The following is a 72089-nucleotide window of genomic DNA, read 5'->3' as shown; positions in this document are numbered from 1 at the left end:
ATAACATAACCTTTGGAATGCAAAGTGATTTTCTTTTTTGGACCCTTGAAAGCACAGATACTGCACCAGAGCACCAGAGTGAAGACCACAAATCCTCTCATTGTTACCAAGTTGATTGTTGACTGTTACCCTGTGTCCACCTATGTCTGTCATTTTCCTTTTTAATACAATCTCAGACATCTCCTGGCTTTGCTTTCTCCCTCCTTCCTAATCTATCACCAGTTGATTTTAAGTAACCCACTTATGTCCTCTCTTATAATTCATAAAGCAGGACACAGAACTGCAAGTTCCTGAAGAATACCCTAATCTATTGAGGTTTTGCTTCCCAACAATTGTCAGTTTGGTGCAAATAAGCTCATAAAAATTCTTAAAGGTTTGGATGTTTCTTATGTTGACCTCATTTATTCCTAGCAAAGCCTCCATATTCTGCATGGTTCATTCAACACCATAAACCACTTTTCACATTCAGGTACTTGGATTTTATAAACTTTTCTCATGCTATAGTCATACCCTTGCAGCTCCACTAGGTAACAGAGCTGGAAAACTCCAAACTTCATTCATTAAACATTTTTTTGTACTGATTGCTGTATCAGGTCACAAAGCAGTTGGGAAGTAAAAGTGAATAAAACATGGGCCTTCCTTTTTTTATCATTTCAGATGAACGGAAAAATTGTGTTAGAGTAGCTCTCATGGAGCACACACAGAGTGTAATGAGAAGAGGGGATGGAAAGAATAATTCTGTGGGGCTCGGGATGGAATCACAGTGGTATCAGTTGAGCAGGGTTTTCTGTGAGGAGTGATTGTTTATATGGACAGTGGAGAAACAACCTAGACAGAGTAAACACATGTGCAAAGGCATGGGTGTAAAAGAGCTTGCAGTGGGCAAAGCGTGAGTATACTTTGAGTGTGGGGGAGAGGATGTGAACTGGGGCATGGCCCATAGTGAGGCGGAAGAAGGTTCAATAGGTGGATTAGGGCTGGACTGGAAAGGGTCCTTATGCCAGTCCAGGGATCTGAGTTTTATCAAACAGGCAATGGGGAAGCATTACAGAGTTTTAAACAGAGGAGTAACATTATTCATTCATTCATTTCTTTTTCTCTTTCTTTGTTTCTTTGGTAAAGTAAAAATAAGATAAATGGAACCATTTTAAAATGAAGTCAAAGCTGCCATCCCTGAGGAACTGCCTTGCATGTTTTATTTCTTAAATCTTTGGAATTTTAAAACAAGGCAAATTAAGGTAAACCAACATTATGTGCTGAACAACTATTTGCAAGGATAACAAGAAAACAGATATAATTACTAGATGAGTGACAACGAGGCTGAAAATTAACAACATTGTTTAGAATTAGCATCATTGTGTTAGCTTAACTGTATCAATAGAAATGTCTTCCTCCTACTGACAGAGTTGCTCTCCTTCCCTCTCTCATGAATGCCCCTTGCTGTTATCTCTTAATCAGAACCCTCTTTAGGTTTCTGTCTGAATCAATGTGCCTTGAATAGTTAATTTTTTAAAAGATTTAATTTATTTTTAGAGAGAGGGGAAGGAAGGGAGAAAGGGAGAAAAACATTACTGTGTGAGAGTTACATCAGTCGGTTGCCTCTCACACAACACCAACTGGGGACCTGGCTTTGGACTCCTGCATGTGCCCTGACCAGGAGTCAACAGGTGACCTCCAGGTTCACAGGCTGGCATTCAATCCACTGAGCCACACCAACCAGGGCAAATAGTTATTTTTTCCCAGGACTTTCTTTTTTTAAAATATGTTTTATTGATTATGCTATTACAGTTGTCCCATTTTCCCCCTTTATTCCCCTTCACCCTTCACACCCCCTCCCACCCACATTCCCCCCCTTTAGTTCATGTCCATGGGTCACAGAAGTAAATTCTTTGGCTTCTACATTTCCTATACTATTCTTAACCTCCGCCTGTTTATTTTCTACCATTTATGCTTCTTATTCTCTGTACCTTTTCCCCCCTCTCCCCCTCCCACTCCCCGATGATAATCCTCCATGAGCTCCATTTCTGTGAATCTGTACCTGTTCTAGTTGTTTACTTACTTTGTTTTTGTTTTAGGTTCAGTTCGTAATAACTGTGAGTTTGTTGTCATTTTACCGTTTGTATTTTTTTTATAATAAGGGCTTGGTGATGATGAACTCCTTTAACTTGACCTTATCTGAGAAGCACTTTATCTGCCCTTCCATTGTAAATGGAATCTTTGCTGGATAGAGCAATCTTGGGTGTAGGTCCTTGCCTTTCATGACTTGGAATGCTCCCTTCCAGCCCCTTCTTGCCTGCAAGGTCTCTTTTGAGAAATCAGCTGACAGTCTGATGGGAACTCCTTTGTAGGTAACTGTCTCCTTTTCACTTGCTGCTTTTAAGATTCTCTCCTAATCTTTAATCTTGGGTAATGTAATTATGATGTGCCTTGGTGTGTTCCTCTTTGGGTCCAACTTGTTTAGGACTCTGAGCTTCCTGGACTTCCTAGAAGGCTATTACCTTTGCCAGATTCAGGAAGTTCTCCTTCATTATTCTTTCAAATAAGTTCTCAATTTCTTGGTCTTCCTCTTCTCCTTCTGGCACCCTTATGATTCAGTTGTTGGAATATTTAAAGATGTCCTGGAAGTTTCTAAGCCTCTCGTCATTTTTTCTTTATTCTTGTTTCTTCATTCTGTTCTGGTTAAATATTTCTTTTTTCCTTCTGGTTCACACCATTGACTTGAGTCTCGGTTTCCTTCCTGTCATTGTTGTTTCCCTGTACATTCTACTTTATTTCAGTTAGTGTAGCCTTCATTTATTCATCTAATTTGCAGCCATATTCAACCAATTCTGTGAGCATCCTCATTACCAGTGTTTTTAACTGTGCATCTGATAGGGTGGTTATCTCTTCATTGCTTAGTTGTGTTTTTTTTTCTGGAACTTTGATCTGTTCTTTCATTTGGGCCTTTTATTTTTTTTTTTTTGTCTGGGAGCACCTGTTACATAGTAAGGGGTGGAGCCTTAGACTTTCTGCATGGCAGAACAGAGCAGGGCAGAACAGATGTTCTTCATGTCACTGCACTGTGCCACTGTATGTGGAGGAGGGGTATGAAAGGGAACAATGCTGTTTGCTCAGCTCTCTGCCAGATTTCAATCACTTCCCCCACTTCCCACAAGCAAATCGGGCCCTTCTGGTGCTGATTACCAAGTGGGTGGGTTTGTGTACATTCTAGGACCCTATGGGTCTCTCCAGCAAACTCTCCTTTGAGACTGGGAGTTTATCCCGCTGTCACCTCAACCCCCACAAGTGTTTTCAATTGGTGGTTTGAGGCTTTATTTCCCCAAGCTGGGACCCTGGGTTGTGAGGTCTGTCTCACTCTCCAGTTGTTCCTCCTGATTTATCTGCACATGAATGTGGGACCACCCAGTCCACCAGCTGCTGCCTTGCCTTGAGTCCTCACTGTCTGGTCTCCACTCCTCCTATCAGTCTGGAATAATGTTTCTTCTTTAATTCCTTGGTTGTTGGACTTCCACAGTTTAATTTTCTCTAAGTTCTGGTTGTTTTTTGTTTTTAAATTGTTGTTGTTATTCTTTTGGTTTTGTGAGAAGGCACAGTGTGTCTACCTATGCCGCCATCTTGTCCAGAAATCCCAACCAGTTATTTTTTTTAAATCTCAAATAAATGCTTGTTGCCTCTCACTTTGGCCTTTCATGTATATTTTAACTCTTTCCTTCCTTCCTTCCTTCTCTCTCTCTTCTTTGCTCCTGGCTTCTTCCTTCTTTTCTGTCCCCAATTGTAGCCATAGAATACATTGTATACAGAAGAAGGTGGCAGCAGGGGCCTACGAAGGGGCAGTGTTGATTTTGGTGATGCAGACAGCTAATTGGGAGACATAAATCATAGTAAGGGGCCTGTCTGGAAATAGCCCAGGTATTATTAACATAACAAGAACAGTTTGTGCGACACCAATATAACCTGGCATCTGAGAAGAATGGACTGGAACCTGCATGAGTGAATAATGACAATGTCACGCTACTAGTCATTAGGGGCAGTAGACACCATTGAGTGAGCATGTGTACTGTGTGGCCATCACACTCAAAATGACTGAGGAAGTAAAGCAATGAATCTGCATCAAATTTTGCATTAATCTTGAACATTCCTTCATGGAAACTATTTAGATGATTCAGAGGGCCATGGCTATGACCAACTGGTGATTGGCAGCTTCATCACAACAGCCTGCCCACTCATGCATCAAGTTTCATGCAGAGATTTTTGGTGGAACACCAAATCACCCAGGTGTCTCAGTCCACCTATAGCCCATACTTGGTGCCTTGTGACTTCTGGCTTTTCCCTAAACTAAAATTATCTTTGAAAGGGAAGAGATTTTTAGATCATCAATGAGATTCAGGAAAACACCATGGGACAGCTGATAGCAACTGGGAGAACTGTGCGAGGCCACAAGGTACCTACTTTGAAGGGGACTGAGGTGTCATTGTCCACAAAGTTTGTTGTATCTTGTATCTTCTTCAATAAATGTCTTTATTTTCATATTACATGGCTGGATACCTTCTGGACAAACCTCATACATAGTGACCAACTAGATCTGGGGGAAGCAACAAGGAAAAGAATGGAGTTCCAGATGACTTTTAGTGTTGTAACTAAGGTAACTTGATACCTGATGATATGATTAACTGAAAGAGGGACTATTAGGGGACGATAAGGTTTGAGGATCAAATGAAAAATTGTTTTGAGTCAAAAGGAGTTTATAGCACTTGTAAAACATTTAGGTAAACACATCTAGGAGACAGGTAGAAATAAAGACAGAGGTATGGGATACACACCAGTAGCCATAAGAGGAACGCACTGGCCTGGCCAAGCTTGTTTATCAGAAAGGTAGCTGTCTGAAGACAAAAGCTACAGTACACCAACCAAGATCATAAAAGACTTCTGGAAAAAAGACCACACAGCAAAGAAAATGGAGACCAAAAAAAAGACTGGACAATGGACAGTGAGTTTAATAGCACTGGCTGCTGGTTTTGAGAGGAAGTGGAGCATCAGAATGAAAAGAGACCACTTCTCAGTCCCAGATCAATAGTTACATTAGTGACAGGTGGTATAAATGCCAAAGTGAGTGGGATTCAGGCATTGAAAGACACATGTGAAGACCACTGACTTAAAATACTCTTTGAAGAAACTTAGCTGTGAAAGAGAGAGAGAGATAGGGCTGGAGGTAAGCTATAAAGGAAGATTGTTTTTTAAGGACAAAACAAAATTGAGCATGTTGTTTGCTTTTTGAATAGTTTTTTGCTTTTTGACCATTACAAACAACTTATGAAATACTAGGAAATTAGAAAGTTTTCTGATTTAAAAAAATATCTCAACTAAAAAATGATTGTTTTCTCAAGAGTCAAATAGTGAAGCAAGCAATTCTGTTCATTTCTATCTTGACTATTATTTTGTTATCTAAGGTCATCTTTAATCCAGTTTCTCAAATAGAGTTTGCATTTTTCAATTGACATGTCAACTTAGCACCTGGGCAGGTGCCCATTAAAAAGGGGGGGGGGCAGTAAGACTTAGAAGTAGTGTGATTCACTGTACCTTGTCAATGTAAGAAAGGTCCAAGACTGTAAGAATTTTTATGAGTTTATTTGAACCAAACTGATGACAATTGCTGGGAAGCAAAACCTCAATGGATTGAGAAAGTGCTCCAGGAAATGGCAGTTTTTGCACCGTATTTATACATTATAATCAAAGCAGAAAATCTAAATTGGTTATGTGAAATCCCTTGGTGACAGATTAGGGAGGTGGGAGAAAGCAAAGTGGGGGTGGGAGGACAGAGGGACTTCTGGGATTGGATAAAAAGTAAAACGATAGGCACATACTTCTTTTATATAGCTGGGTACAGGATTGTTAACAGTCACAATGAACATGATAACAATAACAAGGAGACAATATGAGGGCTCCTATTGGGTGATGCCCTGTGTTTTGAGGGGTCCAGAAAAAGGAAATCTGACATTCCAAAGGTATATTATCATAGATGCAGAAAGACAATAGACAGGCTCGATTAAGGTAAAGACTGACTTTTGTCAGGAAGATTCAAGCCTGGGATATGACTGTCCACCACAACCTGCTTTCAGTTAGAAAGTTTTTTAACTGTAGACCATCTTGTGTGGTTACTGAGGTCTCCAAGTTTGTAAGGCTGCCACACAGGCCTCCCCTGAGCTTGCCACATTTAGTATGTGACACTTTTCATCCAAAACCCAAAATCTGAAAAATGTTTTTCAGAATCTTGGTTTCAGTTATTTCACTTTATTCAGTTATTTTATTCAGTATTTCTCTTAAAATTATACTCTCTTATTTAAAATCTCAGTTAAATTAAGAGGATCTTGTTACTCTAGGTATTTTTTAATATTCTGGATCATAATTTTTTAAATTTTAATTATTGTTCAAGTACAATTTTTCTATCTTATACTCCCATCCCAGCCCACCCACCCAGCCCTCCCCACCTCCCTCCCATTTCCACCTGCCCCTAGTTTTTGTCCATGTGTCCTTTATACTTGATCATAAAATTTTAATAAATAGCTAAATAATAAATAAAATACTTAAATAATATGTAATAGTTAAAAATAAATATAGTAAAAAGCTGATAATTCCTCATCATAAGACTTTAAATACACCTAAATGATAAATAAATAACTGAGACGGGGCAGCAGGCTCTGGGCAGCCATACTCTGAGTTCCCAGGTCATTGCTGAAGGGAACTAGATATTTGCATGAGAAGTTTAAGGAATCTGCTCTCTCAAATGCCAGGACTCAACAGTTATAAGGCAAATTTCAGCCAATGTGTGCCTTGTGCCATGCTGCATGCAACTGTCAACATAAGAAACATTCAAACCTGTGGAGAATTTTTGTGAGTTTATCTGAACCAAACTGACAACTGCCAGGAAGCAAAGTGTCAATGTATTGAAAAATGCTCTGGAGAACAGCAGTTTAGCATCTTATTTTATACATTACAATCAAAAGAGAAGACCCAAGAAGGTTACAAGAAATCCATTGGTGATAGATTAGGGAGGCAAGAGAAATCAAAGCAGGGAACCTCTGGGATCGGAGAAAAGGTAAAATAATAGACACTTATTTGTACACAGGTGAGTACAGGATCATTACTAGCCAACAATTAACATGGTAACAATAACAATGAGGGGATCTGTGGTCTCTCCTTGATGCAGTACCTGTGCTTTGAGGGGTCCAGAATAAGAAAATTTGACATTCCACAGGTGTGTTATGGATACCAAAAGACAACATGTAACAGGGTACAGAGCAAAGGTCCACTAAAATTCTCCACAGACCATGGTAGGGGTTTGGGGCATGGTGAAAGTGAATGATACAGCTTAAAACACTTTGCATAACAAAAAGGCACACTAATAGCTGTGCTACTGCCCTGAGTGAAAGGTGTCTACGTGACTCTGAGAGTATTCAGAGACTCGTAGTATAGCCAGTGGAGGTGAATGCTCTCCCTGGAAGCCCCTGTGTCATAGGGTCTCTTGCCCTGACTAAAGATGGCAGCAAAGAGATGGTAGAAGATACAGGAAACCAGCAAATATAGCTCATTGTAGGAGGAGCCAGAGATAAGGTCACATAGGAAACTCCAGATCAGCATTTAATCTAAGAGCAGAGAGAGAGAGAGAGAGGCTGGTCCACCATGAGGGCTGAGAGAGTAGGTACTACTTATGCTGGTCTGTAGTGAAGAGACCAGCCATGTGAGAGAGCCTGCTATGCTATCTGTACAGAGGGAGGAGCTATGTCTCCTCCTCTGAGGATTCTGCCATGCAACCTGGGCTAGTGAGAAAGTGGTAGTAGGCAGCAATGAGGAGAAGCCAGAAGGGATTTGTCCACGAGATCTTAGTAAGGAAGCAGCAGCCAAGAGAAAAGAGAAAGGTATGCTGCTGCTCTGATCATGCGCACTGTAGCTGACCCCCAAACCACCAAGGACTCTGCCTTACGAGACACTGACCTGCTTGCCTCGCAGACCTGGACTCTTATCTGGACTCTTAGGACTTGGGACATATGAAGAGGCCACTCTCTTGGGACTTGTGCCTCCCTGGACTCCACCATGATCCAGTGAAACATGGCACATGTTTCCTGAACTATTACACAGAGGCTGAGGACAACTTACTCCAGATCCTGGAGGGAAGAGCTGCTGTGAGATGATGGCAACTTTGAAGCCCACAAGAACACTTTCCAGAGGGGATGGAAAACTGTTTGTGCAGCCGGCTTAAGAACAGATAAGGAGATGGGGAACTATTGGCCCTTGTTTTGGCTTATAGCTTGGTGGGGAGCAAGGGAAGAGCGGAGTCTTGTGGGAAAACAGGGCTCTGAGCAGAAGAGCTCTCAGCCCTGCCAAGGATTCACCCGTTTCACCCCAAGGTTTCAACCCGTTTCCTCCAACACTAATTGTTGAGTTATGTGTCAAGGTGCCATGTACATGGGCCCCAATTTGCTCAGTTATAAACAGACAGGCTCAGGTAAGGTAAAACCTGACCTTTGTTAGAGAAAAATATTAGTCTAGGACATGACTACCTGCCATGAACTGCTTCTAGTTAGAAAGTTTTCATTTCAGAGTATCCAGTGTGGTTTCTTTAGGTCTAAGTTTGTAAGGCTGTCACGTAGGCCTCCCCTGAGCTTGTCAGGTTTGCATATGATCCCTTTTTATCCACACAGCAGGCCCCTCCAGACCCTGCTGCCCTAGTGTGGCATGTTCTGGGAAAGAGGGGCTGACACTGAGACTTGCAATACAGAGCTTGGAGACCCAGAAGGCTACTTTGTTGGCCAAACTCAGTGCTCAGGGAATGTGATCCTCTTGAAAATGCACTGGATTTTGCACAAAGGGCAAGAGGTTTAATTTGGAAATTCAGGCTTAGGCAACACAGAACAAAAGCAAAAATGGACACGAGATATGCATTTTCATTATTCCTGCTTAGGGAAGGGTGGTCAGAACGTTTCATTCTTTTTAAAGAAGGCAAGCAGTTTCAGCATTTCCTAGGTGCCCATCCACCCTGAAGTACTGGACCTCAGTCGCTTATCAGGAAGGTAACTCTTTACAGAGCCCCAGGGACAGAGCAGCAAGGGCTGAGGCAAGGGCTCTATCACAGTCTGGTCACTCCTGCTGCCTTCCTCTTTCCTCACTCACCCTGTAACACACATACTTTCTCTCTCTTTCCTAGAGGCGATCACCACTTCCAAATCGATGTAAGATGTTCACAAGGACTATGAGAAGTTCTTATCCCGTGAGTTATCTAAGCAGTACTACAGGCAAAGTCTTTTAGATAATTTACAATGTGATTCTTGGGTATCTTGATGTTTGCACATCAGTTGTAATAAATTTTATTACATGGACTATATGGCAGTCATAAAATGATAACAGTGACACACACTGGTAGTATGATTATTTTATTGATTCCACAAACTTTTATTGAACACCTACTATATGCCAGAATATACACTAAGGTCTGGTGATATGATGACAGAAGACACAACCCTGGCCTCCAGGCACTCAATAGATATTGTGAAATAATAGAATAAACACTTGAGGCTTGTTCGGAAAAAGTCCAGCCATTGTTAATATAACAAGAACAATTTGTGTGACACCTATGTAACCTGGCAGCCAAGGAAAATGGACTGGAACATGCATGTGTGAACGATGACAACCTCACTGGACTAGTCAGTGGGGGCAGTAGATGCCATTGAGTGAACATGTGTATTGTGTGGCTATCACATTCAAATGACTGTGCAAGTAGAGCAGTGAATCTGCATCAAATTTTGCATTAACCTTAAACATTCCTTTGTGGAAATTATTTGGATGATTCAGAAGGCCACAGGTATGGGCAACTGGTGATTGGCAGCTTCATGCGACAGCCCGCCCACTCATGCATCAAGCCTCATGCAGTTTTTTTTAAATCAGTCAGGAGACTCAGCCCCCTACAGCACAGATTTGACAGCCTGTGACTTCTGGTTTTTCCCAAAACTAAAATCACCTTTGAAAGATAAGAGATTTCAGAATGCCGATGAAATTCAGGTAAATACAATGGGGCAGCTGATGGTGACTGGGAGAACTGTGTGAGGTCCAAAGGTGCCTATATTGAAGGGGACTGAGGCATCATTGTCCTATGTACAATGTTTCTTGTATCTTGTATCTTCTTCAATAAATGTCTCTATTTTTCATAGTACATGGCTGAATACTTTCTGGACAGACCTTCACATATTGGTCTTTGCCTCCTGTTTCTAATTCAGGGCCCTTGAAACCCTGGTAAATTCCTGGGTGGTAAAAGCACCAGGAGCAGATTTTGTTCTAATAGTTGGTCTTTGACTCTGGTTCCTGACACAGGGCACCTGAAACCCTTGTCATTTCCTGGGTGAGAACAGTGTCTTTTGTTCTAATGGTGAAACTCCAGGGGGGCTCCTACATGACAGCTGCTGAGCAGACTGACAAAGCCATTGTTAGAAGTTTGGAATTTTCAGCCTTACCCCTCCTTGTCCTGAAATGGAGTTGATAATTATGGAGTTAATGATTAATATGATGCAGACTCCACCCAAAAAGACATAAAATGGGATTTGGGCAGCTTCCAGGTTTATAAATACATCCACACCAGGAGAGTGATACACCCCAATCCACAGAAGCTCCTGCACTCAGGACCCTCCCAGGCCTCCTTCTCTGTGTCTCTTCATCAGGCTGTTCATCTGTATCCTTTAATAAGCTGGTAAATGTACACAAGTGTTTCTCTGAGTTCTATGAGCTTCTCTAGCAAATTAGTAAGACCCAGGACAGGGTGGGGTCATGGAAACCTCCAATTTGTAGCCAAATAAGACATAAATTGTGGTAACCCAAGAACCTACTACTTGCAACTGGCATCTGAAAGGGGGGCAATCTTGTGGGACTGAACCCTAAACCAGTGGGATCTGACACTATCTATCTCTAGGTCAGAAGTGTTATAATTTGGTTAAATTGTATAATACTGAGCTGGTATAGTGGAGAATCAGTTGGTGTGGGGGAAAAAACCCCACACATTTGGTGACCAGAAAGGTCAGAAGTTGAAGTATTTTAGGTGAGGAGTAAAGGAGACTCACAGGAGAGAAACACAGGAAGAGCAAAGAGCTAGGTTTTTCCCTATTTAGGAGGAAGTCTAGAGTTTTTTCCTTATGTGGATAAGCATATTTATCCATATTTATCATATGGATAAATATGATAATATTTTATTTGATACCTCCATCCTATAATGACAAAGAGTATGAAGGACAAGAAAATGTAAAAGCAGCAAAAGAATTCTGGCTGAGGAATCAAGAAAGTTTTCACAGAATCCATAGCACTTGAGCTGTGGTTTGAAAAACAAGGATGAACTAAGCAGGAAGGATGCTATTCCAAACTAAGAGGCAGAAAATCTTGCAAAAGTATGCACATTTGAGGAAACAAATCACCTACTATTGCTCTATTGTTCAACATGAGGCAGCTTAGACTGGTGCAGAGGAGAGACTATTCCAAGTTGCAGCTGCTACTGGATCTGCAAGCTGGACTAAGGCCTGGACAAAGATTGCTTCCCAACAGCCCTGCTTGGGGACTGTCTGTTTGTAGTCAATCTATATTCTGACATAAGCCAGCACCCCTTCCCTGTCTCCTGCTACATGCTGGTTCCTGAGGTAGGCCATTGTCTTGACCTGGTCAAGCATGTGATTTCCATTACCTGGTATCATTCACATACTAGTACCCATGACTATCCCCCTCCCCAACATATGTAGTTCTTTGGCTCCTGACCAGCTGTACAGAATCCATTTCATCTTGCAGACACCTAAGATGTGCTTCCTATGCTAAATTTCCATTAATAAACTATATAAATCACCAAACTGGAGTGGCCAGCCTTTTCTGTCTTCCCTTCTCTCTGCTTACAAAGATAGATTTTCAATCCTGGAGCCTTCACTGGGTCTGTGTATATTAACAACTGGATATCTACGAAGGGCCTTATTTGTGATGCCAATAAATTTCTACTTTCTCTTGTAGTCTACAGGCAGTCTCTGAGGAATTCTGAGCTATGTGGTCACATAAACAGAGTTACTAATTGGAAAGATTACTCTGCAGCAATGCAGATGAGAACAAGACAGAAGTACCAGTGTTGAAAGATGCCATGTGCTCAACCAGTGGTAGGGGAGCTACAGGGCATGGGAGGAAGAACTGCTCAAGAAGAATGCAAGGCAGAGCCAGGGATTGTAAGTAGGAAGACAGAATCCAGCAAGACTTTCAGATTACTGACATGGACCATCAGGTGAATGGCTAACAACATGCAAGACTGGGGAAAGAGGAAGGCAAACAAATTTGGAGATGAAAATGAATTTCATTTTTTTAAAAGATTTTATTTATTTTTAGAGAGGGAAGGGAAGGAGAAAGAGAGAGAGAGAAACATCAATGTGTGGTTGCTGGGGGTCATGGCCTGCAACCCAGGCATATACCCTGACTGGGAATCGAACCGGCGACACTTTGGTTTGCAGCCCGCACTCAATCCACTGAGCTACGCCAGCCAGGGCTGAATTTCATTTTTGATATGGTAAGTTTTGGTTTCCATGGAAGGTTCAGATCTGGCACCATTGTCACTGTGGGGGTCATCAGCATATGGATGTCACTGAAGTCAGGGGTTGGGGAGGTTTACCAGAGAGAATGTGGGACACCTAGGAATGCCAATACATAAGGATGAATGAAGGAAGAAGAGCCAGAAAGAGACAATGAGAGTCAAGATAGGCCAGAAAAGCATAAAAAGAATCAGGGAGTCACTAACAAAAAAGTAAGAGTTTAAAAGAAGGAGCTGATAGAATAATCAAACTGTATGGTTGGTATTGGCAGAAAAATAGACACACAGACCAATGGAACAGAATCAAGAAACCAGAAATAAACCCACATGTACATGGGCAACCAATATTAGGCAAAGAAGCAAAAATCATAGAACATAAACAGCCTTGTCAATAAATGGTGTTGGAGTTCAGGAAGCACAGAGAGTCCCAAACAAATTAGACTCAAACAGGACCACACCAAGACACATCATAATTAAAATGCCAAAGGTTAAAGATAAACAGATAATTTTAAAAGCAGCAAGAGAAAAGCAGAGTGTTACCTACAAAGGAGTTCCCATAAGACTGTCAGGTGAGAAACCTTGCAGGCAAGAAGGGACTGGCAAGAAGTATTCAAAGTGATGAAAAACAAGGAACTACAACTAAGATTACTCTATCCAGAAAATCTACCATTTAGAAGGAAGGGCAGATAAAGTGCTTCCCAGATAAGATCAAGTTAAAGGAATTCATCATCACCAAGCTCTTATTATATGAAATGTTAAAAGGACTTATTTAAGAAAAAGAAGAAGATCAAAATATGAACGGTAAAATGACAACAAATTCACAACTATCAACAACTGAATTCAAAAAACAAAAACAGACTAAGCAAACAACTAGAGCAGGAATGGAATCATAGATATAGATATCACTTGGAAGATTATCAGTTGGGAGGGGGAGAATAGGGGAAAAGGTACGGGGATTAAGACACCTAATTGATCGATACAAAATAGACAGGGGGATGTTAAGAATAGTATGTGAAATGGAAAAACCAAATAACTTACATGCATGACCCATGGACAGAACTAAGGGGGCAGGGATTGCTGGAGGGAAGCAGGGTGCTGGGTGGAGGGGCACAAAGGGAAAAAATTGGGACAACTATAATAGCATAATCAATAAAATATACTTAAATTAAAAAAATACAAAATACAAAATAAACAGACCTTTAACAGGAAAAAAAATGAATAAATGGTGTTGGGAAAATCTGAAGAGCACATGCAAAAGAATGATACTAGACTGCTATTTAATACCATTCACAAAAATTAACTCAAAATGGATTACAGACTTAAATATAAGACCTGAAACAATGAAGTACATATAAGAAAACATAGACACCAAGTTATGGACCTTGTTCTCAGATAAGTTTTTGTGAACTTGACACCAAATTCAAAGCAAGTAAAAGCCAAAAAAAAAACAAACCCAAAAAACAAAACAAAAAACAGGACTACATCAAACTAAAAAGCTTCTGCAGAGAAAAAATAAAACAAAATAAAACCAACAAAACAAAAATGTAACCAACCAAATGGGAGATGATATTTGCAAATAATACCTTCGATATGGTGCTAATATCCAAAATGTATAAAGAACTAATATATCTCAACAACAACAAAAAACCCCTAACAATCCAATTAAAAAATGAGCAGAGGACCTGAACAGACACTTTTCCCAAGGAGACATACAAATGGCCAACAGTACCTGAAAACATGCGCAACTTCACTAGTTCTTAGGGAAATGCAAGTCAAAGCTACAATGAGATAAACCTCACACCTGTTAGAATGACTGTTCTCAACAAGACAAGAAATAACAAGTGTTAAATAAGGTGTGTATGCCGGGAGCCAGCCCAGCCCTGCTGTCTGACACAGTCACAGAGGGAACCTCACTTCCGCACAGTAGACACGGGGGGGGGGCGAGGGGAAGAAGTACCTGGCACTCCTCTGCTTAATCATTGTATTACTACCCGTGCTTAGGTTCTATGTGATTTACTATGGGATCGGGACAGATGGCAATTCCACAGAAGAAATACAGTTCTTTGGAAGTAAGCAAGAAAATGACAGCTCATTGGAAAGTGACTCACCACCAGAGTGTCCTCCTAAGTGGGTTAGGGAGTTCCAAGAATGGAAATGGAAAAGATTCCTAGGATTACTCCCTACAAAAGCCCCTATACCCACCCTTATTACACAATTCCTTAGAACCAGGGCTCCGGGGATAAAAAAGAGATTCAAAAAACATATTTGGTCAGCATTGTACCAGTATCCATGGTCTGTTCCCCCTCTAACTCCTAGGCCCACTGATCCCCCTTTACCCTATACCAGAATCTATCATAAAGGGACACGATGGGTAAATATAAATGGATATTGGAAAGATTATTATACACTCCCCTTCTATGAGGCACTTAAGTGATCAGGGCCCCCATGGTGTTTATTGCCAAAAAAAGTCAGACATCAAAAATGGAAACAAATAATAGAAATGCATCAACACCAAGGTGAATGGCAGACAGCTGAATGGACTGAGCAACACAAAGATTATTACTTGCATAGAAAGACAGGGTTCTGGCGCTGAAGTGAGAAGTGAGAGACAGGTATTAACCACATTGACCATGAAAAGCCTTCCGCGTGGCCTTTGCCAATGAGCCAAAATAATCCTGTACCCACCTACGTGCCCAGCTGGCGGCTTTAGAATATATAGATTAAAATTAAGTTAAGCTTTAAGAAATTAAGGTGTTATATAAAGTGGTAAAACGTGTTACTGATTAATTACAAAGATTAGGAGCTAAAAGCTTGCACAATAATATGCAATGGACAGCTGTTTCCTATTATGTCTGTGTCATATTTTCTGTGGAACACTGACAAAGCAAATATGCCCTGAGAACCTCATTTTGATTACTTTCACATATGCCACATGTACACACCCAACTATATGAAAATAAAGAACTCAAGAGCCCAGCAGAGATGCCAGGCTGTTGAGCTTGAAACTGCACCTCTTGTGTCATTCCTGCACTGAGGCCGTCCCTCCACTGGGAATCCCTGGACCTGCTGGAGCAGGACTCCGGCAGTGTAGGTAAAGTAACCTTCGTTCACTGCTGGTGGGAATGTAACCTGGTACAACCAGAACTACCTTATGACCAACGGTGTTTCTTCTGAGTATCTACCCCCCAAAACTGAAAACATTTATTCATAAAGATACACACTCATATGTATCCCTGTGTTCAGTGCAATATTATTCACATTGGCCAAGACATGGAAACAACCTAAGTGCCCTTCAATAGATGATTGGACAAAGATATGGTACATTTATACAATGAAATACCACTCAGCCATAAGGAGTGTTGAAATATTGCCATTTGTAATAACATGAATGGATCTTGAGAATATCAGGCTAAAAGGAATAAATCAGATGGAAAAGGACAAGAACCATATGATTTCACTCATGTGGAATATAAAACAAAGCAACAAAAGACTAAACAAAAGAAACAAACTCATGGACACAGACAACAGTGTGGTGGTTACTAGAGGGGAAGGAGCATGAGAAGAAGGTAGTAAATTGTAAAGGAGGTCAAATATATGGTGACGGAAGGAGGGTAGACTTTGGGTGGTGACTGCACAATGCAACAACACACAGCTTATGTATTATAGAATTGTACACTCAAAACTTGCATAATGTTATTAACCAATGTCACCCCAATAAATTTAATTTTAGGAAAAAGAGCTGAGTCTGGTCTGGTCACCAGTTCTATCCCCATCAGGGCACATGCCTGGTTTGCAGGCAGGTCCCCAACTGGGAGTGTGCAAGAGGCAACCAATGGATGCATCTCTCACACATCAGTGCTTCTCTCCCTCTCTCCCTCCATTCCCCTTTCTATAAAAATAAATAAGTAAATAATCTAGAAAGAGGAAGGAAGGAAGGAAGGAAGGAAGGAAGGAAGGAAGGAAGGAAGGAAGGAAGGAAGGAAGGAAGGAAGGAAGGAAGGAAGGAAGGAAGGGAGAAAAGGGGGAAAGAAAAAGAGCTGAGCAGTTGAGCAGTTTGGGGCGATTAGTCCATGGGGGACAGGAGTGAGTGACCATGGTTAAGCGGTAGTGAGGGTCTGTAGAATTTAGTGTAGGATCCATCTCGGAGGATACTAAAGGCTACAGAGGTGTAGAGGGATGATGGCTGAAGGATGAATGGGGAAGCTAACTAAGCCAGATGCTAAAATCCTGCACACAATTATCAGGCTGTGGAGAAATGGTGGCCTGCGAGGGGCTCCACTCACACCTTGGTCAGCGCTGGAGGGATCAGAGCGAGCGACTTTGGCAGGGAAGGTTGCAGGGAAGGCGAGATGGTAGTTGATAGCAAAGGGGTTCTGGGAAACCAGAGCTAACGACAGAGGGAGTCAGGGAGGAGTGCTGGTTGAGTCCTGGAGCGCAGGGTGCGGGTTCCTGGGCACGGAGGTAGATAATCCCGGAAAGGGTTCGCTTCGCGATGGTAGCTGAGCTCTCCTGGGACATAAGGTGGGCTCGGAGCCCCTGAAAGATACAGGCACTGCCGGCCTCCAAGGGACTAGCAACTGCGGTGCTGTGGCGGAACCGCTCCCGCCTAAGTGTGTGGAATTCGGGATGGAAGGGGGATGGTCCGCCGGGGTCTGCCCGGAGATGAGCGGTTTAGAGCCCCTCCACCACTCTCCGCTCCTGGAGCGTCCCTTCCTCCCCGCTGTGCCTCGGGACCCGGCCTGGCAGGGTTCGCCCTGCGCCCCACCTCCGCCTGACTGGCTTCCCAGAGCCAGTATCCCGCAGTCTCCCACCCGCTGTACCCAGTTGGCAGAAGCTTCTCCCTTGAGCCGCATCTCACCACATCTTGAAGGGAGGTCGGGGTTGGGGCCCCAGGGATGGGACTGGACCGGAGGAACTCAAGGGATTGTTTGCGCTGAGGGGTGGGGGGATGGGACAAGAATGGGGAAGTTGGTGCCCTAACCCAAGGGGAACAAGGCCCTGGGGAAAGAAGGCCTTGAAGGAGATCACCTTGGATGATGAATCACCAGGGTCCAAGGCTGACTCAGGAGGGTCGAGGGACACCCTACGCTGGCCATTCTGTTAGTTTGTACCACAGAGCCCTCTTTATTTCCTCTTTTATTATTCATCACACTAGCCACCATCCGTGGAATTACTTATATTCCTTCATTTCCTCGATTTCCACTAGAAGGTAACTTCCAGGAGAGGAGGCCAAGTCTCCTAGCATTCCCCAATGCTGTAACAGAGTGTGTCCACTCTGTGTTCATGGAAGTCCTGAGGCCCAGCTTTCTGTTGAGGCTCAAATTTCTGATTAGATGTTTGAGATCTTATCTACACCTTAGAGCATTTTTATTACACTTTCAAAAATTAGCATAATATATAATTCAATTTCAAACACAGTAGAGTTTTCATTATACTATGAAAATCCTTAAAAGAGAATATGCGTCTCGGAAGTTTTGCTGGTCACCTACTTTAGTGCACTATTCTCAAAGTAGTCCAGATAAATATTGTAAAGTTTTGCTACTCACTTTGGGGGGCACGCAGTGCTCCAATTCAGGAGCTTATTTTCATATCTGCTTCTGTGGGGGTCCCTAATTACTCACCTGAAGGTGGAATGCTCAAGAGTCAGGGAATTATACCTGTATCCTTGTATCCCTGTGTAGACTTAGGGCTTCCTTGGAGCTGTTCCCAACTTTTATAGCAGTTTTGTTCTGTGAATGTTTTGATCAAGGTATACTTTTTCACTAATCCAAGCTTTCTGTTTTTTAGACCTTCTAAGAGTTTTTCTGGTCTGCTGAAGACTCTTTTCTTGTTTTCTAGTGGGACGAAGGATTTATGTCTATAATTTCCTTTTTCTCTTCCTCGGGATTTGGATGGGAATGCTGCGGGATGGGGCCTGGCACAGCGCAGGTCTGCTGTAGGCCAGCCTGTAGTGTGTGGGTTCTTGACTTCATGTAGGAAAGATTTCACATCAGGAGGCCAGGTCATTCTGAGAGTTTATTATAGCTGGGGACAGGGAAACAAAGGGAGGACTTACAGTAGAAGCCGCCACAAGAGAGCCTAGGCGGTGCTCGAGTTTGGCTCCCTAGAAACATCATAGGAGAGAAGTGAGTCAAGGTGGGGCTGCTGTCAGCTCACTGGGAAGTCAAGAAAAAAAGAGGGCCTTGGAGACAGGATCAGGGGTTTAGCCTGGGGTGAAGTGCCACTGCCTGCTGCTCCCTGGTTGCAAGTCTTATGGGATCCTTAGATTTTAGAAGGAAGTAAGAAGTTCATGCCCAAGAAGGGGCACGGGCATGCTGTAGAGCGAGTCAGCACTGGGTCTTTGTCTTGAGGGTTTTTATCTTTCTTCTGTGAGTGAGACTCTCAGGGGAGGGTTTCAGCAAGATATTCATCAGCTTTCCAGGTTTTTGTTTTTTTTTTAAATATGCTGGTGCATCAAAATGAGCACATAGGGGAGTTTGGGGTTATTCCTTGGTCCACTTTACTGTTTTACTCTTATCTTGGGTTTGTCTGGCTTTAATAGGTTTTTTTTGTTATTTATTCTCCTAACTTCATCTGTAATTGGGTCTCTGTTCTTTATTTTACCAACCAGGGTAATTTAAACTATGTATTTTCTGATTAGAGAGTTATAAACCCTTTGCTCTAGTGTCTTTGGTTGGGGATGATGACTTGCTGGCTGTAAATTGCTCAGACTGTTTGGCCTTGTTTTTCTTGTCTCAGTTTCCCCATTCCACTTGCCCAGGACTTTTCCTAGCTTCTTACTATCCAGTCACAGGAAAGAGTCAGCATGAGCTCAGTTTGCCATGTTGCAACAGAATGTTTTTGTCCATTTTAATCCTGCAAATGGTAGCCTTTCCCCTTCCACTTCAAGCCCACTGCAGAAGATTGTTCAACATAAACTTTAATAATGTTGCATAAATGTTGTGTCCCTGTAACAAAATCAAGAACTCCAGAAAAATAAAAAATAAAGAATGAAACATTTCTCTCCTTTCTTCCCTAGAGAGCCTGGCATAAAGTATGTATATATAGAAATGTTATTACGGAAAAGATGACTCAGACGGCCTGGGAGTTTACAAAGTGGGGTTTATTCACGCATACGGACCCGGAGGAGATAAATCCAAATTCTGGGCAAAGACCTTAAACTGGAGTTTGCTTATATTCTTGTTACAAGGCAAAAAGGGAGGGGGGAAACAACTGCTAAAAGCAAGCATACAGAAGCAGAAGTGAAGGTAGTGTTTTGGCCTTGAGACAACTGCTTATCTGGGAAAGGCTGCTGTCTGGGAAGAGTTGCTGGTCAGCTCCTACCTAACAATGGCTACTGTTCAGCTATATCCCGTCACAATCCCCCCTTTGATGCTATAAGGTGCTTTTATCCCTTTAGCATCACTATATGCCTAGCTATGCAGCCATCATCACGGGGAGGGTTGTAACTGCTGATACTGGTATTGGTACCGCTGGAGGGCTAACACCTTGGCGGCCGCCTTCTGAGTCACCGTGGCCTCCAGGTGTTGGACCAAGGTTTGGAGGATGCAGGGCCCCAGAGTTATACCTAGGAGAATTATGAGGATGGGCCCCAGAACAGGCAATATCCACCTCAGTCATATCCGTGGATTGAATCCAAAATCCCAATCCTCTAGCTCTTGGGTCTGAATCCTAATGTTCTCCTTTAATTCTTTTACCTTTTTTGCTACTATACCAGATTGGTTGACAAAATAGCAACATTCTTCTCCTAGGAACATACATGTTCCACCTTCTCTCCAGTAATGAGGTCTAAAGCTCTCCGATTCTGAAGGGTTACCTCAGGCAAGGAGTTTATCTGCTGCTGCAGGGTGGTCAGGGAATCGGCTATGTTGTTCATATCTTCGCTCAGCTGAGCTGACGACAGCTTGTAGTAAGTGGATGCAGACAATCCCATTGCCCCAACTCCTGCCCTGACCCCCACTGCAAGACATGTTCCTATAGCTATGGTGGCCCCTACTCCTCTCTTACGCCGGGAGGCTTCCTTTACTTTAGGTTGCAGTAGTTTTCTCATCTTGTAAGGGGTCCGGATGCTGACACTAGGGGCTAGGAAGACTTCAATGCAGATCCCAGTCCAATTTTGGGGCAGGCACTTACAAGCTGCCTTCCCACAGAGAAGGAAGATTCCAGGTTCAGTACAAAGGCTGCTCTTGTTGGGAATATTACGTTGACCAGAGCAGAGCTGGGGGTTGAGCATTCCCACATTGTTCCTCGGCTCTGCGGTCCGGTTTGCCACCAAACAGGTTCAGTTCATTCCCTTAGCATTTAGGAAGACAACGGTAGCTACGGGTCCTTGGATTACAGCAGGACCTGTGTCTATGGGCTTATGAGCCCTGTTCCAGCTCGGGGGTACTGGAACACCTAGAAACCTTTTTTCTTCTATAGGCAAACATACCCAGCATTCCTTTGTGGAGTTAGTAACATTCTGGTATGCTGCATACATGGCACGGACCATGTACTAGACTTGGACTGCTGGGCTCACCCTCCACCGGGCCTCCTGAAAGGCCGTGAGGTTAGCCCCTTTTTAGATGACTGCTTCTTGGGACAAATGGTTTGCTATTTCTCTTGCAGCCTTTTTCTTAGCCTGTTCAAACTCTGTCTGGCTCATTGTACTTAGCTGGCGGTAATAGTTCCAACATACTTGTTGGTCGGGGTATCCATGTCCCTGACACTTTTGGGACTGGTATCCTACAGTTCCTCCCATTATTCTAGTCTGGTATAATTTCCCTCCCCAAGTACAGAGGAATTGGGGCTGTGGCCGAACGCAACCTGATGGCATGGAGGTGGAGGAGGTGAAAGCTATGGTGGGAAGGGAGTAGGTCATCACTCCACCACCGAGCCTAATCCTACACTCGGGGGCACTACATTTACAGACTGGGGCTGAGATAGACCCCGCATTTGTTAAACAAAGCATACAATATATCCAATTACAGAGACTAAACAGAGATAAACTACTCCTAGGGCGATTCACTCCCCAGGACTTCATTCTGCTGGGGTCACAGTCACTAATCCAATTCCCAATACTCCTGCAAAGATGCCAATTATAGTCAGGAACCCTGCGGAGCAACAGTTCATTCCCCCAGTGTCTTCTCCACTGGTTGGTATCCTCTGGAGCCTCAGCTCAGGTAGTCTGGGTGCAGGCTTGGTCTTCAGGTCCTCAGCATCTGCTGCTGCTTTGGCCCGGCTGTAGTGGATCCAAGGGGTGATTCCTGTAACTTTAAGGGCAGTTGGGGTAGTTAGTAACACCAAATGTGGCCCAGTCCACACAGGTTGAAGTGGTTCCTTTTTCTAGTCCTTTACCCATACATAACTTCCTGGTTTAAAAGAGTGTGCTGGCCCCCTTTGGGGTAGGGGTCCCTGGCCCTAACCGGCCCCGTTTATCTTCCCTGAAGTTTCCCCTAGCTTCTGGAGATATTTTGTCTGCCCTAATTCACCTTGCAACCGGAGTCCCCCCTTTTGTATGCTGAGAGCTGGAGGAGGTTTCCCCAAAACTAGTTCATATGGAGTATATCCTGAGGGGTTAGGGGCGTTTCTAACCCTAAGCAAAGCTAGTGGTAGCAAGTCTGTCCAAGGCAGTCCGGTTTCCTGGTGAAATTTAGCTAAAGATTCTTTAAGAGTCCGGTTCATTCGCTCTACTTTCCCAGAGCTCTGGGGTCCATAGGCGGTGTGCAGCTTCCATGTGATGTTCAGAAGTTTGGCTGTTTCTTGGATTACTTGTGAGATGAAGGCCAGCCTATTATCACTTCCAGTGGTTAGAAGCAATCCATACCTTGGGATGATTTCCCTCAGTAGTGCTCGGGTGACTTCCTGGCTTTTCTCCATCCTAGTGGGGAAAGCCTTAACCCAACCAAAGAAGGTGCACACGATTACCAGGAGGTATTTAAACCCTCGGCTCGGCTTGACTTCAGTGAAATCTATTTGTAGATCCTCAAAGGGTTGTCTGCCTGTGTGTTGTATTCCCGGCCTCATCCCCGGGTGCCCGACAGCGTTATTCCGAGCACATGTTATGCATTGTGCTGAGGTGGAAACACAAAGTGCTGCTAGGTTGGGGAAATAGAAATACCTCTTCAGCAGATTTTCCAGGGAGGTCTTGCCCATGTGGGTAAGGGCATGGCACTGCCTTACTAGATTGCTAGCTTGCCCCTGTGGTATGTAAATTTTCCCATATGGCAGCCTCCACTCCCCTCTGGGGGTCTTCTTACACCCGGCCTAGCATGCCCACTCTACTGCTGCAGGAACAGAATCCTCTAGGCTGACTTGAATGTCCAGGAGGGGGCCTAACAGTGGAGCAGTTAATTTTGTCTGATCCACCCCAAGCGCCGCCTCCTTGGCAGCCTGGTCTGCTTTCTGATTTCCTCGGGCAACTGCAGTGTCAGGCTTAGAGTGGCCTTTGCAGTGCATAATGGCCACCTCAGTGGGTGCCCATACCGCTTCTAGTAGCCAGAGTATTTCTTGTTCATTCTTTATCTCTTTTCCTTCTGCTGTCAATAACCCTTCCTCTCAGTATAGCACCATGAATGTGGAGGGTGGCAAAGGCATATTTAGAGTCTGTGTAAGTGTTGACTTTCCTGCCTTGGCTCAACTCCAAAGCCCTTATTAGCCCCCACAGTTTGGCCCTCTGTGCTGACCATCCTACTGGCAGTACTTTGGCCTCTATTATCCCGCAGTCATCCACGACCGCATACCCAGCAACTCTCCTGCCTCCAACCATATAGCTGCTCCCATCCGTGAAGTAGGTGACATCAGGTCAGGCCAGGGGCTGGTCCCGGAGGTCGGGCTGGCTGGCATGGACCTTCTCGGTTACTTCGAGATAGTCATGGTCCGGCTCTCCAAGCTCTGCTGGTAAGTAGGTGGCTGGATTGACTTTTTTCACGGTCCTAACTTGCACCCTTGGGTTCCCCTGGAGAATGCCCTGGTACTGAGTCAATTGAGGATTTGACAGCCACTTATGTCCCTGCCCGGCAAAGAGACTGTTCACTGCGTGTGGTACGTGAAGACTGATTTCTTGACCTAGAGTTAACTTGTCTGCCTCTTGCAAGAGAGTCACAGCAGCAGCGACTGCCCTCAGACAAGGCGGCCAGCTGGCGGCGACATTGTCCAATTGCTTAGACAGATAAGCCACTGGGTGTTGCCATGGTCCAACAGGCTGGGTCAGGACCCCAAGGGCTACCTTGTCTCTCTTGTGGGTATACAGGTTAAATGGCCACCCTGGATCTGGCAGTCTTAGGGCAGGAACATCACTGAAGTGCCCCCTGATATCTTGGAAGGCTTTTTCCTCATTTTCTCCCCATTCTAGGGGCTTGGTATCCGGACCCTACAGGGCCTGGTAGAGGGGCCTTGCCATAGTGGTGAATCCTGGCATCCATATTCGGCAAAATCCAGCCACCCCAAGAAATTCTTGCAATTCCTGTCCAGTGCAGGGGGGAGGGAATCAAACTATGACAGCCTTCCTCTCAGTGCTCAGGGCCCTCTTTCCCTGTGAGATGAGGAACCCTAAGTATTTTACTTGTTTTTGGCAGACCGGTACCTTCTTCCAGGACACCCAATACCCTAATTCAGCCAGGCACTTCAGCAGCGTGCACGTTCCCTCCCAGCACTGTTCCTGGGATGGGGCTGCCAGGAGCAGATCATCCACATACTGTAGAATTGTCAGGTCTGGCTCCCCTTCAGCAAAAGGCTTCAGAAGTCTTGCTAGAGCCCCCCCAAATAAAGTTGGGGGGTTCTTAAACCCCTGAGGCAGTCTAGTCCAGGTCAATTGAGTCTTGACCGTAGTGTGAGGGTCTTCCCACTCCAAAGCAAAAATGGGTTGGCTGGAAGGTACCACAGGAATGCAGAAAAAGGCATCCTTCAGATTAAGGCAGGTAAACCACGTTGCCGTTAAGGGGAGCTGGCTCAGGAGGGTGTATGGATTTGGGACGACCAGGTGGAGGGTTACAGCTGTGTCGTTGACAGCCCACACATCCTGGATGGGCCGGTACCCACTCCCGTCTGACTTCTTGACCTGAAGAAAATGGCTATTCCACTGAGACTGGCATTGAATTAGTATTCCATCCATAGGTGTCTGTGGATGACCTTGGAAATCCCCAGACGAGCCTCTCAGGACAGGGGATACTGCCAAAGGTGGTGGGGCTTAGTCCCCGGCTTGAGTTCTATGACTACCAGGGTCTGGGTTTTAGCTCGTCTGGGTGGGTTGCCTTCAGTCCCAGCCCCGGTTCTGTCTCACTTGGGTTCCCTGCGTCCTGCAAGTGAAGAGTACCGCCTTCACTCAGGAGGACTATAGCCAGGATGCTCGGGGTCTATACCTGCAGATGGGCTTCCCCAGAGGGCTGGAAGATGACCTGCGCTCAGAGTTTTGAGTAGATCGAGTCCCAATAACGGAACAGGGCACTCGGGTAGGTAGAGAAACTCGTGCCTGATGGTTGTCCCCCTAGCTCTACAGTGCGGGCTTGGCAAAATCTTTTAGGGCTGCTGGGGCGTCTGGTGGCCCCTACAATGGTGATTTCTTGCCCCGATGGCAGAGCCACTGGGGTCGTTACAACTAAGTGTTCTGCACTGGTACCTACCATGAATGGTAGGCTGTGGCCCCCCACTTTTATTTGGACCATGGGCTCATGGAGGCCGAGATTCAGTGAGCCCGGTTTTATTTAATCTGAGTCCAGCCCAGCCAAGTGAAGGATAGAGGGAGTTGCTCCCTTTTCCTTTAGTTTGGGGAACTTCCTTCAATTCGGGCACTCCCGTTTCCAATGTTCTCTCTCCTTACAATAAGCACACTGATCTCGCTCTATTCTCTGGTGCCCTGCTCCCTCCCCTTTCCTTTCACCTTCCTTGTCTGGTGGTGGGCAACCGAGGGTCAGGGTCCAGGGTCGTAGCCAGATAGCAACCTCAACTAGCTGGCTTATATTCATCCTAGCAAATCCCTCAAGTTTCTGGAGTTTCTTTCGGATGTCCAAGGCCAACCGTGACACGTAGGCCATATTGACCATGCGCTGGTTGTTGGGGCTCTCGGGATCAAAAGGAGTGTAGATGCGGTAGGCTTCATACAGCCGCTTAAGAAAATCGCCGGGACACTCTTCCGGCCTTTGAGTGACGTTCCCCACCTTGGACCTATTGGTGGTCTCCGTGCCCCAGCAGGGATTCCATGGAGTAATGCATCACGGTAACAGGCTAGGGCCGCTTGTCCTTCCTCTATGTTGTGGTCCCAGTCTGGCTGGGTCTCAGGGGCTGCTAGTCAGGCCCACTGGATAGGGTTTAGGGTCCCCACAGGGCCATTCGCTTCTAGGTGACCGTGTGCCTCTTGTACAATGCACCGACACTCCTCCATGTTGAACAAAGTAAGAGCTGCCGACAATCATACCAAGTTGGGCAATGAGTCTGCATGATAGACTCCATAAGGTCAACCAGAGCCTGCGGTTTTTTGGAATAGGAAGAAGTATGATGTTTCCAATTAAGGAGGTCAGTTGTGGTAAATGGCTGATAATAAACCACAGTTCGACCTGGTTGCTCCATGCCATCCCAGCCTAGGTACAGCAGAGCCTGAGGCTCCCTGAGTGGTAGTTGCAGCCCTGGTTGGCTGCACAATCGATTGGCGACCAGAGAGGCTGAAGGAGCACCTGGTTCTGCCAGAGGCATGGAAGGAGGCGGGGTGTCTAAGGCTTGAGAGGGTTCTCAGGCTCCAAGAACGTAAGGGGGTGGAAGAGTCACCAGGACCTCTTCCTCCGATTCTCCCTTGAAAATAGGAGGTCAGCGCGCCTGAGTTATGAGCACTCTGGCCAGGGTCATGCTTTGAGAGCCTCAGGCACAGCCTGGCCTGCCCGCCTTTCACAGGTCTCCCGCATTGCCAGATGCTTTGACTGAATGCTTCACACAGCGCTGGAGCCATCCTGGCATGTCCTGCGCTAATTCCTGCCAGTGGTTGATGTAAACAAACTGGTCAGGGTGACCTGGCCTGCCTGTAACAATGAGATGGACTGCCTGTATGATGCCTAGATTCAGGGTGCCTTCAGGGGGCCAGACTACCCCAAAAGCTCGCCACTTGGATGAACAAAAGCTCTCTAATTGATCCGCATCCATGCTTGGGTCCTGGCCCTTAAGCCGATCGAAATTCTGTAACATACAGTCCAGAACTGTGGAAGAGCACCCGCCCCCCACAAGACAATTCCTCCTGATCGGCGCTGACAGACAAGGGAAGGGACTCTTGTGTTGCCCGCCTGGCCTCTCCCCTCACGGAGCACTTAGGTCGTCATGTCAAAGGCTGCCCGTGTAGAATCCAGGTTAGTCGCCCAGCCGTTATGCCATTAGACGGACGGAGGAACGGCAGGTTAGGGCTCACTCACACATCGTAGGCTTCCACCTGTGGAGCAACAAACACAGTCATTCCCACAAACACACCGAGTTTATCACGTTCCCACCCGTCCGAACTGTGGGAGCCCCGCCTGGGCCTTCCGGCCTGAGGGGTGATCAGTCCCTCCTTCCACTCCAAGAGTGGGCCTGGTTTTCAGGCTCCTGGTCCCCACAGGGCACTTAACAGATTCCAGATTGGCGCCTTCCCAGATACCACCAGTACACACCCCACCAGCCCAGGTAGAAGAGTGGTCCCGGGCCGAGCCCGCAGAGCCCGGGATGTTGAGGATCCGAAATCACCGGGGCACGTGCCTCCTTATCACTGCCGGGCCCCACCAGTCGCCTGGTGGCTGCCTTCACCAGAGGCAATCAGCCTGCTCGTGTGAGTCGTTTCCTGGTCAGGGAACCAAAATGTTACAGAAAAGACGACTCAGATGGCCTGGGAGTTTACGAAGTCTGGTTTATTCACGCATGCAGACCCAGAGGAGATAAATCCAAATTCTGGGCAAAGACCTTAAACTGGAGTTTGCTTATATTCTTGTTATAAGGCAAAAAGGGAGGGGGGAACAACTGCTAAAAGCAAGCATACAGAAGCAGAAGTAAAGGTTAGTGTTTTGGCCTTGAGACAACTGCTTATCTGGGAAAGGCTGCTGTCTGGGAAGAGCTGCTGGTCAGCTCCTACCTAACAATGGCTACTGTTCAGCTATGTCCCATCACAATATCAATATTTATGTAATATTTTATAATACCTACATTTATGTACTATTTTATATAAAATCTACATTTATATTAATATTTTTACAAAAATAGAACCATAATATCTATAAAGGGAGGCCTGCAAAAAAAAAAATCTCCAACAGGAATTGAGACCCTCTTCTGACACTAATCTTTTGTTTTGTCTTGTTTAATATATTTTATTGATTATGCTATTACAGTTGTCCCATTACCCCTCTTTATTCCCCTCTACCCTGCACACCTCCTCCCACCCACATTTCCCCCCTTTAGTTCATGTCCATGGGTCATACATATAAGCTGATTCTTTGGGGTCTACATTTCCTATACTATTCTTAACCTACCTCTGTCTATTTTCTACCTACCATTTATGCTACTTATTCTCTGTACCTTTTTCCCCTCTCTCCCCCTCCCACTCCCCTGTTGCTAACCCTCCATGTGATCTCCATTTCTGTGGTTCTGTTCCTGTTCTAGATGTTTGCTTAGTTTGCTTTTGTTTTTGTTTTAGGTTTAGTTGTTAATAACTGTGAGTTTGCGATCACTTTACTATTCATATTTTTATCTTCTTTATCTTAGATAAACTCCATTAACATTTCATATAATAAGGGCTTGATGATGATGAATTCCTTTAATTTGACCTTATCTGAGAAACACTTTATCTGCCCTTCCATTGTAAATGAAAGCTTTGCTGGATAAAGCAATCTTGGATGTAGGTCCTTGTCTTTCATGACTTAGAATACTTCTTTACAGCCCCTTCTTGCCTGCAAGGTCTCTTTTGAGAAATCAGCTGACAGTCTGATGGGAACTCCTTTGTAGGTAACTCTTTCATTTTGTCTTGCTGCTTCTAAGATTCTCTCCTTACATTTAATCTTGGGTAATGTAATTATGATGTGCCTTGGTGTTCTTCCCTGGATTCCTCTTTGGGACTCTCTGAGCTTCCTGGACTTCCTAGAAGGCTATTTCCTTTGCCACTTTGGGGAAGTTTTCTTTCATTATTTTTTTCAAATAAATTTTCAATTTCTTGCTTTTCCTCTTCTCTTTCTGGCACCACTATGATTTGGATGTTGGAACGTTTAAAGATGTCCTGGAGGTTCCTAAACCTCTCCTCATTTTTTTTGAATTCTTGTTTCTTTATTCTTTTCTGATTGGATGTTTCTTTCTTCCTTCTGGTGCACACTGTTGATTTGAGTCCCAGTTTCCTTCCCTTCACTGTTGGTTCCCTGTATATTTTTTATTTCACTTAGCATAGCCTTCATTTTTCATCTAATTTGCAACCAAATTCAACTAATTCTCTGAGCATCCTGATTACCAGTGTTTCAAATCGTGCATATATAGGTTGGCTATCTCTTCATCACTTAGTGGTACTTTTTCTGGAACTTTGATCTGTTCTTTCATTTGAGCCATTTTTTGTCTTGGTGCACCTGCTACATATAAGGGGTAGAGCCTTGTGTTCACTGGGGCAGGGCAACCCAGGTCACTGCATTGTAACACTGTATGTGGGGGAGGGGTATGAAAGGGAACAATGCTGCTTGCTCCACTCTGCAGGATTTCAATCACTTCCCCCGCTACCTGCAAGCAAATTGGGCCCTTCTGTTGCTGATTCCCGGGTGGGTTGGCTTGTGTACATTCTAGGACCCTGTGGGTCTCTCCAACAAACTCTCCTGTGAGGCTGGGAGTTTCTCTCACTGCCACCTCAACCCCCACAGGTGTTTTGAGGCTCTATTTCCCCATGCTGGGACCCTGGGTTGTGAGGTCTGTCTCGCTCCCCAGTTGTTCCTCCCAGTTTATCTGCACATGAATGTGGGACTGCCCACTCCACCAGCTGCCACTTTGCTGGTCTGCCAACTGTTGCCTTGCCGGCCAGTTGCAGCGTTGCCCATTTGATCCTCCACCGCCACCTTGCCATGAGTCCTCCCCACCTGGCTGCCTGTCTCCACACCTCCTATCACTCTGGATGGATGTTTCTTCTTTAACTCCTTGGTTGTCGGACTTCCATACAGTTTGATTTTCTGTCAGTTCTGGTGGTTTTTTGTTTTTAAATTGTTGTTGTCCTTCTTTTGGTTGTGTGAGGAGGCACAGTGTATTTACCTACACCTCCATCTTGGCCAGAAGTTGGCCTGACACTACTCCTACATCATTTTTTCCTGGGAACAAATGAGGCTAACAGCATGCTTATGTAACAGGGAATATCAGCATCTCCCAAAATGGGGAGGTTCCCCCACCTACCTGGCTGGGGGAAGCAGAGTAGGGTCATTGAGAGTTACTTTGCAGGTCTACAGAATTTGTCCAGTGTTTTAGTAATGTTAAAAGCTGTGCTTGCCTTGCTCAGAGCCTGGGAGATGGATGTGACTCTACCCTGTGATGCAGCAGGAAGGCAGTCCCCTTGTTGCTTCAGTTGCTACACCTGCCTAAGCAGCTTGGAGGCCAAGCCTGCCAGGACTAACAATGGCAGCCAAGAAAGGCAGAAGAGACCAGACTACTGGCAGGTGTAACCCAGTGTGGGAGGAGTCATAAATTGAGTTACAGAGGAAGATCTGCACCGGGATTTAAAAGTGCAAGTGTAGCAGCCATGCTGAAGCTCTGGACCATATGGGAAGGAGAGCCGGAGAGCTATGAGAGGCTCTCTGTCTTGCACTGTCTTCACCATGTGGTTTGGGATCAGAGAGGGGGCTCTTCATCATGCAGCCTAGAAAGGAACAGAAAAGCAGGATGTAGCAGCTGTATGAGGTCTTGGCCATGTGGTGTGGGGGCAGAAGGTCCCCTACCGGCCCACCATGAGGATGCAGTTTTGGATTAAGAGCAAGAGCCTAGCCAGCCGAGCAGAGACTACTAGAGGAAGCCAGAATACAGACAGGAATCTGCCCAGCTAAGCTACAGACTTCTATTTCTTTTCCTGAGAGGTAATACCTCTGACTGGCCTGGTTTGGCAAGGGGAGACAGGACTGTGTATTAGTAGGTGTTTTTTTGTTTTTAAAGTGACCAAGATTTAATGGCAGAACTCCACCATTATTCTAAACCTATACAACTTTTGAATAAATACCATATTTTTAGGACTATAAGATGCACTAGACCATAAGACACACCTAGGTTTTAGAGGAGGAGATAGGAAAAAAAATTTTGAAGCAAAAAATGTGGTAAATTTTCAATAACCTGTGACCCCACTCCACTGCCACCCTGCACCCCCACAGTGAGCCAGGTAAGCTACATTCGGACTATAAGACGCACCCCCCTTTCCTCTCAAATTTGGGGAGAAAAGTGTTTTATAGTCCAAAAAATATGGTAGCTCCTTTCCTTTTCATAAGACTCTGGTATTGGGAGTCCTGGTTCTTATTGGCACTGGGCAATAGAACCCAGAGCAATAGAAACCATTGGTTCTTTTATAGTTACTATTCCTAAGGTCTGTGAAAAAAACAAGCCATATACATTTGCACTGAAGGAGAATATGTAACATCAGCAAAAATTTCTCCAATTAACGCCTCTTTATTTCAAAAGCCTGACACATACACATGCACACATCTTTAGGATGATTACAATTTATTCTGCAAATCATTCTTTGCACTGGCTCCCATTTCCCACAATAGTTTGTACGCTCCATGACACCAGGGGGTCACAGGACCAGGGTCTGTTTTTGTTCAGAATTGAGTATTCCATGCCCAAAGTAGTTATTGACAGAGTAGGTGCTTTTTGGTAAATGCTTTTAGAATGAATGAATGGAGGAATCTTATTGATCTCAAGCTTTTAGAGTCATTCTTTTTCTTTTATTATTTTTTAAAAATAGCCCTGGCTGGTGTGGCTCAGGGGATCAAGTACTGGCCTGGGAACCAAAACGTCACCAGTTTGATTCCCTCTCAGGGCACATGCCTGGGTTGTGGGCCAGGTCCCCTGTTGGGGGCATGAGAGAGGCAACAGATCAATGTATCTCTCACATATCAATGTTTCTCTCCCTCTCCTTCTCCCTCCCTTCCCCTTTCTCTATATAAATAAATAAAATCTTATATATATTATGTTTATAAAATATATATTTTATATATATTATGTTTAAGATATTCTGTCAGTCTTTGAGATAGTGTTTATTCTGGTTTGGTTTCCATGCTCTCAATTCACTTATCTACTCTTACACGTTCACAATAACACAAAACATTTAAAGACTTTTGTCTGGCTAGAACACAAACACAGTACATTTCTTCCATTGATACCTGATGTGAGATATTATAAGAGAGGTGAAATGTTTCATAAAAATGATAAAATGTCATAATTATTATAATTTTCTATCTTTGGTATTAAGATACAAACCATTCTTTAATCCTATTATGTAATACAGGACCAAGACTGGATTCAGAAATATGATTTTCTTGTGAGAAGATTTAATTGTCTCCAAGACAGTTTCTAATACTTGCTATTCCACAGCTCCCTGGTCATTTCCTGGGATCCATACCACCCAGAGGTCTGGCTATTGTTTTCTTAGAAGTCTTCATAGCACAAAAGACCTGAGTACACCCCTCCCACTGGACAAGGTTACTTGCCCTCCTTGTAAGAAAATTTACATTGAAAGGTAAACTTCTATTCCAGAGAAGCTGACCTGCACCTACTTTTCTTAGTGTGACGTATTTACTTTCTGTGACACAAGATTATTTGAGTACCTCTAAGTGAATCTCACCAGAAAGGGGGAAAACAAAACCAAATTTTATCTTTGTGGACAACCTAGCACATTTGGAAATGCCTCAAGCACTTTTGCTCTAATAAAGGTCATTCTAAAATATAGACCACATCCAGGATGTCCTACGCTCACAAAACAAAGTGGCCGTGTTCCCTGCTAGCATGTGGGCATCTGAGGGAGAGGTCATATTCTCATCCCTGAATACAAGGAAAGCATCAACAGCAAACAACCACCCCCCCAACACTGATCTACAAACGACAGCAGCACATTCTCATTATGAATACAGGGGAAACCAACCTTACTTCTGCTCTATTGCTTGGATAGCGCTGTCCTAGGACACCAGAAATCAAGGCACAGAGTTTGAGGACAATCCTTGGAAATGTCACAATGGTAGACTGACTGTCAAATGAGATGGAACAAACCAGAAAGTGCTAGAAAAAGAAAAAGAGACAATTGGCCCAAACTGCTCATCAGCAAACCCTGCTGCCCCACCCCCACCCCCACACACATGCAGACACAGCCACAGCCTCTAGTTCCACACTTTTACACATTCTAGAGAATATCCTGGCCCTGAATGATATCCTGGGCCTTGAACAATATTTTTTAACTAAATGTTTTATTTTGAGAAAATTATATGCAGCTGTAGGGAGTAACACCCAGACATCCCACATGCGTTTTATCCAGTTTCCCCCAAAGAAAACATCTGCCCAAACTATAGCATAATATCACAAGCAGGATATCCACATTGCAGAAACAGAACATTTCCATCATGACAGTCCCCTACTGTTGCCCTCTCATAGCCACATCCAACCTCTCCCTAACCCCTGGCAACCACTAATCTGTTTTCCATTTTCATAATCAGTCATTTCAAGAATGTTACATAAATGTATAGGGCCATGTACATGTACATGTACAGTTACACAGCATATGGAACCTTTTGGGACTGGTTTTCCCCCTCCATAATTCTCTGGAGATCTGCATAGGACATTGGCTGTATGGATAGTTTATTCCTTTTTGTTGCTACGTGTTACACCATGGACTATCTTGTTTAAAATTTATTTTAAAATTATAGTTAACATACAATATTATATTAGTTTCAGGTGTACCTTATATACCATACAAAGAAATCACCATAAGTCTAGTACTTACCTTGCACCATACATTGTTATTAGAATATTACTAGCTATATGCTGTATTTTACATCCCTGTAACTATTTTTATAACTGGGAATTTGTACTTCTTAATATAGCTCAACATAAAAAACATTTTACTTTAAAAAATGGGTGGAGAACCTGAACAGATATTTCCCTGAAGACATGCAGATGACCAACAGACATGAAAAGATACTCAACATCACTAATCCTTAGGGAAATGCAAATCAAAACCACAGCAACTATTGACACAATGACTATTATTAAAAAGTCAACAAACAAGTGTTGGTGAAAATGTGGAGAAAGGGACCCTCTTGCACTGTTGGGACTCTAAATTGGTGGAAGAGCTATGGAAAACAGTATGGAATTTCCTGGAAAACTTAAAACTAGAACTATCATATGATCCAGCAATTCCACTTCAGGAATTTATCCTAAAATACTATTTCAAAAAGATATACACACTCCTATGTTCAATGCAGCATCATTTCCAATAGCCAAGATACAGACCTTCATTTTTAAAACTAGAGACCTTCCCAGGCAGGAGAGCTCCCCCTCTTCCAAGCACTGTGATCTCACAGCACTCAGCCAGGTCCTGCTTCCACCCTAGGCGGGGAAGGAGGAGGGAGTGGAGCGGAAGGCGGGGCCGGGGGCGGGGCTTAGGAGGATGGGCAGGGAGTCACCTTGGAGCTTGCAGTAGGCGGGGCGGGGCCAGAGGACTGGGAAGAGCGTCAACTTGGAGGAGGCAGTGGGTGGGGCGGGGCGTGGGAGAAGAGCCGAAAACGGGCCGTCTGGGCCAGTCTGGTGAGCAACCGAAGTCCATCCCAACTTTGGGCCCCCCAACTGGTCAGTCTGCCCACCGCCTGGCGTCTGCGAGTCCGCGGCAGGCCCCTGGCGCAGGCGTCCAGACCTTCCCTTTCGGAGGCGGGGGTCCGAGTCCTGTCTTTTCTTTCCTGGGCGTCCACCTGCGGGAGGGTAAGTACATCCCCTGGCCGGGCACCGGCGGGCTTGGGAGGCACAGGTCCCAGCACGCTGCTCTCTCTCGGAGGGGACTTGCAGAGGGGGAGAGGTTTCTGCAGATTTCACTTCCCAGCCAGAATGGGAACACGTGGTCTCCGTGGTTTCTGCTACCAGGGCTCATCGACCATTTCGAAATTAACATTTTACTTCACTCTTCCTAAACCTTCCTGCTTGTTAAGCCTGGTTGTAAGTGTTTAACAGATTCTCATTTAATCTGCTGTCAACCCTGTTGCAAAAGAGGAAATAGGGCATCTCAAGATCAGTTTGTAAAGGGGGTACCAAAACACCAGCTCCCCACAGTCAGCCTTTGTCAAGTATATTGTGGCAGTCTGTAACAGAACCTTAAAAAATAAGCGTCTTTAGCCTTTAATTTCCCTTAAAATATCAGCCAAAAACACATGAAGAAAGGGGAGTGTATTAAATACATGTATTAAATAATACATGCTTCCAGCAGTGCTTTTTATAGTTCTGGTGGGGGTCGGGGGTGGGGAGGAAATAACCGAAGTGCCCAGGAATAGAGAAATGGTCACAAATGAGCATACAGACACTGGTATATCTACACAGTGAAATGTTATCCACTCAGAGTGACAGGCATAGAGCCCATCCATATGTAAAAGAGGCAAAGAGAAAACACAAAACAGCATTTGAATGCTGACTAAAAAGAAATAACCTACATCAATAATATCAGCCCATTTGATATATATATATAATTATTTTTTAATAACCACATGGTTCTTTTTTCCTATTGACCTGGGTGAGTGCATAATTCCTAACTAAGAAGAAAAGATTACTGTGGAGTGGGGCACTAAGGAAGGTGACTGAACGAGAATTGAAGAGCACCTGACAGCAAGTCAAAAGCCTGGCTTGAATACTTTATTTTTGTAGCTTACTTATTGAGCCTTGGTTTCTTGCTCTATACAACAGGGAGAATTGTATAAGATGGGGAATCACAAACTCGAGTGCCTCAAGTGCCCAGGCATGTGATGTAAATATGTAAACTGGGACAAGAAAAAGGGTAGGGAATGGTGAGGCCTGGGGATACAGAGGAACACAAGTCCTGCTCATCCTAGGGATCTCAGGATAAGGTGTTATGTGAGTTTCAAGTGACACTGATAACCTTTTTTTATATATATATTTTATTGATTATCCTATTACAGTTGTCCCATTCTCTCCTCTTTATTCCTGTCTGGACTGTAGCCCTCCTCATACCCTCATTCCCCCATTTTAGTTTATGTCCATGGGTTGTACATATAAGTTCTTTGTCTCTCCGTTTCCTATACTATTCGTCAACCTCCCCCTGTCTATTTTGTATCTACCATTATGTTTCTTATTCCCTGTACCTTTTCTCCCATTGTTCCCCCTCTGCCTCCCTGCTGATAACCCTCCATGTGATCTCCATTTCTGTGAACCTGTTCCTGTTCTAGTTGTTTGCTTAGTTCATTTTGGGTTTGTTGGGTTTTTTTTTTTTTAGGTTCAGTTGTTGATAGTTTTGAGTTTGTTGTCATTTTACTGTTCATAGTTTTTTACCTTCTTTCTCTTAGGTTAGTCCCTTTAACATTTCATATAATAATTATGGGCTTGGTGATGTTGAACTCCTTTAATTTTTCCTTATCTGGGAAGCACTTTATCTGCCCTTCCATTCTAAATGGTCTGGGTAGAGTAATCTTGGATGTAGGTCCTTGCTTTTCATGATTTGGAATACTTCTTTCCAGTTCCTTCTGGCCTGCAAGATTTCTTTTGAGAATGACAGTCTTATGGGAACTCCTTTGTATATAACACTCTGCTTTTCTCTTGCTGCTTTTAAGATTCTCTCCTTATCTTTAATCTTGGGTAATGTAATTATGATGTGCTGTGGTGTGTGCTTCCAAATTTTTTGGAATGCTCTGACCTTCCTGGACTTCCTGAAAGTCTATTTTCTTTGTCAGATTAGGGAAGTTCTCCTTCATTATTTTTTCAAATAAGTTTTCAATTTCTTGCTCTTCCTCTTCTCCTTCTGGCATTCTTATAATTCAGATGTTGGAAGGTTTAAAGTTGTCCTGGAGATTCCTAAGCCTCTCCTCATTTTTTTGAATTCTTGTTTCTTTATTCTGTTCTGGCTGAATGTTTCTTTCTTCCTTCTGCTCTAAACCATTGATCTGAGTCCTAGTTTCCTTTCCTTCACTATGGGTTCCCTGTACATTTCCTTTATTTCACTCCACATAGCTTTCACTTTTTCCCGCTATTTTGTGGCCATACTCAACCATTTCTGTGAACATCCTGTTTACCAGTGTTTTGAACTATGCATCTGATAGGGTGGCCATGTCTTCATTGCTTAGTTGTATTTTTTTCTGGAGCTTTGATCTGTTCTTTCATTTGGGCCACATTTTTTTTTGTCTTGGTGCACCTGTTATGTAATAAAGGGTGGATCCTTAGGTATTGGACAGGGTGGGACAACCTCTTTCCTGTGTTGTGGCACTGTATGTGGGGGAGGGGTTGGAGAGGGAACAATGCTGGTCGCTCAGCTCTCTGCCAACTTTCAGTCACTTCCTCTGCTACCCACAAGCAAATTGGGCCTTTCTGGTGCTGATTCCCAGGTGGGTGGGTGTGTGTACATTCTAGGACCCTGTGGGTCTCTCCAATCAACTCTCCTGTGAGGCAGGGAGTTTCTCCTGCTGCCGAAACCCCCATAGGTTTTCTCAGTCAGAGGTTTTGAGGCTTTATTTCCTTGCGCTAGAACCCTGCATTGTGCAGTCTGTCTTGCTCCCCAGTTTTTCTTCCGGGGTTATCCGCACCCAAATGTGAGACCACCCACTCCACCAGCCACTGCTGTGTCAGGTCCTCCAGCTGCTGCCTGTCTCCACCCCTCCTACCTGTCTGGATGAATATTTCTTCTTTAACTCCTTGGTTGTCAGATTTCCATCCAGTTAGAGTTTCTGGCAGTTCTGGTTAGGTTTTGTTTTAAAATTTGTTGTCCTTTTGGTTGTGGGAGGAGGCAAAGTGTATCTTCCTACACCTTCATCTTGGCTAGAAGACTGATAACCTTTTAAAAAGGAATCAGTACATATCACATTCCTATTTAAGATGCTCCATTGGCTGTCTTGTTATGCTTAGAATAACATCCTCATCCGTGTACTGCAACCCACCCACCTCTGACTGCATTGTCCACCATACCTCTTTTTTTAACCATAGGCCAAACAGGTTTTAGAATACTCCATTTAGTTCCTACCTTATGCCTTTTACTAGGTATGCCCCCAGATCTTTGCATGGCTTGGTCCATATCATCATTCATTTATGCTCAGAGATATCTTGCTGGGCTACTCTATTGCAAATATCAAGTATACTCCTGCCATTTTATCTGCTAAAGTACTTTATTTTCTTATCACTATTACTATTAGCATTATTAGTAGTACTTACCACTATCTAGAATTATATTGTTGCTTTGCCTGCTTGTTTTATCTGCTTCCCCACCCCCACAACCCCAGAATAAAATTCCATCTTGCCTCTTTGGATCACCACAGTAGCCTCAGCACCTAGTGTAGTACCTGACCAGAGGGTGGGTGAATCCTCCAAGGCATGGATCCAGCTGAATGAATGTATAGATCAGTTAGGAAATGTGTCCCGCTCACTGCTAGTAATAGTCAACTCCAACAGCTTAAACACAATTTAGAATTTTATCTCATGTAAAGAAGTCTGGAGGCTGGCAATCCAGAACCATCTCACAGCTCTAAGAAAGCATCAGGAATCCAGGTTCCTTTCATGTTTCTGCTCTACCATCCTTAATCCATAGCCTCTACCCTCAGGGTAATGAGGTAACTCACCGAGCCCCCACTATCATTCCATAGTCCAATTCAAAAGAAGGCCAATGGCAAGGGGCCAGAATGGTGCCTCCCTCTCCTCACCACCCCCCCAACAGAGTCAGCTCCTTTAAGGATATGTCCACCTCAATGGCCACACTTAAGTGCAAGAGTGGCGGGGAAATATAGTCTAGCTGGGCACATTGACATGTGAATAAATTCAGGGATTGTTAAAGAACAAGAGGGGAGCCAAAGAAGCAGGCTCCTAACTATTTAATAGTCAATTTAAGGGAATGGGAAAGAACTTAAAATCACCTTTGAGACAGGAGGGCATTGAAGTTCCTATCTTCTGACTGATCAAAGCTGTTTGCTCCATCTCCACTTCAAGTGCCCTGCCTTCCTCCAACACTTACCTCACTTCCTGGCAATATTATGCATATCCTAGCTTTTTAAAAAATATACATTTTATTGACTATGCTATTACAGTTATCCCATTTTCTCTTTACTCGCCTCCACCCTGCACACCCTCTCCCACCCACATTCCTCCCCTTTAGTTCACGTCCATATGTCATACTTATAAGTTCTTTGGCTTCTACATTTCCCATACTATTCTTACCCGCTCCCTGTCTATTTTCTACCTACCCTCTATGCTACTTATTCTCTGCACCTTTTCCCCTCTCTCCTCCTCCCACTTCCCTGTTGATAACCCTCCATGTGATCTCTATTTCTGTGGTTCTGCTCCTGTTCTAGTTGTTTGCTTAGTTTGTTTTTGTTTTTGTTTTAGGTGTGATTGTTAATAATTGTGAATTTGCGGTCATTTTACTATACATGTGTTTTATCTTCTTTTTCTTAGATAAGTCCCTTTAACATTTCATATAATAAGGGCTTGGTGATGTTGAACTCCTTTAACTTGACCTTATCTGAGAAGCACTTTATCTGCCCTACCACTGTAAATGAAAGCTTTGCTGAATAGAGCAATCTTGGATAGAGGTCCTTGCCTTTCATGACTTGGAATACTACTTTCCAGCCCCTTCTTGCCTGCAAGGTCTCTTTTGAGAAATCAGCTGACAGTCTGATGGGAACTCCTTTGTAGGTAACTGTCTTCTTATCTTTTGCTGCTTCTAGGATTCTCTCCTTCATTTTAATCTTGGCTAATGTAATTATGATGTGTCTTGGTGTGTTCCTCCTTGGGTTCAACTTCTTTGGGACTCTCTGAGCTTCCTGGACTTCCTAGAAAGCTATTTCCTTTGCCAGATTGGGGAAGTTCTCCTTCATTATTTGTTCAAATAGCTTTTTCACTTGTTGCTCTTCCTCTTCTCCTTCTGGTACCCCTATAATTCGGATGTTGGCACCTTTAAAGATGTCCTGGAGGTTCCTTAGCCTCTCATTTTTTTCTGAATTCTTGTTTCTTCATTCTTTTCTGATTGGATGTTTCTTTCTTCCTTCTGGTCCACTCCATTGATTTGAGTCCCAGTTTCCTTCCCATCACTATTAGTTCCCTGTGCATTTTCCTTTATTTCACTTAACTTGGCCTTCATTTTTTCATCTATTGCACCCAAATTCAACCAATTCTGTGAGCATCCTGGTCACCAGTGCTTTGAACTGTGCATCTGATAGGTTGGCTATTTCTTCATCGCTTAGTTGTATTTTTTCTGGAGCTTTGATCTGTTCTTTCATTTGAGCCATTTTTTTTGTCTTGATATGCCTGTTATGTAGTGAGGGGGGAGCCTTAGGTATTCACCAGGGCGGGGCAGCCCAGTCTCTGGGTTGTGACACTGTTTGTGGGGGCGGGATCTGAAAGGGAGCAATGGTGCTTGCTCCACGCTCTGCAGGATTTCAGTCCCTTACACTGCTTCCCCCAAGCAAACTGGGCCTTTCTGGTGCTGATTTCCATGTGGGTGAGCTTTTGTACATTCTAGGACTCTGCAGATCTCTCCAACGAACTCTGCTGTGAGGCTAGGAGTTTCTCCCAGGACCTCAACTCCCACAGGTGTTTTCAATCGGTGTTTTGAGGCTTTGTTTCCCCATGCTGGGGCCCTGGGCCATGTGGTCTCCCGCTCCCCCGTTTTGCCTGGTTTATCTGTGTGGGAATGTGGGACCACCCAGTCTGCCAGCTGCCTGGTGCTCTGTGCCCCTCCATAATCCGCCACCTCACTGCATTTGCCTGCTGCCACCCGGAGCCCAGGGTCTGCCAGCCATGGCCTTTTTTGCTGCGACCCCTCTCCGCTCATCTGCCAGACTCAGCCCCTCCTACCGGTCTGGATGAATGTGTGTATTTTAACTCCTTGGTTGTCCGGCTTCCATACAGTTCAATTTTCTGTCAGTACTGGTTGTTTTTTTTGTTTCTAATTTTTTGTTGTCCTTATCTTGGTTGTGCAAGGAGGCACTGTGTGTCTACCTATGCCTTCATCTTGGCCAGAAGTCCATATCCTAGCTTTTTATCTCCTGGCCAGTATCCAGCACCCTGAAAGGTTCTGATTCAGGCTGTGCTCCTGATTCCAGTGTGGCAGTGGATAAGCCCAATTCCTGTCTCTGTTTTGTTGTCATTGTTGTTATCCTGTGAAGATGCACTCATATTGAAATCGTCATTTAGGCAGCATCTCCACACTGGCCTTGAGCTGGTTGTTTTCTGGCAGAGGGAGCAGGTGTGTTGGAGGGCCCTGTCTTCCCCAGAATGAAGCCAGTTACTGAGGATTCAGGTCTCCCTCATGCCTGTGAGGCAATCAAGGGAGAGCTAACTTTTTTTCAGAGCCTTTTTATGTGCCAGCCGCCATGCGTATGTACTATCTGTCTTGCTCTTCTCAGACATTCTTGTACTTTCTAGACCATGGTAGTCATGGGAGCCGTCAAATTTCTTACCAATACCCCTGCCGTTTATTCAGCTACATTGATTATGTGGAAGGAAAATTTGGGAGAGGGAGGAAGGACAGAGACACGATGCTGCTTCCTATCAGATGTCTCACTTCCCAGGACTTTTCCTCTATGGCTGCCTCTACAGAAGGTTCTGAGTCCTCTCAAAATAAAAATGGTTTTGGCATCCTGTATGACCTGTCCTTTGAGGCCTGAATCTCCAGAGTTCTTTCCCTCTTTTTTTTTTTTTGATTCCCAAGTTTTATTCAATAACTCATACAAAAATGTGCCAAATAAATGAGTTTTAATCTTCATCTTCCTCCTCTTCATCCTGGTTAATGTGGAAGTAACACAACTTGTGACTTTCTTTGCTATTAGCAACTACATCCAACCAATCATGGCAATTATTTTTCAAATATTTTTTGGTAAGAGATTTCAAATACATTTTGGGAGAAGACACCTCAGAAGTTACAGTGATCTTGCTCTTTCTTTTTTCAATGGTTACACCCCTCCACTAAGATTCCCATCTTTTCCAATCACTTTGATTCTCTCTTGAAGAAACTCTTCAAGATTGGCAGCATCCATGCCTCTGTTTTCTACTGGGTGGGTACAGTCAAGGGTAAACCTTGCCCCCCTTTGCCACAAGCTTTTTCATAGGAACCATGGTGGTGGTAGAAGCAGAAAGGGTGGTTCTTTGCCTTTCTTGGAAATCCTTTTTCCTGATATGTTTGCATGTCCTCCACAAAGTGATGGTGAGGCTTAGAGCCAGTACATCAGCCTTACCACCTTGTCTCCCCACCTTCTTCAAGTGTTTGTTTTTCTCTTCTAGATCGTTGAGGTCACTGGGGAGAACAACCACATCTGAAAGTCTGGGGCCCGCTACACCAAATCATTCTGTGCCCAGGATCAATAGCAAACCTTCCTTTTGACCTGTCAGAGAAAAAAAATTCATCATCCTAGAATATGGCAGGTGACTATTAGCTATGGGGGAGTTAAACTTTTTTAAATTAAATTTTTAATTAAAAATTGAATATGTTGTTTTAAAAATCCAAACAACACTGAAGTGTATAAAACTTGTTTATAATGTGGATTGCTACCTTGAATTACCTTATTCTGTATTTTCTTACTTGTTTTATTGTCTATTTAAATCCTACCAAAATACAAGTTCCTCAAAAGTAAGGGCCATGTTATCCAGTCTCTTGAGTGATCCCAGGGAGTAGTAGATGCTCAATAAATAGTTGAGTAAGTGAGGCCTAGGAGTAACCATGGTTAGAAATTCAGTATGACTCCCCATCTTAACTTGTGTCCTGCTCATGACAGATACCCCATTCTGCGACATCTTTTTTCTCTCAACAATATAACATGAAAATCCTTTCATTTCAGAAGATAAAAATCCACTCTAAATATGATATTATATATTAGGATTTCTCCACCTCAGCACTGATGACATTTTGGGCCAGATAAGCCTTTGCTTCATGCATTTTCAGATGTATAGCAGTATCCATGAGGCTCTATCTACTAGATGCCAGTAGCTCCCCCCACCCTGGCTTGTGAAAACTGAAAGTGTCTCCAGATATTGTGAAATTACTCCTGGGAGGCAACACTGCCTCTAATTGAGAATTATGGATATAGATATTGCATTCCATTTTCCTATTAAGCCCCCAAGCAGAGTCCATTCATTTAAAAATGAGTATGAGAAGTTAAAATAAAAAATATTAGTCATTAATCTAACTCATGGAATTCAACCTTCATACTCAGTTGAATGCCCCGAAATTGTTTGCTTTAGACTAACCTTTGTATTTTCTCCTTAAGGACCTAAACTGAAAGTTTTAAATCAAAAGGTTAAACATTTTGGCCTTAGCCATCACCTGGGAAAATTTAAGCAAGTCACCAGAGCTGCATCCCCTGCAAAAATCAGTACATATTCTCACATGAACAAGGGGAATACTACTTCAGAAGCTGTTGGTAATAATGACACATCAGGACCTATAAGACCTGACTCTTTTTAGACTTCTTGTCATTATCACCACCAAAAGCAGGGTTCCTCGTGGGCCTGCCTTCCCTGTAGTAGTACTAGGAACCCGATTTTGATATTTCATTTAAGTGTGAAACTTTGATGGGGCTAAAGGAAGGGAAGCAGAACTGTGTCAGTAGCTGGTGCCTGCCAGTGTAGGGTTAGCACAAAAGATAAGTTATGGTACTTTTTTATTTTGATGTTCAAGAATAGGGCTATAACTTCTCATAAAGGAAAACTAAAATAGATTGAGTAGGGTTTTAAAGAACTTAGTTGTATGACTTTTGAGGAATCATAATTTGACCCATTGTATATCTGTATATCAGTAAACTCAAGTACCAATGAGCTATGATATGACTGGATTAAACACTCAGTAAAAAGGTTGGTGTTTCTTAGCTTCAGTTACTGTAATACTCCTACATATTTCATTTTTGTCTTAGTCCTTATTAAATTTTGACAAAGAGGAGTTGCTCTTTAAGAGAAATGATTTCTTCTCTGGATTTAGGTAAAAAAGTGCTCATCATCTATGCGCACCAAGAACCTAGATCTTTCAATGGATCCTTGAAGAAAGTGGCTGTGGACGAACTGCACAAGCAGGGCTGCACTGTCACTGTTTCGGATCTCTATGCCATGGACTTTGAGCCGAGAGCCACAAGGAAAGATATCACTGGTAAGTCATGAGTCACAAGCTCCATGCTTTTTAAAACTTCCTGCTTTGCATGTGTATATTTTATATGGAGGTATAACTGATACAACATTAGTTTCTGGTTTATAGTGTAATGATTCAATATATGTATATACTGCAAAATGATGACCACAATAAGTCCAGTTAATGCTCATCATCTCACAGTTATAAATTTTTTCTCCCTCATGATGAGAACTTTTAAGATTCACTCTCCTAGCTACTTTCAAATATACAATACAGGCTTATTTACTGTAGTCACCATGCTGCATATAACATTTTTATGACTTAATCATTTTATAACTGGAAATTTGTACCTTTTGACCCTGACACCTGTATTGCCTGCTCCCCAACCCCTGCCTTAGCCAACCACCAATCTGTTCTCTATACCCATGAATTCAGTTACTTTTGTTTGGTTTGGGGGATTTGTTTGTTCTTTTTTTTTGTTTTTTAAGTTCCATGTGTAAGTAAGATGATACAATATTTATCCTTTTTAGTCTGACTTATTTCACTTAGCATAATACCCTCTGGGTCCATTCATGTTGTTGCAAATGGCAAGGTTTTTTAATTCTTTTTTTGTGGCTGAATAACAGTATTTCATTGTATATATACCACATTTTCTTTATCCATGCCTTGGCTATTGTAAATAAAGCTGTAGTGAATATGGGAATGCCTTTATTTTTTTAAATTAGTATTTTTGTTTTCTTCAGATAAATACTCAGAAGTGAAATATCTGGGACATAAGGTAGTTTAGTTTTAATTTTATGAGGAACCTCCATGCTATTTCCCATAGTGGTTGCACCAGTCTGCATTCCCACCAACAGTGTACAAGGGTTCTCTTTTCTCCACAACCTCACTAACACTTGTTATTTCTTGTCTTTTTTATAGTAGCCATTCTAACAGGTGTTAAGTGATATCTCGATGTGGTATTGATTTGCATTTCCCTAATAGCTAGTGAAGTTGAGGACCTTTTCATGCATCTATTGGTTATTTGTATGTCTTCTTTGTAAAAAAGTCTATGCAAGTCCTCTGTCCATTTTTAAGTCATTATTTCTTTTCTTGCTTTCTAAAGCATTTTTAAAAATGTTACATTTATTTATTTTTAGAGAGGGGAAGGGAAGGAGAAAGAGAGGGAAACATCAGTGCATCTTACCTCTTGCACACCCCCCACTGGGGACCTGGCCTAAAACCCAAGCATGTGCCCTAGACTGGGAATTGGACTGGCAATGCTTTGGTTTGCAGGCCAGAGCTCAATCCACTGGCCACACTAGTCAAGGCACTTTCTATTTTTTTAATTAAAATAAGTTTTGGAAAAAACAGTAATTATTGCACATAATGTACAATTCTCAAGTCAAGAATTCCATGGTGCAAGTTTGTTTCCCATCCCTCGGACACTCAGTTTCATGGCCTTTGAGGTAATGTGTTAGTCATTTTCTCAATATCCTTTCGGATAGAGTCTGTGCTGTGTAAAAGAAGTATAGTCTCCATTTTCTCTACACTTTAAAAATAATGGTAGTATATTATACATGTTGTTTTGCACATTGCTTTCTTTTTTTCACTGGTGCAAACTATTCCATTATATGTGGAAGCCCCTACTTTAGGGCCTGTATTAAGTAGTCCCTACTAAAGGGCACTTTAGATTGTTTTTCATCTTTTGCTGTTATAAACAGTGCTGCACTGAATAATCATGTCTATATGTGTTTTCTTACATATGCTAGTATATCTAGAAGTAAAATGGCTGGCATGAGGGAATGTACATTTTTAATTTTCATAGGTAATATCAAATCGCTTTCCATAAATATTGTACCAGTTTACACTCCTACCAGCAATGTTTGCAACTGCTCATTTACTCATTGTCACCACCAACAATATTACCAATTTTTGATAATTGCCAATCTTACAAGTGAAAAAATGATCTCCTGGTATAGTTCTAATTTGCATTTTTCTCACTATAAGTGAGCTTTACTATTGTGGGGGAGGAAGAAATTTTCCTCTGTTCTTCTAGGTTCTTCTGGCTGGTCTAAGTCAAATAGACATAAGACACATCAACAAGAGAAAGTAACCAGCCCTGGCCTGCTACCTCAGTTGGATAGAGCATCATCCTGATACACCAAGGTTGTGGGCTTGATCCCCAGTCAGGACATATACAAGAAGCAATCAATGAATGCATACATAAGTGGAACAACAAATCTCTGTTTCTCTCATTTTCTGTTTCCCCCCTCTGTCTCTAAATATCAATACATTTTTTTTAATTTTTAATAATTATCACTTTCTTTTTTTATATATATATTTTATTTATTTATTTTTTAGAGAGGGAAGGGAGAGAGAGAGAGAGAGAGAGAGAGAGAAACATCAATGTGCGGTTGCTGGGGGTTATGGCCTGCAACCCAGGCATGTACCCTGGCTGGGAATCGAACCTGGGACACTTTGGTTCCCAGCCCGCGCTCCATCCACTGAGCTACGCCAGCCAGGGCAATACATTTTTTTAAAATAACCAAATTTAATCATATATGTATTAGAACCCCATGTACATGAGAGAGTCAGAGACCCCACATACATGAGAGGTTCAGAGACAGAGAGGGAAAATGTGATATATATGGCATTCTGAGCTAAGAATGAGGTAAAGTACCTGGGGCTTCACAGGGGAGGAAGGGCATTCAGAGGAAGATAAAAAGAGCAGATGTTCAGTAATGAGAAGTTAACCCTACCGTATAGATGGATCATAAGAAGTTACTTTGGCCAATAACATTTATTACTGGCAAGGTCTCTAATTCAAAGTCTTTACAGAAGAGGAAAGCCAGCAGGATCTAAGCTGCCTTCAGCTCAAAATAATTAACTTGCCAAAGTGGCACACATCTTCCAGAGGCCTGTTCTGAACCCTTCATTCTTGCCTTTGAACCTTCCTGAGAAGTTTCACATTTCAGAAGTTGGGTTGATAGATTGTTCCAGATCTGATTAAACCAGTCTCAGTCTTGAGAAAAGTTTAGTTTATTTAAACAGTTATACCTGATTTCAGGTGTCGGTGATGCAGGTGGTTCCCAAAGTTAGTCCTGTGGTCTCAGCAATCAGGAATTTATTAGGAGGCATCTCTATAGAAACAAAAGAAAAACAATGGTTAATGATTGGAGCTGACTGTAATCCCAGTTTCTAAGTTCTGAAGGCAGTCAGTTGAGAAGATTCCTAGATATTTGGCTCAAAGCATCTTAAGATGGAGTGAAGTCAGGCAATGACAGTCTGACAGATTCTCCTGGTTTTCGGTTTGAATGTCTCTGGTGATCTCTCTGCAGCAGGCACAAAGATTGTCCACATATGAGCTGTTGTAATTTCTCTGAAGTTTATGTCAAGTTGTCCCATTTTTACCTTGCTTGGCTTTATGAAAAGGGCAGTTTTAGTTCTCAGTGATTCTAAATCAAAGGATGGGAGAAAAATTGAGTCATTAGTTTGGAGAGTTACATCCAGATATTCAAGGAAGCAAGACGACTTCTAGATTTAGTAGTTTATGAGTAGAAACAAAACCTCAAAAGATAATGAATAACACTGAACTCGAACATCCACAAAGGTATATTACTGAAATGTAATTTTTTTCTAAAGCCACCACCATTTTTACCAAAATTAGTCAAATTAAGACTAATTTGTTTGCAAAATTGGTCTAGTTTCAATACACTTGACCTGTTATTTACATAGGTGCAACATCAATGTAATTAACCATATAAAGCTCTTTTAAATCTGTTTTGCTGGAATTTATCATAATCTTCAGATTGAACTTTTAAAGGCCTCTCAAGGCTAGGAAAGCAAAGGTAAGGACCTGCCATCATACTTTTCCAGCAATACCTATATGTTTGGGTGAGTTCCTCTCTTCTTGAGGTCCCCAAAATATAGTGAAGTTCCTGCATCTGCCAGGAAGTGACCTTCCTTACTTACCTGGAAAGGTTTCCAGGAAACCTGTAAACAAGGTGTCAGGCCAGTATTTCTAAGGATTTTATTGTCTTCTGTAAGTCAGTCTTAATTCCTTAAAGCTCTGGTCATTTCTGAGTCTGTGCATGTCTTCTCATATAAGACATTCCAGTCAGAGCCTTGGTAATATAACCAGTTTCTAATTGCATACTGTTACAAGGAAAGATTCTTATAGAACTTGTCCAAATGACAATATTGCCTTGAAAATAAGAATTCTCACTAGAGTTTCTGAATTCTGGAGGGTTCAAGTAGTGAGAAAAAGATAAATGTTTCAATTCTGCTTACAAAGTTGTTAACATGTTGTTCTAAGTCATAGGTAACTTAAAAGCAAAATTATTTTATTAAATCCATTAAAAATATTAAAGGACCAGCAATAGTTCAGACAAGGCTGGGAACGTTCAGGGTGGTACAGCCATAGACTGGACCAGCAATATTTCAAACAAAATGCCATAAAAGTTATAATCATCCTCACTAGTTCATTCAGTCCTTTGTAATTAAGACTTATTCTGCCTGAATTCTGTTTTCCATTCATTCTCTCAACCTTGCCTGATGATTAGGGGTGATCAAGTCAGTGATAATTCCAAGAAGTTTGCAAAGCTTTCTATTGAGGCTCATATGACTTGCTCAGTGAAGTGGGTGCCTTGATCACTGGAAACTATGGAAAGTATACCACACAGGAAACACAAATGAACAGTTTCTGTGCCACTGTGAGGGTATCAGCCTTGCAGCAGGGGAAGGCTTCAATTGATATGGAAAACATACATACAACAACAGGAGCATATTGATAAGCAAAACTAAATGGCAGTTGAATAAATGTACTACGGCGGAGGAAGGCAGGCAAAAACCAAAAAAGGGTTTGCCGAGGAGCAAGAAGAACCAAGAAGCAGTCTGGGATCACAGCCCCAACTATTTATTTAATTTATAGCCATTGTTTACCCATCTTAATTTCTCTGATTCAGGAGCAGCCTCTTGCCATGTTGCAAAGATATCAAGATGGCAAAAGTCTGGCAATGATGAGCCACTTTTGCAGAAGCAGAATAGGCTTCATCTACATGTGCCCCAATCTTTATAGATTTGCTGTGGCCATTGCATGAAAGTCGGTTAAGGCTTTTCAAATACAGAAGGGCAGTTCTTACCATTGAGTAGATTAAGTTTTCTTAAGTAATGAAAGACCTCATTAAGACAACATAAAACACAATATTATTTTGATAAAACACAGAATCTTTTCTTAGCAGAAAACTTTTCACAGTATCTTTTCAGGAGCAAACCAAGAGTCCAAAAAAACTTATCTTCTTAGCATATAAGAATATTAAGTTTGAGTATACTATTGATATATGCTTATTTTTAAAACTCTTAATGAATTAGCTCAATCATATATAAAATTCCTTTCTCAAGATTGCTTTTTCATAAACCTTCTACAACTTTCTGCATCCATTTTAGTTCATCTCTTGCTCTCTTACCCATTCTGAAACAACCAGAATAAAGTTACTTTCATTTTCCTTAATGAAAACACATTTCTTGCCTGTTTTTAAAGCCCAAATGCATCCTGCTTTTCTTGTATACACAGTTGCTTTTCATATTAGTTTTCAGTAGCTTTAATTACATATTGGAATTTTCCCCCGCTTTCTGCTCAATCCTTCTACCCCCTATGCACCTTGCCCTTACGTGTCATCCTGCTTTCTATCTATGAGTCTGTCTCTATTTTGCTTGATAATTCAGTTTGTTTATTAGATTCCACATATGAGTGACATCATATGGTATTTGTCTTTCTCTAACTGGCTTATTTCACTTAGCATAATATTCTCCAGGTCCATCTATCCTGGAATTCTTAACCACTATAAAGAAACCTTAATTTCTAGTGATAAGTAAGAAGTAAGCAATTGTGAATTGTACCAGTATTCCTTAGATTGATAAATTTATAAATATATTTTGTAATTTCTAGAAATATGTGATCATAATCATAGTATAGTCTTTCCATTTGGCACAAGACATGTTTACTAACAGATTAAATTTATTTTTTCATTTCTCTTTAATAACAAGCCAAAGGTAGATAAATCTATGTTCAATAATTAATATTTTATTATTTTTTCTTATTTGGAAATGATCTGGATATTTACTGAATTTAACTAGGCTCATCATTTAATTTAACTTGACTCTAAGGTTCAAGTTATCAAAAGATTTACAACACCACCCCGACTGGTGTGACTCAGTGGATTGAGTGCCCACCTGCGAACCAAAGGGTCATTGATTCAATTACCAGTCAGGGTACATGCCTGGGTTGCAGGCCAGGTCCCTCATTGGGGGCGCACAAGAGGCAACCACACATTGGTGTTTCTCTCCCTCTCTTTTTCCCTTCCTTTCCCTCTCTCTAAAAATAAATAAAATCTTAAAAAACAGATTTAGGAAACCATTTTTAAATACACATAAAATATAGTTATTACTAAAAAGTTTACCTAAAATAACCCTTTTTCTACTTATATTTATTTAATTTACTTGTTCTTAACAATTATGTTTAGGTTACTTATGAAAATTTCCTTATACTGAGTTATTTTTTTTGCTGACAGATTTTACAAGAAAGATAACATGAACTTATTTGACTGAAAAAGCCAGGTAGAACAAAAGTATTACATGCCAATAATTCTAGATACATGCCTATTTAACCAAACCAAACTCAAACCAGCTTTAATATCAAATATTTTCCCCCAGATCACATGATCCTGAAAAACATTTGGGTTAGTTCCTACTATATTTTTGAAAATTTTAATATGAGTTTGTCTGGCGACTTGCTTTGGGGAGTGCAGGGTAAATGACTCTAGTGGGATTGGCTTGGATGGGCCGTGGGTGCTCCTCTGAGACTGAAAACCTTTGGCCTCTTCCTCTGAAGGTCCTCTTTCTAATCCCGAGTTCTTCAGTTACGGGGTGGAAGCGTATGAAGCCTGCAAGAAGAGGTCTCTTACCAGTGACATACTTGATGAGCAGAAAAAGGTTCAGGAAGCTGATCTAGTGATATTTCAGGTTTGTTTCCTTCTAATCATTATAAATGAATTAGATACATTCTATATACAAATTCTTTCCAAGTATTCAATGTCATGCTCCTAGAGGTGGCATTGATGTTTTCAGCACATTTGCACACTCATTCATGTCTACTTAGATGAGAAGATCCATGCAGTCAATGCCACTTACTCAAAATCCTGACCCCCAAGTACATAGGAAGTATTTTGCCTATAGGTCAGTGGTCCAAGAAATGCCTGAATCATGCATATCATGTTGCCTCATTCCCCTCTGACCCCACCCCCAGACAGGCAGGGGCTGCATGAAAACCAAATTTGCCTATACCAGGTCAAGTGCAGCCTCTGCCTTAAATATTCTGATCATTAAGAGGAAAATCTTTAGTTTCCTGCCTTTCACTGGTTACCTCACCCACCCACAATCCCTGTGTTCATTCACAAATTGTTCCAGGGTCATGTGATTCACTACAGAAAGAACTGGCGTAGGACACTGCTGCTAAGGACACTGCTGCTAAGGACTCTAACTCATCATGGCCACTCCCTGCCACAGGCCTGCAGTCATGGATGTGACCCTAAGCCTGACAGCAAAATAAACATGTGCTTTTTGGGAATCATTGGGTTGGTGGAAATCAAAGTCAAACTGGAAAAAAAAAGGGGAATTTATTCTAAGGGCCCTGGTCACATGGATGTTCTGGAACCAAGGCCAGACTGTGGCAGGGGAGAGAGGGAGCAGAGGCTTGGACACCTCTGCTCTTTCTTTCCCTGAGTCTCATTTGCTTCTCTCTGCCTGTTGGCTCTGTCCTCTCACTTCACACCAAAGACTGGAGTCTCTAGATCCAAAATCTCCCAGATGGAACTGATTGGTCCAGATTGTCTCCAGCCCTGACTGAGTGCTGGAAGGGGCCAGGAAAACAAGATCAACCTTTTCTGGCACCAGGACAATGGGGTAGATCAGCACTGGCCTCAGAACCACGGGCAGCTCTCTCGCTCTTTTTCCTGTCTCCCTGGGGTCAGCTGACCACTCATGTAACTGGGTAGCTAAAGCAAGCCAAGGCCTGTTCTTTTAATAATGGGTTTTTTTTAACCCTGCCCCGTGTCACATTTCTTCTCCCACTCACCTCCCCTCTTTCTGACACTTTGCTCAGAAGGTGTACATTGCTAGTTTATTTCTTTCATTCAGCACCACTGCCACTGTCACCATAGCTCACTCCTCCCTGAGTCAATCTGCTCTGGATCCTTACCACAATGCTGGAAACTAAGAGTAACTCTATTTGCAAACTGGGAAAAGGGGGCACAGAGTACTTAAATAACTTGCCAGTATCTCAAAGAAGTAGGTTGCGAAGCTTGGATTTCAGTGCCAAGTCCTGAGTTAGATTTATGGTGAAACCACATGAAGCTTCCTTTCACCTTTAGTAACAGACTATTGTCTGTGTCCATCTCTTTTCACTGATGACGGTGTGGGATATAGTGTTAGGGCTCCCATGGGAACTGAGAGAACTTCAGGGAGATCTTACTGCTGGTGTGTGGAATCTGAGGGGTAAGGCTTTAGTTTGTGTCAAAATTTGAAGCCTCTCAGAACCTAACTCAGTCTGACCCGCAGATGCCAGCAGCTCATCCCCAGGCACACAAAAAGGCAGACTCTTTCTACACCCTTCCTCTCGTTCTCCCCATTGCATCGGTCACAGAGACTGCTGCCAGGAGCCAGTGTCTAGCAGAGCATCCCAGTGCCTTCCTGTCTGCTCAGGGACCAGCATTCAGGGGCTGTCAGTGAGGAATGCAGAGTCACCTGTAACAACCTTGTCAACTCCTCCCCACCCCACCCCACCAGCACACATCCACACTGCATGCCTCAGAGTGAAAGAGAAGAAATATCCTCACTTGTGATGCCCCGTGGGTCACACTTCACTGCTCAGTCACCCTGGAAGAGGACAGCAGGATTCCTTTTGGGTCACCAGGGAGACTAAACTATGAAACCTGAGACAACCACAGCGTTCATTTGTCTTTGGTGTTTCCCCAGTTCCCACTGTACTGGTTCAGTGTGCCGGCCATCCTGAAGGGCTGGATGGACAGGGTGCTGTGCCAGGGGTTTGCCTTTGACATCCCAGGATTCTATGATTCCGGTTTTCTCAAGGTATGTTCTCTGGGATGAGGATCACTATAGACCAAGGGAGGGATGGGATGTATCTCATGTTATACTTCTAGTTTGCTTTTTCAAAAACAAGTACTGGTGGAGCACCAACTATGTGTAAAGAAAGCCCTGTGTGCTGCCCGTGGGTGAAAAACCATTATTTCTGAAATCTTGGAGATTTGTCTATCAAGTAAGGGATACAGAAGCACCCACAACTCTCTGGTGCATGGCTAAGGGCCTGGGCTGGTGTCAGGAGGGTGGACTGGGCCATAGGGTGGTCAGCCCTGGCTCTGAGAGGGTTGTCTGCTCTGCCCCCGGATGGAGTCTAGCCCTGGCCTCACCCAGTTCACATCTCAGAGCTTCACATGGAACCTGGTAGATACCCAATACATGGTAGCTGTGAATTTCTTACCAAAATACATGATTTTTAAAATTCTAAAAGCCTCAGAAAATAGTGCACACAAGGAAAACACTGAGTCACGAAGATCCAGTTTGGACTAGAAGTAATGCTACCATTTACTGAGTGGGGCCATGCATGAGCACCACCTGCCACCTCATTCAGTCCCAGCTGCCTCCCAGCTGCCCACGTTGTGCCTGGGCCTCACCCACTTCTCACTCCACAGCACCAAAGCCTCCTGTCTGCTAGAAGAAGGGGCAGGGCAGAACTGGGTAGTGGCCCAGTCCATTCCCTCTGACTGCTCCTGGTCATTGTAATGCTTGTGCCAGAGTCACAGTAGCATTTATTTGTCTCCTCCTCTGGAGTTCACATAAATACATTTGCTTTCTCCACTGCAGGATAAATTGGCCCTCCTCTCGATAACCACGGGGGGCACAGCCGAGATGTACACGAAAACTGGAGTCAGTGGAGATTTTAAATACTTCCTGTGGCCCCTCCAGGTAGCCGCCGCACCTCACCCTGTCTCTCTTTCCCCTGCAACTTTCCCCAGTACAAAATGAGATGCACCTGAAGCCTGAAACCTAGACCATTTTGACTCCACCTGGATACAGGAAATTATATTTTACTTTTTAATGCTTTAGTGGCAATGCAAAGGTTGGCCAGTGGGGATGAACATGTGTTATAATGATATGCTTCAATATTGTTTGGGGGGAAGGTAAGCTAAACCTGGTTAGCTGAATCAACTCCATGGTAAACAGGATTGTCCCACGTGGGCCTGTGGGGGCACTGAGGGCTGCAGAGCTGTAGTGTCCTTCAGAGGCCATGCTCAAGCCCTGGCTAGAGGTGCTGGAGGAGCCTGGCATTCTGGACAGTCTCACCTGCAGTACAGGTGAGGTTCACAGAGCCAGGGGCTGTGTCTCCTTCCCAAAGCAACCCCCACTCCAGGTTCCCAACACTCAGGACTCAGAGCCCGCTTTCCCAGGTGAATGCTAGCTGCCTACATGTGCACTGCTGAGCGCTGGGCCCAAGAGGCAGCCAAGGATGGCTGTCTGCAGAGGGGCAAGCAGTGGGGCAAGGCATGTTGAGCAGGCTTTGAGGAGGAGAGAGCTCTGGTCAGGCCACCAGATGGCAGTAAAGAATTCCATGGAGACCCAGAAACCTAAATGGAAACTGTTCTTCCAAGTTGTTATACAGGGAGGGAATGGTGACATATTTACATTTGTGAGCTCCCTTTTATTTTTTTAAAACTATTTTTTAAAAAGAGAGAGGAGAGGGAGAGAAACATCAGTGTGTGGTTGCCTCTCACACGCCCCCTGCTGGGGACCTGACCCTCACCCAGGCTTGTGCCCTGACTGGGAATGGAACTGGCAACCTGTTGGTTTGCAGGCTGGTGCTCAATCCACTGAGCTACACCAGCCAGGGCTGTGATCTTACTTTTAAAATGTGACAGTAATGTGTGGGCCTCTTGACCTCCCACTACCCTGATGGGGCAGGCCTGGACAAGGGTGTGGGTTTTCAGGAAAGGAATACAAAGAGAAGTGAGTGATATTTTGAGGGGAGGGGGAAGGAAGTGGTCTTCTTTGAAAAAGATGACACAGTGATTCCATTTAGTGATGCTGTGCTGAAAGAAAAGGTAATTTACAAGCCTGGACTTTTTTCTCCATAAGCTAGCTGGTCTCTTACATGCCATTAGCCAAGTTAAATTCTTCTTGTATTTTAGAAATTTTTATATTTTTTCAGTTTGAAAAAGTATATATTATAGAAAAAATGAGGCTATAAAAGTAGAAAGTCCTCTTAATTTCACCTTAAAATAATCATTTTTAATATTATGGATTTCCTTATGGCTCATATATCGTCTTTCATACACACTTTTTATTATTTGGTTTATTACTTTTTTTTTACTTAAATGGTATACCATAAATATTGTTTCAAACTCCTTATTGTTTTCATTTAACACACATCTTAACTTTCCAGATGGCACATTATAGCTAGAATAATCTCATTCTAGAATAATCCATCATATGAATATATCATAATTTGCCTAATCAATCAAAATCATGAAGTTTAGTGTCTGAATCAATAGCAAAGATTACAGATTAATCTCAATTTTCATAACAGAATTTGGAACTTGCAGGTGCCTAGAGTTCACCTCCCTGGTACAGGCCAGCATCCTAAGGTTATGGGGCATTTAAATTGTTTTTGGTCACCCGGTAGCATTAAAGTTGTTCAGTTGTTTTTTTAAGTTTTGTGTCATATCATCTCCCTTAAATTATTTAACTGAATGATAATGTAAAGGGTATAGCTTCTAATTAATTCTTTTCTTTCTTTATGGCTATAGCATGGTGCATTGCACTTCTGTGGATTTAAAGTCCTTGCCCCTCAGATCAGTTTTGCTCCTGAGTTTGCATCAGAAGAAGAAAGAAAGGCGATGGTGGCGTCTTGGGCCCAGAGGCTGAAAACCATCTGGAAGGAAGATCCTATCCCCTGCACACCCTCTTGGTACTTTGGGCAATAACGCTCTCTGTCATGTACACATCACACGAGCAACACACCAGGAGATGCAAGCACATGCAAAGAGAACACGATGCTGTAATAACATTAAATTATAACAAAGTTAGCTGGATCTGTTTAATGGTATGCATGAATGAGTGTCTTCATGGTTTTAAATAGCCAGACCCAAAAATTCAGTAATCAGCTGGTTGTATTGACTTCTATTCTAATATCATTATTCACCCCAGGCTTTCTTTTCTTTTCTAATATCTTTCCATCCCCCTATATTCAATCTTCACAGATAATGTTCTTTTCAGATATTTCTCTTCACATTAAGAAGCTGCATTTGATAGTTTGTGTTTTATTTCATAACTTGAGTTTCTATTTTTTTATAGGAAAGATTAATCTTTTCATAGCTAGTGTTTTAGTGCTATAGACTTATTTTTACATCATTTTTTTAACTTGCATTATGACTATGGAGTTTTAAATGAACAGCCATTTAAAATATATTTAAAATCATTGAGTGCTGATTACAATAAAAAACAGTAGTCCAATGGCATCCTACAATATCATGATGTATGTGTTCATGTAACATTTCTAATAATTACCCCACAGTGTGGGTGCAGGTAGGCAAGTTTAAGATAAAAACAAGTTTAAGATATTAAATCTTCTCTTCCTCCTCCTCCTCCTCATCATCACTACTGAGGATAAAGCCGCCACTTATGGACAGGGGTCCTTCACCCACTGCAGGTTCCTTCACACCAGACACAGCATCTGCTTCTCACTGGATTCTTTTCATCAAACACCATCTTGTTGGAATCTTCATCTTCCAACACTTTTCACCTGTGTCGTCTCCCTCCTCCTCCTAGGCATCATCAGCCCTTCCCCATCTGAGTGTTCTCCTCTTTTCCATCTGATGCATAATTGAATACTTTTTCACATTCATCTTCTTCCTTTGCATCTGAATCTTCACACTCGCAGAGCTTCCTCATCACTCGATCAGACCCATCATCTTCAAATTCTAATTTTTCAGGGTCATTTCTCCTAACATTTTTTCAACACCATTTTCTTCTAATAATTTTTGGAACCATCTTCGAACTGTTTTTCAAAGCAGTCTTCAGATTCTTTTCCCAAGACATCTTCCTCAGACCCTTTATGGGGCCATTCTCTCTTCAGGTTCCTTTTCGGGGTCACCTTCAAACCTTTTGCAGAGCTTTTCTTGCCATCACCTCTTTTGAGGCTCTTTTCAGGCTGGCCTTCAGACCATTCTCTGCAGACTTTAGGAACTTCCTTATTCACATTGTCTTTTAGGGCCATGTTCTTTAGCACCTTTTTCCTAAGCCTCTTTTTCAAAATATCCCCCATCTTCTGTCTTTTCAAGTATCTTTTCATCTACAGTTTATTTTGAAAAGATTTAATCCAGTATTTATTCCACACTCACGATCATTTTCTAAAGTCAGAATATATCATAAAATCAATCAAGTAACTTTCCAATAATAAATAATGCAGCATAGAATTCCTTTTAATATGCCTCTGTTCTAGATTAAGTTTTAAAACTCAGCAATCTTCATTATCAATACAAACGTTTGAGTTTTTAGAAAAGAACACTACATCAAACTTTCATAATTGAAATATTTTCCATTTGTAAAAATGCTTTGGAAGCTTGAGGTATGAATCTAATCCATGTCTCTGTTCATCTGCCCCACCTGCTCAGTTCCACATGAGTACAGTGTTGCTGCTAGAATGCTTGTCGAGACATTCATTTTCCCCTTTCATATAGTACTTTAAAATCAGAAATTCAAGAAAAAGATTTTATCATGTATTTTTTTTCTCCATTTTTAAATCTTTTATTTTTCAATTACAGTTGACATGCATTATTATATTATTTTCGGGTGTACTGTTATGTATTTTTTTCAAATTAAAAAAAACTGAATTTTAGGCATTCTAACAGTGTCCCTTTGAGGTAAAATGCCAAAAGGACTTTCAATCAAATCACAGCCTAATTTAAACCTGTGCATCAGAAACTCACTTCTCATAAAGTCAAATGTTAACTGTGGAGAATATTAAGTGTAACATATTAACGAGCCTTCCAAGATAGTACAAGTGGACAAGCAGGTAATCTTAAAATTAATTGCTGCCTTCATGTACATTGAAAACACATAACTCTCCTGTAATCGGTACTCAAGATCCATTCTCAAAGTCTTTACCATTCTATTAAGAAAAGCCCAGCCATGCTAAATTCGGTATATAAACCATAAACATACACTTAAAATACAAAAACTGAATTAGTGCCTTATGCAAATTTAACCAACATGGGCACCATGCCAAAATCATTAAAATATTTTTAGGATGTGTACAAACTGTACAGCTCAAAAATAATAAAATACAAGAACTGTCTGCATCATATATCAAACTCAACAACTGGGTGAAAACATCAAGGCAATAAAGGGAATTACAAAGGCACTTCCCTACACAAAATAGGAAATGAAAATGCAGCTTAGAGAGTGCGCACTACTGCAACAGTCCAACTCTAAAGGGGAAAGCAGATTTAATCAAATATTTATAGAATTCAACATGATCTACTTCCACATAACATTTTCTTATTATGCTATTTTTCTTGTCTTTTTGGCTCCTTTGACAATCATATTTGTCAGACTGGTCCTTTCTGCCATCTCGGTTGTGGGAATGTTCTTTGCTACTGACTAGTGTATAGTTTCTTTACATACCATGTTAGTTGTGGCTTCTTGAACATTCATCCTTGATGTGCTAGAGTGCTGTGGAAATGCCCTACTGTAGAAGACCCTGCTCTTTAAAGCAGATGTGCAGTTTGAACACAGAACACCTGGCTCTTTTGGCCTTGGGACATTCAAGAAAGTTTCCCATTCTTTCAGCCTTTCTTTCCTTTCTCCTGGGGTATCCTCAGCCTGGTCACCTGTACCCATCTCATGCTTGGACAAGGATTTGACAGCCATCCCATCACCTTCAACTGAGGGTTTGAATACAGTGATCGGCTTCCTCAGGGACACAGAGGTTACACCATCTGGGTGTGTGTCAAAGAGAAGGGACTTCCTAATTGGCCCAAATTATTTTTAAAAATTATTTTTATTATATTTTTCCATTACCATTTCCCCCCTATACTCTCTTCCACCTCCACCCCACCCCCCAATCACTACACTGTTGTCCATGCCCTTGAATCCTTTCTCTTTTTCCCCTGAATTCCTCCACCCCATAATGCCCCAGCCCCAAGCTGTCAGCCTACTCTCTCTCTCTATGAACCTGTCTTTATTTTGCTTGTTAGTTCATTAGATTCCACATGTAAGTGAAAGCATATGGTATTTGTCTTTCTCTGGCTGGCTTATTTCACTTAGCATAATATTCTCCAGGTCCATCCATGCTGCCACAAAGGGTAACATTTTATTTTTTTTTTATGACCAAGTAGTGTTCCATTGTGTAAATGTACCATAGTTTTATCCACTCATCTACTGATGGACACTTGGGCTGCTTCCAAATCTTGGCTATTGTAATTGGCCTAAACTTTGAATATTCTCCTTAAAAGTTTTCTCTGACCTCATTCAGCACTAATGGACCATCATTGAAAGCCATAGGATGACATACCTTTGATGATGACAACTCACTCATGGTGCATTCAGGATGGTCCAGCAGTCCAGCTGCTTTCATTGCAGAGGAAGCTGCCTCCTGTGGTACCTGTCCCTCTTCGTTTCTGAAGCCTCATATTCCCCTTCTGTTGAAATTTGACCGGGTACCTCAACATGCAATTTCTAGCTTCTAATTTTACCTTTATTCAAAACTATTCATGCAAAATCCAGATTCCCTCTTAAAATAACTCCAAAGTCCATCCCCTTTGAGATGGACTTGGTTATCTTTGTAAAGCTGGACCTTAAATTTGGTCTAAGGATCTCTCACAATCATGCCCAGTTTAGAGAGAAGGTATATAAATGCTTCCACTATAATGTCTGGAGGCAAACCAGTCACATGTACATTTATATTCTGTCTTCAACATGAAGCCTTCCTTTTTTTCTACCCTCTTTTTGAGATCAGAGACTTTGGGGTGTTTTTTTTTTCCTTTGCAGAGGTTTCTCAGGATTTCTAGCACCATGTTGTATGTTTTCAGTAGTCAGATATGCCATTACTGAGAAACCATAATTAGCCTGATATTTAGTGATGGAATCCTCCGTGATCATGGGCAAACCAAGCCTTCTTGGTCAGAGATGTCAGCCAGCTGCTGCCAGAAATATTGGTTTCTCTGGGATTCTCTTGGGTGTCATCATCCTCAGTATCTCCATACAATTCTTGCATTTGTGACTGCTCATTAAACTCCTTGTTCCATCTGCATAGTACCATGTTTCCTACCTTGCCCTGGAGCAGAGTCCAGGCAAACAAGGAGGCACCAGCTCACCAGCTCATTCTGGCCTTGCTCTTGCCAATAAGAGTCCAAAGCTAGCCATCTTTTTTGTATTATCACTTTGTCTGCTTTCTTTTGGGGCAGTATTTCTTAAATGTTCTCTGGGCTGCCGTTGCCCATTTAGATTCTATCTCTGGAGTCCCTCAAAGTTTCTGCTCCCTGGAGAATTCAACTCAACTATCTTCCAAGCACTTGAGACTCGTATCATCAGTTGGGTCTACCCGTCCTCCCCCACACCTCCATCAGCATCCCTTAGTCCAGGGGTGTCAAACTTATTTTCACCGGGAGCCACATCAGCCTCATGGTTGCCTTCAAAGGGCTGAATGTAATTTCAGCTCCTTAACAGTTAAGGAGTAGTTACATTTACACAGTCCTAAAATTCTTTTTGTCCCTTTGAAGGCAACTGCAAGGCTGATGTGGCCCCTGGTGAAAATGAGTTTGACACCCCTGCCTTAGTCACTAAGTGACAGGAATGTTCATCGGATCCTCAGGCCCAAAACCTGGGACTCACCATAACTCACATCCAACCAAGCTTCTCATCTTGTTCAGTCTACTTCCTACCAGTGTTTAATTGGCCCACTATTTCATCTAAAATTCTACCATGCTAGTCTGAAGTACCATCTCTTTTTTGCCTGGATTATTGCAACAACCTTCTAATTTTCCCTCATGTACTTTTGTCCCTCACAACCCATTTTTACAAATTCTTAGAGTAATCTTTAGGTGTGTGTGTGCACACACACTCTTGAGGCTTATTAATTCTTCAGAGGCTTCTCATGCTCTTAGGACATGTCCAGAATCCTTGAGTGGATCTGTGAGGTGCAGCATGTGACCCTACCTCTTATCCAGGCTCTGGATGCTCTGTGCCTATTTCCCAGCCATACCTGACTTCTTCCCACCCCTGCCAAGGACCCACACCTGTCCTGGTGCAGGGCCCCTACTGGGCTGCTCGCTCTGGTAGGAGTGCTCACCCCACTTCACTACCCTTTACATGCCACCTTCACTGTCCCTTGATGAAGGAAGCCCTCCATGGCCCCTTAGGTGGAATTGGATGCCCTGTTCTGTGCCCTATATTCCTCCTGGCTTTTAAAACATCTCTGGCATTTTATCTATTAGAAGAAACAAGCACATCCTTCTTGTACATGTTTCAAGCACTAGGATCATCTGGGTAGAGTCTGGCTCCCTCACTAGACTGTGCACTCCATGAAAGCATGGACAGACCAGTCTTTTACAGTTGTCCTCTTTTGGGTAGTGCTCCCAAAATAGTTGTTGGAGAGGTAAGGTCTGCACCCTTCCAACCTGGCCTGGATCTCAGCAAGACTCTCAGCAAGGCTGCAGCATCCCTATGCATAAATATGTATCCCCATGGGCACCAGGTGGAAAGGAGGGTGGACATCTGACTGACTAGACCTTACTGCCCACTTCCTGGTTTCTCCTCTGCTTCTATGCCTGCAGGAACCATTCCCCGACTCTTGATGGAGTTTGTGGTTTGGGGAGGAGAGGCAGGAGGGACAGGCGGTACTGGAAAAATTCCCTAGACTGCCCTCTCTTTTCTCCACTGATGACTAGGGATGCCTTCAGGCAGCAAGAACTCACTGCGTTCTCCCTTGTATTCAGTGGGCTGCAGCCACAGTGTGTGTGGCAGGCAGAAAGGGTGCAGTACCAGACTTTAGAGCCTCCTGTTCTAGTCCTTGTGGAGCTGCTGGACCTCAGAACCCCTTGAGGCAGGAAGCAGACACCACACTGCACGGTCTGTGAAGTCACAGACTAAATGTCAGAGGGGTGGATTCTCTAGCCAGGCAGCAGACCCTACCCTTTCCCAGGTGGGGGTGAGGGGATTGGCAAATTCAAGGGGGGAATCCTCACTGCCTTCCCAGTTTCCCAAAGTCCAATTTCCCTGAGACAGTTTGGCTTCAAATGTGCCAAAGATACTAATTCTGCCTTCCAAACAAGACTGTTAGCACTTTGAGGGCTGGGACCAAAGTTCCCATAGTACCTAACAGCCTGTTACTTTGATGACTTTTAAAATCTGTGCTGAAAAACTTAAAATGAAAACACATTCAGCAATAGGAGGGCAGTGGAAATTGCTGTTAAAAGAAAAAAAATGACTACAGCCATATCTGTGTTTTAAGGCACTGGTTCCAATTTCCTTAGGAGCACAGGACAGTTGTAGTTCAGAAAATTCTCCCTGGTAATGCATTTGGCTCCCAGAGCCTAGTTGGGGTGAAGCCTGGTAGAAAAAGAGAGATAAAGAGACTCATGATTCTCAATGTAAGAAAGGTGTCAGGAATTTTGGAGTAGTACCTGGCAGCTCTGGAGCGTGGGAGAGGGAAAGAGGCACAGGTCTCAGGAGGGAGCACAGGAGCCCCAGGAAACAGTGGCAACAAGGGGATGTAGGACTGAAATGGCCATGAGGAGGTCAGTGGTGGGACAATGTAGGGACTGTGGAAATGCCCAGACCACTCCAGGAAGCCTGCATCTGTTGGAAGTGTGCACTGGTTATTGTGTTTTGCCCTTAAAGGAAAGTGTTGCTCCAAACAAGACTAGATAATGTTGTGACAGGATAGTAAGAAGCTAGGAAAAGTCCTGGGCAAGTGGAATGGAGAAACAGACAAGAAAATTAAGGCCAAACAATTTGAACAACTTTACAGCCAGCTGGTGAATCGCAGGACCTTATCTTCCCTACCCAAGGACAATGGAGAGCAAATGGTTTATACCTGTCCTCTCTAACTAAAGAATATGTAGTTTAAATCTCTCTGGTCTGGAAAATAGAGAGCAGAGACCCCGTTAATGCCATTTGTACCAGTTAAACTCAAAAGCATGAAATCAGGGGAACAAATAACAAAAACTCCATTTAAAAGACAGACAGACCCAAGATAAAAGTAAAACAGTAAAGCAGACCAAAGAATATTCCCCCCATACACTCATTTTGATACATCGGCATATTTAAAAAGCACCTGGAAAGCTGATAATAGTCAGCTGAAGCCCTCTCCTAAGATTCTTGTCCACAGGATAAAGAAAGATAAAAAGCTCTCAGGACAAAGTCTCAGTGCAGGCTCACACAAAAGCACACATGCCCATGCTCCTTCTCAGGCATGAATATTTTACTCCCTCCTAAACCCTAAGGGTCCCAGTGAAACTTGCAATGAGGGAGTAGCAGGCAGTGGCACTTCACCCCAGGCTAACCCCCTGATCCTGTCTCCAAGGCCCTCTTTTTCTCTGACTTCCCAGTGAGCTCACAGCAGCCCCACCTTGGCTCACTTCTCTCCTGTGACGTTTCTAGGGAGCCAAAGCCGAGCACCGCCTAGGCTCTCCTGTCACTGCTTCTACCATAAGTCCTCCCTTTGTTTCCTTGTCCCCAGCTTTAATAAACGTACTCTCAAAATCACCTGGCCTCCTCCGGCCAAGATGGAGGCGTAGGTAGACACACTGTGCCTCCTCCCACAACCAAAACTAAGGACAACAAAAATTTAGAAACAAAAAACAACCAGAACAGAGAGAAAAGAACCCAACGGAAGTCTGACAGCCATTCATCCAGACCAGTACGGAGGGGCAGAGTTGGAGGCCTATGGAGAGGGGTCGAGGGGTCCTGGCAGGAGGAAGCGGTGGCTGGCAGACATGGGAACACAGGGTGCAGGCGGCAGTTGGCAGACCACAGAAGCACAGGGGCAGCTGACAAACAGGTGGCAGATCCTGGACGCAGGGAGGAAACTAGCAGACCCAGCGAGGCGCACAAGGCAACTGGCTGTCCAAAGTCACGCATTTGCGCGCAGATAAACTGGGCGAAAACAGCAGCAACACAGACAGCACAACCCAGAAACGCAGCACCGGGAAACAAAGCCTAAAGGCACCGATTGAAAACGCCTGTGGGGGTTGAGGCCAGGAGATTCTCTCAGCCTCACAGGAGGCTCCTTGGGGAAACCCACAGAGTCCGAGAAAGTACACAAGCCCACCCACCTGGGAGCCAGCACCAGAGGGGCCCAATCTGCTTGTGGGAAGCAGCAAAGGGGACTGAAGTCCTAGAGAGAGCGGAGCAGGCACCATTGTTTCTTCTCAGACCCTGCCCCCACATTCAACATCACAACCCAGTGACTGAGGTGCCCTGTCCTGGTGAACTCCTAAGGCTCCGCCCCTCATATGTAACAGGTGCAACCAGACCAAAGGGTGGGGGCGGGGGAGGGAGAGGGCTCAAACAGAATTAACAGCCCCTCAGCCAGTACTTGTAAGCAAATGAGAGATAGCCAACCTATCAGATGCACAGTTCAAAGCACTGGTGATCAGGATGCTCACAGAATTGGTTGAATTTGGTCATAAATTAGATGAACAAATACAGGCTACGATAAGAGAAATGAAGGAAAATGTACAGGGAACCAATAGTGATGGAAAGAAAACTGGGTTTCAAACCAATGGAAGGGACCAGAAGTAAGAAAGGAACAACCAAACAGAAAAAAATGAAGAAACAAGAATTCAAAAAAATGAGGAGAGGCTTAGGAACCTCCAGGACATCTTTAAATGTTCCAGCGTCCGAATCATAAGAGTGCCAGAAGGGGAAGAGGAAAAACAACAACCAGAAAAGCTATTTGAACAAATAATAAAGGAGGACTTCACCAATCTGGCAAGGGAAATAGACTTCCAGGAAGTCCAGGAAGCTCAGAGAGTCCCAAAGAGGTTGGACCCAAGGAGGAACACACCAAAGCACATCATAATTACATTACCCAAGATAAAAATGAAGGATAGAATCCTAGAAGCAGCAAGAGATAAGGGGACAGTTACCTACAAAGGAGTTCCCATCAGAATGTCAGCTGATTTCTCAAAAGAGGCCTTGCAGGCAAGAAGGGGCTGGAAAGAAGTATTCCAAGTCATGAAAGGCAAGGACCTATATCCAAGATTGCTCTATCCAGCAAGGCTTTCATTTAGAATGAAAGGGCAAATAAAGTGCTTCCCAGATAAGGTCAAGTTAAAGGAGTTCATCATCACCAAGCCCTTATTATATGAAATGTTAAAGGGACTTATCTAAGAAAAAGAAGATAAAAAATATGAACAGTAAAAAACAGACATCAAATTCACAGTTAGCAACAACCATACCTAAAACAAAAGCAAACTAAGCAAACAAATAGAACAGGAACAGAACCACAGAAATGGAGATCACATGGAGGGTTAACAACAGGGAGTGGGAGGAGGAAAGCGGGGGAAAAGATGTAGAGAATAAGTAGCATAGACAACAGGTAGAAAATAGACAGGGGGAGGGCAAGAATAGTATGGGGAAATGTAGAAGCTAAAGAACTTATGACACATGGATATGAACTAAAGAGGGGGGATGTGGGTGGGAGGGGTGGGGAGGTAGGAGGGAAGTGAAGGGGGAAAATGGGACAACTGTAATAGCATAATCAATAAAATATATTTTTAAAAAGTCACCTGGCCTCCTGTTGTGAAATCTTCCATTCATGAAGTCAAGAACCCACACACTACCAGCCTGTCTTAGGCAGATCCCCTCCAGGCCAGACCCTGTCTGGTAAGGATGTGGGATCACTTGAACTGTACCAGCACAAGCACTTTGTTGTGATACTATAACCTGACTCAGTGCTGCTGAGAGTTCTCAGTCAGTAGACAAGAGCTATAAACACAGCTGGACCTTTGCTCATACAGGAATGTATTCTAAGGAAATACATAGAAAGTAAAAATACTTTTCCAAATTAAATGTTTATTTTTCTTAGCAATGCTAGTTATAATAATGAATAGTAATAGCTAACAGGTACTGGATGCTTAATATGTGCCAGGCGCTGATATAAATCCTTTGCATATACTATTATCTTCTTTAATTCTCATAAATGCCTTAGGCATAAGTACTATTGTTATCACCACCTTACAGATGAGGAAACTGAGGCAAAGTTAGGCTAAAGCATTTGCCCAATGGTCATGGCTATAGAGAGGCAGATGTGGGATTTGAACCTGGAATATCAGGTTCTTCTCTGGAAGCAACATAAGTGCCTGCAATCAGGGCAATGACAAAGAATACCATGGCCTTCCACTCCCTTGTTAGGATGGCAGGCATTGTGAACAGTCATCTGTGTCGGTCCCATATCAATTCCCATTCTTCTAATGGCAACATCCTGATTTTCCTTTGGGAATGATGCCATTTAGTCAAGCCATGTGGTTTTCATAAGGGTGACACTGAGCCAAGGAGTGGCATCTAACAGACTTGACCAATTTTCTGGTTTCATGCCCCAGAAAATCCAAGCCAGGTAATGAAATTAAGCTCAGGAATTCACTGATGTACTGGGAAAGTGGAGACTTTTTGTTTCTGGACTTAGAGCTGTGACTCTGAAAGCTGGTCAGGGGTTGTGACATAGAAAGTGTTGACCTGAAAATGAAAGCTCATCAAACTACATACAGAGACAATTTCCAAGGAAATTTTTGAACACCTAGACCCATCCTTGCCTGATGCTGGAGTTTTTTCTTTAGTTCTTTAGTCATATGGGGCAATATATTACCATTTTTGCTTAGGTGGTTTTATAGTAATTCAGCAATCCTAAATAATTCAACAAACATAGTTTGTATTTACATAGAAATATGAAATACTCCAGTGTCAACAAAACAAATTAAATTTGAATTTGATTATAATATAAAAACATACATGGAGGTATATAAAATAAGAATGCAATTTATAGTAATGTATGTCAAATTATTTTTCTCACCAAATGGGTTAAGTATGTAGTGTCTAATGAACAAAAGAGAAGCTGGAGGGTCTGCCATTGTGGGGAACTGAGGTGGGCAGCAGAGGACAGTACAGAGTCCAGAGATTAATCCCGGTTCTGCCAGTAACTGACTGAGAGGCCCTGAACTATTTGACCAACCTACTTGGGCCTCAGTTTCCCTGTCTATGAAATAAGGGGAGTCTGGCCTTCCATAGTTACCCACCCAATGTGCAAGATGCCAGGAGGCCCTCAGTCCTGTCATGTGATCTTTTCCTTGAGGTCCCAGGAAGTCTGAAATACTGCCTGGGATCCCCAGTAGTTCAGTGCCAGGGCTGATCCTGACTTGAGTTGTATAGACTAGTATGTTTGTTTTCTCTTTGCCTTTTACTATTTATTTCTGTAGAGTGGATAGACGCAGTGAAATGTAAGTTCATACAGTCATTTGTTTCACTAAAATGCATTGAGGACAAAGTTTATCAGGAATCAGATCATGCATCATGTGAACTCCTGCATCACTGACGGAAGGTCCGTATTTTGTGCTGATTTCTCCCAGCATGATTTCTGCCAGTCTGTACATTTTTATTATTTATCCCCATTTTTACAGATGGGTAAACTGAGACTTACAGAGTTGAAGTCACTTGACTGGAGTCCCACCACTACAAGTGGCAGAGCTAAGGCTCACACCAAGGCAGCCTTTTCCAGAGTTTGTGCTCAGAACCACTCAGCTTCAGGAACCCTGTTGGCAGATCAGGGTAAGAGTTGGGGCAGCACTGACCAGAGGCCATTTTTAAGAAATGGCCTTGAAAGGCCTAATGGCATGGCTATAGTGGGAAAAGGAGAAATCTGAGCTGGGCCCTTTGGCTCAACAAGGGTCTAACATTTTGAGGATCAAGAATTCTTTTACAAAATGTGTGGTTGTGGTTGAAAACTCCACTGAGACTTTCATTTCCTGCTATGTGGCAGACAGTATTTCTGAAAAGCCCTCCTGCAGCACAACTTCTAGAGGCCAGATAAATCACAACAAATCCACTTTTAAATGCACTGCTGAGATCATAAGAAACTAAGGGAAATGTCCAAGTTTATTCCCAACCCTTTCTGTCCCCATGCCCCCAGCCACCAACCTTGCACCACAATAACCAACTCCTAACTACTTGCTGATAGCAGAATAGTAAGAAAATGTGGAAACTTAGGATGCTTCAAGGTCAAATGCTGGCATCAATTCTCTAGCAAAAAGGAGGGAGACACCAGACCTTGGGTCTGTGCAATGTAGGCAGCTGAACTGAGACCTTGCATAAAGGGGGCACCATTGAGAGAAGGTAGGTAGAAAATTACATGTGTCCTTAAAGGGAAACAGGAAGCTAAACTGTTAATCTCCATTTCAGTTCTGGGTAAAAACTAAATATCTCCTGTATCATAAGATCTTAGAATGGCATTTTCTCTACCCCCATCTACAGAGTAACAGGAAATCTAAAGAAATCTAGTGGTCCCAAATGATGACAATCCTTAGTACAGGAAGAAAATATAAATTTGATCTTGGGAAAAACATCATCTCAGGGATGTCAGAATTCCCCTTAATTAAGATCAGCCTAATAAGAGCCCCCAACACTACCAAACACATGAGGAATAACAACATGACTGAGAATAAGCAGAAATATCAGGAATAGGTGAGCTTCAAATATTGGTATTGAGATGCATAACACAAAATAACAATACTTAAAGAAATAAAAATTGAATCACTTTGCAACACACAAGAGAGATTCAAAAGAGATCAGATAGATTTGAAGATTAATTCAGTGAATAGGCTACACAGTATATTAGACACGGATGAGGAGAGGATTAGTGAATTGAAAGTCAGATCTGAAAAATAAGGAATAAAATTAAAAGGATAGAAGATAAAATAAAAGGCATAGAGATTGGAGTGAAAAAGAGCTATTATATATTTAATTAGAATTTTAGAATGGGAAAATGAGAGAATGGTTGCCACATTTCAAAAAATACAATACCTGAGAATTTTTCAAAATTTATGAAAGATATTAGTACTCAGATTTAATAAGTACCACGTATCTCAAGCAGGATAAATACAAAGAAAATCTATACCCAGACATAGCATAGTGAAACTGCTTGACATAAAGGAAAAATGGAAAGAATAGAGAGTTTATGCACAAAGGAACAACAATTTAACTGACAACTGATTTCTCAACAGCAACAATGAAAACCAGAAAACAGTAGAATAGTGCCATCAACATGTTGCAACAGGATAACTATAAATGTTGACCTTTCTCTTTTTTTTTTTTTAATCACCTGAGGACATTTTCATTGCTTTTAGAGAGACAGGAAGGGAGCATTTAGAGAGAAGGAAAGGAAGGGAGAAAGAGAGGGAAAGAAACATCAATTTGAGAGAGAAACATCAACTGGTTGCTTTTTTTGTATGCACCCTGACCAGGGACCTAACTGCAATCTAGGGAAATGCCCTGACTGGGAATCAAACCCTCAGCCTTTTGGTTTGTGAGAAAACATCCAACTAACTGAGTCACACCTGCCAGGGCTTGACCTCTCTTTCAATTAATACCATAAAATAAAGACATTTCATAAAATAAAAAAATACAGTTTGCTATGAACAGACATTGTTAAAGGCATTTCTAAAGTTGTATTTCTTTTAGAAGGGCAATGATTCCAGAAGAAAGAAGATCTGAAATACAATAGAAAATAGTAAACATGGGTGAATCTGAGCAATTACTGTATAAAACAGTAATGATACAGTCTGATCCATAGGGTTAAAAACAGTAGAACTAAAATGCTGGATAAAAATTGTAGTAGACTCTGGACCACAGAGTTTGCCTGTTGTGAATGAAGACGAAAACAATGCACAGGCTACAGCAATCCTTGGGGAAAGGGGGGACGGCACAGCCACTCTCTCAAGAGGAGAGCGCACCAACCCTTGCCTGGACAGGCTTTTATTGTTTTTCTCAGGTCTTACATCAAAGAAGGATTTATTGTCTACTACATAGAATATTATTATCTACATTTTAGGTACAATCAAGAAAATGAAAATAACCAATGCAGAAGGGAAAGGCAATGAGCTGATTAGCTCCGTCCTTAGGAAAATTCACACAGGCTTTGGAAATTACCTTGAAGATAGTCAATAAACATCTACTGTTTCAGACCAGGGTGGGGGAGTTTTAGCAAGCTCAAGCCGTAACAGTCTGTATGCATTTTCTAGGCCTGATTCCCATGGGGAAAACTCGGTTTGAGGGCCTGGCTCCTGCCAACCACCTCGCTTCTGTGGGTTTTTCATTCAGAGCTGAGTCACATTTGCCAAACTTAAAACACACTGGTTCCCTACAAAAAAATGACATAAAACAGAGCACATAATCTAAACTAAAAGCCAATTTTTACTTTTCAAAAAAGAGGATAAAGTTAATAATCAACTTTAGCTTTTATAATGAAATATGTATATTCAAGTTTCTAGGGTAAGCATTAAAATATGGAACTTGAGGGTCAAATCAGTAGAATTCAGTGAGAAAAATGCATTCATCCAAAATAAAATAAGACTGGACAGAATAACAGTAAAAGCAGGATAAATTAAAGGCATAAAATATGATGATGAAAACATCCTGATATATTTTTATCACAAAAAACATTAATAGACAAAAATGTTAGTTAAAAGGCAGAATCAAACTGGATAAAATTTTTAAATTAACAATCTGCAGTTTACAAGAGATATATCTAAAACAAAAATACAAAAAGATTAAAAGGATGACCCTGACTGGTGTGGCTCAGTGTGTTGGGTGTCATCCCTCAAACCAAAAGGTTACTGGTTTGATTCCCCATCAAGGCGCATGCCTGGGTTGCTGGCCAGGTACCCAGTTGGGGGTGTGTGAGAGGCAACTGATCACACATCCATGTTTCTCTCCCTCTTTTTATCCCTCCCTTCCCCTCTCTCTAAAAATAAATAAATAAAACCTGAAAAAAGTAGAGTAAAAGGATGGAAAAAGTTAATCCATGAAAATACAACCCAAAGAAGGTAGTCTATCCAGCTATATTAATATAAAAAATAGACAACAGGGCAAAACCTGTTATTAAGGATAAAAAAGGCCCTGGCTGGTGTAGCTCAGTGGATTGAGCATGGGCTGCAAATCGGGCATCGCAGGTTCGATTCCCAGTCAGGGCACATGCCTAGGTTGCAGGCCATGGCCCCCAGCAACTGGCCCCCAGCAATTGATATTTCTCTCTCTCTTTCTCCCTTCCCTCTCTAAAAATAAATAAAATCTTAAAAAAAAGAAAAGAAAAATAAAAAAGGTTTCTGTGTAATGATAAAAGTTCTAATTCATATGAAATTATACCAATTCCAAACTTGTATATATTTAACAAACAGCATTGAATTATTAAAACAAACATTAAATTATAAAAAGAAATGGAAACATCAACTGCCAGAGTGGGAGATTTCAGCTTACATCTCCTAGTAAATGGTAGTTCAAGCAGGCAAAATTAAAAGAATAAAGATTTAAACAAAATTGATTTGATGCTTATATAAAAATCACTGTATCCAGAACTAGGATAATTCATATTTTTCTCAAACATTCATGGAAAAATCATAAAAATTCAGACCTCAACAAATTCCAAAGGATTTGTAAAGTACAGAAGACATTCTGTGACCAAAATATAGGTTCTAGCACAAATAAATGCCCCTTTTTTATTACAAAATCTTTTATTACAAAATCATAAACAAGCAATTCTGTAATATAACAATGTCACACTGAAGCACACCATATGACATTTCAGATGAAATGTTCAAATTACTGTCCATTTCATGTGAGACATTCCCTCCAACCACATTCAAGCAAGCATTACTTAGACTGGCCCCTACATAATTAAATCAGAAATCATAAAATAGAAATAACTTATAAAACATCATTTGAAATTTGACAACCCTCTTCTCAATAACTCATAGATTAAAGTTGAAATGATAATGTAAAATTTAAAACATATTTAGAACTAAATAATAATTAAAGTCTTGCATTATCAAAACTTGTGGGTTGCAGCACAAGTAGTATTTTTAGGGATAGTTTTAGGGATAGTTTTAGTTATATTGCTGAATGCTCCTTCAGCTAAATTTCAAATATAAGAGATAAAAGAAAACACATGCACATACACATGTG

General features: G+C 42.6%; 1 protein-coding gene and 2 pseudogenes across 1 annotated transcript; 1 reads left to right on the top strand and 2 right to left on the bottom strand.

Moving 5' to 3' along the window:
* Positions 1-34336: 34336 nt before the first annotated feature.
* Positions 34337-55942, top strand: NQO2 (N-ribosyldihydronicotinamide:quinone reductase 2). The gene is made up of 7 exons (XM_045841701.1): positions 34337-34474; positions 41972-42112; positions 43662-43826; positions 50677-50807; positions 52818-52931; positions 53724-53825; positions 55664-55942. The coding sequence occupies exons 2-7, from the start codon at positions 42106-42108 to the stop codon at positions 55838-55840; spliced, it is 696 nt and encodes a 231-aa protein (XP_045697657.1). The 5' UTR covers positions 34337-34474; positions 41972-42105; the 3' UTR covers positions 55841-55942.
* LOC123820766 lies at positions 41447-41962 on the bottom strand (annotated as a pseudogene).
* A 748-nt stretch (positions 55943-56690) lies between the features above and the next one.
* LOC123820740 lies at positions 56691-60177 on the bottom strand (annotated as a pseudogene).
* Between the last annotated feature and the right edge of the window lie 11912 nt (positions 60178-72089).

The sequence above is a fragment of the Phyllostomus hastatus genome, unplaced genomic scaffold (genome assembly GCF_019186645.2).
Source record: "Phyllostomus hastatus isolate PE091 unplaced genomic scaffold, TTU_PhHast_1.1 phas_contig_37, whole genome shotgun sequence".
NCBI lineage: Eukaryota > Metazoa > Chordata > Mammalia > Chiroptera > Phyllostomidae > Phyllostomus > Phyllostomus hastatus.
Note: the sequence above shows the minus strand (reverse complement) of the source record. Positions and strands in the feature narration are given on the sequence as shown.

Coding starts and splice junctions, on each gene's coding strand:
- NQO2 (XM_045841701.1), top strand. Junction 50,808..52,817: donor CTGATCTAGTGATATTTCAG/GTTTGTTTCCTT, acceptor GTGTTTCCCCAG/TTCCCACTGTACTGGTTCAG. Junction 53,826..55,663: donor ACTTCCTGTGGCCCCTCCAG/GTAGCCGCCGCA, acceptor TTATGGCTATAG/CATGGTGCATTGCACTTCTG.